The sequence below is a fragment of the Leptonychotes weddellii genome, chromosome 1, assembly GCF_054177405.1.
Source record: "Leptonychotes weddellii isolate Sample4059 chromosome 1, ASM5417740v2, whole genome shotgun sequence".
NCBI lineage: Eukaryota > Metazoa > Chordata > Mammalia > Carnivora > Phocidae > Leptonychotes > Leptonychotes weddellii.
This window is the reverse complement of record NC_138369.1, coordinates 7,339,099-7,393,969: the sequence shown is the minus strand read 5'-3', so window position 1 is coordinate 7,393,969 and position 54,871 is coordinate 7,339,099. Positions and strand designations below refer to the sequence as shown.

The 54,871-nt window shown below is 54.0% G+C and overlaps 5 protein-coding genes across 7 annotated transcripts in view; 3 read left to right on the top strand and 2 right to left on the bottom strand.

Moving 5' to 3' along the window:
* The first annotated feature begins 3,381 nt into the window (after positions 1-3,381).
* KLF1 (KLF transcription factor 1) lies at positions 3,382-7,185 on the top strand. The gene is made up of 3 exons (XM_006730550.2): positions 3,382-3,702; positions 4,495-5,332; positions 6,525-7,185. Exons 1-3 carry the CDS (start codon positions 3,616-3,618, stop codon positions 6,698-6,700), a joined length of 1,101 nt encoding a protein of 366 aa, XP_006730613.1. The 5' UTR covers positions 3,382-3,615; the 3' UTR covers positions 6,701-7,185.
* A 622-nt stretch (positions 7,186-7,807) lies between these two features.
* On the top strand, positions 7,808-10,337 carry DNASE2 (deoxyribonuclease 2, lysosomal). Its single transcript, XM_006730549.3, has 6 exons — positions 7,808-8,147; positions 8,267-8,444; positions 8,534-8,612; positions 8,931-9,095; positions 9,185-9,382; positions 9,788-10,337. Exons 1-6 carry the CDS (start codon positions 8,053-8,055, stop codon positions 10,144-10,146), a joined length of 1,074 nt encoding a protein of 357 aa, XP_006730612.2. The 5' UTR covers positions 7,808-8,052; the 3' UTR covers positions 10,147-10,337.
* Positions 10,338-10,790: 453 nt separating this feature from the next.
* MAST1 (microtubule associated serine/threonine kinase 1) lies at positions 10,791-39,928 on the bottom strand. 2 transcript variants are annotated; one of them, XM_081813419.1, is made up of 27 exons: positions 39,843-39,928; positions 35,767-35,798; positions 33,763-33,851; positions 33,184-33,259; positions 31,140-31,218; positions 29,133-29,293; positions 28,858-28,933; positions 28,476-28,685; positions 24,603-24,704; positions 24,388-24,520; positions 24,241-24,308; positions 21,160-21,245; positions 20,862-21,070; positions 17,799-17,937; positions 17,542-17,674; positions 17,239-17,404; positions 17,039-17,140; positions 16,764-16,886; positions 16,273-16,382; positions 15,350-15,528; positions 15,026-15,273; positions 14,482-14,688; positions 14,039-14,268; positions 13,604-13,726; positions 13,350-13,486; positions 12,259-12,446; positions 10,791-12,155 (listed from the first exon to the last, which is right to left on the bottom strand). In XM_081813419.1, the coding sequence occupies exons 1-27, from the start codon at positions 39,879-39,881 to the stop codon at positions 10,903-10,905; spliced, it is 4,698 nt and encodes a 1,565-aa protein (XP_081669545.1). In that variant the 5' UTR covers positions 39,882-39,928; the 3' UTR covers positions 10,791-10,902. The 2 variants fall into 2 exon arrangements, with proteins under 2 accessions (XP_081669545.1, XP_081669536.1); XM_081813410.1 differs by lacking the exons at positions 35,767-35,798; positions 39,843-39,928 and adding an exon at positions 35,431-35,596.
* A 3,800-nt stretch (positions 39,929-43,728) lies between these two features.
* RTBDN (retbindin) lies at positions 43,729-47,153 on the top strand. The gene is made up of 5 exons (XM_006730548.3): positions 43,729-44,017; positions 44,815-44,881; positions 44,996-45,106; positions 45,645-45,741; positions 46,388-47,153. Exons 1-5 carry the CDS (start codon positions 43,849-43,851, stop codon positions 46,613-46,615), a joined length of 672 nt encoding a protein of 223 aa, XP_006730611.1. The 5' UTR covers positions 43,729-43,848; the 3' UTR covers positions 46,616-47,153.
* Positions 47,154-53,151: 5,998 nt separating this feature from the next.
* RNASEH2A (ribonuclease H2 subunit A) overlaps positions 53,152-54,871 on the bottom strand; it is a 4,869-nt gene continuing 3,149 nt past the window's right edge. The window contains exons 7-8 of one of the 2 annotated variants that reach the window (XM_006730547.3): positions 53,648-53,771; positions 53,314-53,531 (exon numbers count right to left, since the gene is read on the bottom strand). In XM_006730547.3, the coding sequence (XP_006730610.2) occupies positions 53,396-53,531; positions 53,648-53,771 (260 nt within the window). In that variant the 3' untranslated portion in view covers positions 53,314-53,395. Of the gene's footprint in view, positions 53,772-54,871 lie in introns of both variants that reach the window. The other variant, XM_081813374.1, reaches the window with a different exon arrangement.

The following is a 54,871-nucleotide window of genomic DNA, read 5'->3' as shown; positions in this document are numbered from 1 at the left end:
GTGCCTACGACTTTGTGGGGCGATTGTCTGTGGGCGGTTGTGTACCATTGTAACTGGCTGTGGCTGTGTGCCTGAATGTCTTTGTGCTTTCTTGTCTGTGTAGTTGTAAGCTTGTGTAATGGTATTCTGTGCGATCGTGTGTCTGTATGTATGATTCTGTGTTGTGATGGTTTTCTCTCTAGGTGTGGCTATTATTTTTATGACAACATGACTGGATATTTGTGTGTATGTCTGTGTGGTTGTCTACCTCCATGTGTCAGTGTGATTTGGTCTGTGTGCACATGGACAGGACTGTGAGTGTGATATGAGTATATGCCTGAGTGAGTGGCTATGCTCACTTAGGTCACTTTGATGAGCATTTGTGTGATGTGCATTTGAATCTGGGTGCACTGTGCTTGACCATCGCTGTATCTAAAAGGCACATATCTAGCATGACATGGCCTTTTTCCAGGTGGGGATAGTAAGGCCCAGAAAGCAGAATGATCTTGCTCAAGGTTACCATAGGCCAAGTGCAGAGCCTGGTTCCCAGGCCAGGCCCCTCCCTGCCCACCAGGAACACGTCTTCCCACACCGACATTCTAGCTAATTGTGTGTATATCATGTTCTACCTCACATATCATCTCTGAATGAGTGTGCTGGGAGTAACAGTGGGATTGTGTTCTGAATGTGATCACTGGCCTGCCTGTCCCCAAGTGCCTGGAGCCTGGGTGTCCCTAGACCCTCCCACTTTCTGGGCCCTCCTTGCCCTTAACATCCATATAAAAGAGTTTGAGCCCTCCTCCTCACACAGTAGGGATTCCATCACCACCCTGAGATGTCCCTGATTTTGCATGGCTCTCATTCTTCCGGTCACCTCCCTTCTCCTGCAGCCAGTGGCCTCTCTCCCCCACCCCCTTCCTTTCCCAAAGCTCCCTACCCTGAAGCTGGTGTGGGTGTCAGAGGGTGATGTCATTATCCACACCAGGAAACCCAAACTGAGTTTCAGGCCTTGTCACACTGGGAAGTCCATCATCCCTCCTGGCCACAGGCTCCTAGGGGACAAATGCGTCCAGCCAAATTCCCCCCCCCTTCTTGCCTCCCGTTTTAGAGCCACACAGGCCTGTTTAGTGCCTCATCCCAAACCAAGGAGATCTCTCCCCAAGAAAGACTGATTTCTTCTCCAGGAACCCACTAATCCCAGCCGTTTTATTTTATTGAGGCAAAATTCACATAACATAAATGAAGCATTTTTTTTAAAGATTTTATTTATTTATTTGACAGAGAGAGACAGCAAGAAAGGGAACACAAGCAGGGGGAGTGGGGGAGGGAGAAGCAGGCCTCCCGCTGAGCGGGGAGCCCGATGTGGGGCTCGAGCCCAGGACCCTGGAATCATGACCCAAGCCGAAGGCAGACGCTTAACAACTGAGCCACCCAGGTGCCTCCATAAATGAACCATTTTAAAGTGAAAAATTCACTGGCATGTAGCACATTCACGATGTTGTGCAACCACCACCTCTAATTCCAGAACATTTCCATCACCCCAAAAGGAGACCTTGTACCCATTAGCAGTCACTCCCCATTCCTCCTCCCCCTGCCCCCTGGCAGCCACTAATCTTTATGTCTGTTTTTTTTTTTTAAGATTTTATCTATTTATTTATCAGAGAGAGCACAAGCCAGGGGAGTGAGGCAGAGGGAGAAGCAGGCTCCCCGCTGAGCGAGGAGCCCGATGTGGGGCTCCATCCCAGGACCCACAGATCATGACCCGAGCCAAAGGCAGACGCTTAACCAACTGAGCCACCCAGGCGTCCCTGACTACCTGTTTTCAATTCTTTGGGATATAAAGCTAGGAGTGGAATTGCTGGGTCATATGGTAACTCTTGTCCAACTTTTGAATTGTTTAACTTTTGGAAGAATCATCAGACTTTTCCACAGTAGCTGCATTTTCCATTCCCACCAGCAGTTTACGGGGTTCCAATTTCTCTCTACATGGCCATCTTAGTGGGTGCATTGAGCTGGCTTTTATATTACTTGCTTCCCCGCTCCCTTTGTGGCACATGATAATATTTTGCCTTTTTGTGCGATGCGTTTGTGATGCACCAACTCTGATTGTGGGTTTGTGGTAATGTGTCTACATCTGGGCAGGGTTGTGCGCTTTTCACTATCAGAGTGTTAGATTCCACGTTGGCAGGGTTGTCTTTGACTGGCCGTGCCCCCTATGGTTGGGCATTGGTGGCTGTGCAATTGCGTGAGCACTTACAAACCGTGACAGTGACAGGGGGCCTGAATATGTAAGGTGGTAGGTTTTCTACAGTGCCATGAATGGTTGTGTCTGATGTATAGGTGTGTGCATTACTGCATCATCGTGGGTTTGTGAGTGGTTGTGTGTTCCCGTGTGTTTCTGCAACAGTGTGTGATTGTGGCAGTAGGTACTGTGTCTGAGAGACCGTGTGACCACATCACTGTGTAACCAATGCAGTGTATAGCTGTGTTTTTGTGCCTGGGAATTGGGTGTCTGTGCAGGGCCTACATGACAGGCAGACGCACAGTTCCGTGTGCAGGGACTATATGGGGCCAGGAATCTGTGTCGCTATGTAACTGCCGACTGTGCGTGGATATGACCGTGAACTAGGTGTCTATGACGTGTCTGTAGCATCCACCCGGGTTCCCAGGGCACAACAGTGGAGGTGCCTGGTGTAGAAGCTTGGATCCCCGCCCCCCCATGTGGGGCAGCAATCAGAGAGCAGCCAGGCCTAGAGCAGGGGCTGCTGAGGGTCTCCTGCGCATCCTCAGGTACTTCCTGTGGCCTGATCCGACCGTCCGATTTCACCCCGCAGAGGGGGTCACTTCCTCCACCCCGGCCCCATCACACCAGAGCAACTGTGGTCACAGCAGCATCCCCCCCATACACAGCCCAACTCCACGCAGCACCCCCCAGAGGGTCCATGGTCGACAGCAGGCGGCTGATTGGGAGGGGCTCCTCCTGGCACTGGGCTCAGGCCCTGCGAACTCACAATCCAGGCAATTTGAAACCAACCCACCGTGAAGCCCCAGCCCCCAACCCTCCCACTCATCAGGAACAGAGCTTCGGCTGTTCTGGGCCCCCACCTGATAGCAGGCTCCAACATCTGGGGTGTCTGATAATGCTTGGCTTGGCAGGGACTTCATGCCAAGTCCCGCCATCAGCACGGTTGCTGCTGTTTATTGGGGAGGGGGAGAGCTACAGGGGCCCGGTCACAGGAAACGGTGTCTCAAAGCCCCTTCTCAGGATCCCCATTCTGTCTGTTACCCCTTCTATAGGAAGATAACTAAGAGTAGGGCACCAAGTCTATCCTTTTGTGGGGACTCAGTGCCTCGCTTTATCCAACACCTGAACCCTCAACCTCTGAGCCCCCAGCCCCTGAACCTCTGACTTGGCTTTATATATGGGGTCAGTCCTTAAGGCCCAGCCCTTAAACAGGCTGAGATGAGGTCTCTTCCTCAGAAACAGTGACCCCCGCCTTGCCTGCCTCTTATCAGGGGCTGCAGCCAATCAGCTGAGGGCAGAGAGGAGCCCTCCAAGGGGCCATTGGTGTCTCAGAGCCCACGAGGCCACGGAGGGAGAGGAGGCCTGAGGCCCAGGGTGGGCACCAGCCGGCCATGGCTGCAGCTGAGACCGCCTTGCCCTCCATCAGCACGCTGACCACCCTGGGCCCCTTCCTGGACACACAGGAGGACTTTCTCAAGGTGGGGCCAGGTGGGGTGTAGGTGGGCTGGCTAGGGTCCTGGGCTGTGGTTAGAGCTTGGGGGGGGGGTGTCTAGTCTGCATCTTGCTCTGCATCTTACCCAAGGCTGGGGGTCCTCAGTCCAGGCTAGGAGTCTGAACTTGGTCTAAGGACCTATTCTTGTCATATAAGACTGAGGCTTGGAGGGGCACCTGGCTGGCTCAGTAGGTAGAACATGCAACTCTTGATCTCAGGGTCGTGAGTTCAAGCCCCATGTTGGGCATAGAGCTTACTTTGGGGGGGGAAAAAAAAGGAAAGGAAAGGAAAGAAAGAAAGAAAGAAAAGAAAAAAGAACCTGAGGTTTGAAGCTGAACACTGCAGCAGTCCACAGTAAGACAACCCTAGATATCGGGGGAAATAGCAAATGCAGGAATTTAATCTTGGGAATTAATTTTTGGGGGGACAGGGAAGGAGAGGGAGAGCCTGGGGAAACTGAGGCAAGGCTGCCCCCCACCCAGCCTTCCATGCCTAGCTCTGCCCCCCTTCCCCCATGCCTGAGTGTGGCTCCAGATAATGTCAGTCTTATCTTGGGTCTCCAGCCAGACCCATCGACCTCTGTCCCCGGACTTGGGGGGGGCTGGAGGGAGTGTGCAGTGTAAGGGAGGGGGACAGACTGACATGACGGACAAGCAACCAAGACCCCTTTCCAGAGCCTCTGGCCAGCCTGCCCCCATCAGGGCATCCAGCCCCTTCCATCTCTGGGCAGGGTACCCTGGTGTCCACGGAAGCCTCACGCTACCGGGTCCCTCCCCAGTGGTGGCGCTCTGAGGAGGTGCAGGACTTGGGTCCGGGTCCCCCTGATCCCACCGGGCTGCCCCTCCACGTGAGGCCGGAGTTGCAGGACGCGCCCAGGGAGGACGAAGACGGCGAGAGGGACTCGGCCACTGCCTGGGATCTGGATCTCCTTCTCACCAATTTCTCGTGCCCAGAGCCGGGCGGCGCGCCCCAAACCTGCGCTTTGGCGCCAGGCGAGTGCCCCGGGGTGCAATTCCCGCCGCCGCCGCCGCCGCCACCCGAGACTCCCAGCCCGTATGTGGGCGGCCCGGGGCTGGTGGCTGGGCTCTTGGGTCCCGAGGAGCACCCGGGCTGGGCACGCCCGGCCCCAAGAGCCCCGGCCCCGGACGCCTTCGCGGGCTCAGCCCTGGGCCCAGCCCCCGAGCCCAAGGCACTGCCGCTGCAGCCGGTGTACCCCGGGCCAGGTGCGGGCTCCTCCGGCAGCTACTTCTCGAGGACCGCGCTTTCAGTGCCCACGGCGCCAGGCGCCCCCTACGGGCTGCTGTCCGGGTACCCAGCGCTGTACCCGGTGCCGCAGTACCAAGGGCACTTCCAGCTCTTCCGCGGGCTCCCGGCGCCTGCGCCCGGCCCCACATCACCCCCTTCTTTCTTGAGTTGTCTGGGACCCGGGACGGCGGGTGCGGGACTCCGAGGGACCGCAGGAGACCCAGGAGGGATCGCGGACGCGGCGCCATCCAAACGCAGCCGGCGATCGTGGGCGCGCAAGAGGCAGGCGGCGCACACATGCACGCACCCGGGCTGTGGGAAGAGCTACACCAAGAGCTCGCACCTAAAGGCTCACCTGCGCACGCACACAGGTGAGCGAGCGGGGCGCGGGGCTGGAGGATGGGCCTCAGGACCAGGGAATGGCTGGGGAGCTGGAAAACCCGAGCAAGTGGCGGAGCTAAAGCAGAATTTCGGAGCCAAGGGCAGGGCAGAGGGAGCTGGGAGCCGGCCTGGGACCCCGGGAGCCGGGTGGGGGCACGGAGACAACCTGGGGAACCTGAGGAGCGTCTCAGGGAAGAGACGCGTAAGACCTGGGCAGGGGAAGGGCTAAAGAGCAGAAAGCCTGGCAAGTGACAAAGGGGGCGGGCTAGAGGAGGGACTGCGGAGAAGGGACAAGCTTGGAATGCCAGGGGCGGGGTCAAAGACAGAGGGTTCAGGTGCGGGGCCAACCGAGAGCGGAGTTAGCCGCCGGGAGTATAAAGCGTGGGTTGCTTGCCGGGGAGGCGGAGCCAGACTGTAGGGGGCGTGGCCGCACTCAGGAGGAGAGGCAGGGCCAGAGTCAGTTTCCGGAGCCCAGAAGCCGAGGCAGGTCCAGGAGGATAGAGGGAATAGAAAGGAGGATGGGCATAGGGGAAGAAAGCTGGGTCCCAGGGATCCTAAGACGGGGCGGGGCTGTGGAATAGAGGCTGGGGGGGAGGAGGAAGGGTGAAGCCTGAATTTAGGAGTCCCCACAGGGCTATGTGTACCTTCCTGCGCAGAGACGCGTGGGGAGAGGCTAGGAGTAGCCTGGGGAGAGAACAATCACCGGGGACTGGGCCTGGATTTCGAAGCCCAAGGGTCAAGGCCGGGGGGTCGGGGGGGGCGGGCAGAATTAGGCAGCAGCTGGAGGGTCCCCAGGGAGGGGCTGGAACACAGGGAGCCAAGCCAAAGGACGAAGATGGGGATGGCTTTAGGACTCCAAGGCAGGGTAATAGGGAACAGTAAATGAAGCCAGTGGGGTAGGGGACACGACTTGGGTCCAGGAAATGAGAACGGGTTTGGCGCCAAATGCAGGTACAGAGGGGTTGAGGTCGCAGAGGCAGGACGTGGGTGCAGAATCAGGGCCTTCCCCTGAGAGTTGAGCGCCTCCCTACATTTTGCGTGCTGGGGCGCCTCACTTGCCTCACCCCAGTACGGACCAAGGCTGAGCAAAGGAGTGCGACCAGATAGATGCAGAGGCAGACCGGGGAGGGGTGGGGCGGATAGTGGCGCTCAAGGCTTCCTCATCCCCCACCCATCCCCCAGGGGAGAAGCCCTACGCCTGCACGTGGGACGGCTGTGGCTGGAGGTTCGCGCGCTCGGACGAACTGACCCGCCACTACCGGAAGCACACTGGACAGCGCCCCTTCCGCTGCCAGCTCTGCCCGCGCGCTTTTTCACGCTCCGATCACCTGGCCCTGCACATGAAGCGTCATCTTTGAGCCCTGCCCCAACACTTGGACCCGTCCTGGGGATTGGGGATGGAACAAGAGCAGATCCACACAGGGTGGTTTTCCCTCGGACGGGCCCTCTCCTGGATTCGCGGCCCCACAGATCCACCCAAAGATCAAGGACTGGCCCATAGACAGACTGGGGGAGCCTCCAACCCAAGCTCCCACACGTCCTCAGCCACAGAGCTACACAGATACAGCAAGACAGAGAGACCTCCAAATAAACGGACTCAGTTGGACACTCAGACATTTCGGACAGAGAGACAGACCCTCAGAGAGCTGGACCCTCAGACCAGCTTACAAGAGGCCCTGGGCAGTGGGAGTGGTTGTGGGGTGAGGCTTCCCAAAGACCCTGGGCCTAGAAGGGGGCTTCACACCTTGACTAATGAAGCTCTGCATAGTGGCTGGATCTGCTGTGAATGGTTATGGGTCCTGTACCAATGCCCCTCCCAGATAAAGGTTCAGCGTTGGCCTGACTTTGTGGGTTTTGGCTGCTGGAAGATGGGAGGAAGTTTACTCTCAGGGGTGAGTTTGGGGGGCCATACACACCTTCACACCCTCATGTAAACTTCAGCGACCCCTCTTGGCACTGGAGGCTTTGCCGCCCCTCCCGGTCACACCCCCAGATTAGCCTAAATCGTCCTTGTCTCCTGCCTTGAACCCCAGGTACATTCACTGGGACCGTCTCCCTCGGTCCCCAGCCCTCAGCCTGGCCCCATCACCCTCCACCGTGACCCGATCCAAAATATTCCCTTAAATAGCTACCTCAGGGGGCCCCAGGAAAACATGTGGAATAAAAAGGGGGAGGATCAGGAGCACAAGCGCCCCTTAAAAGAGCAAAATTCACAAGAGTTAGACCTCAGGTTGTAAGACAGGAAAGGAAAAAATCCAAATCTGCGTTTGACCCAGGAGCCGGAGCCGCGGGGTGCTAACGGAAGAGAGCGGTTTGAGACTAGCCACAGTAGAAAGAGACGGAGGCGGGGCCTAGCGGAGCGATGTGAGCTATGATTGGCCAGGAAAGGAGTCGGAGGCGGGAGAGGGGTCATGGGAGGCGTGGCCTGAGCCGGACGGGTGGGTGGAGTATATCAAGAGTTGAGTCCGCCGGAAGCGCGTGCAGGTGCCCGAGGGGAGTGACGGTCAGAAAGGAAGCCCCGCCCCCAGAGGGCCCCGAACTGACTTTCAAATTTCAGCTTCTCTGTCTCGCGGGCAGTCTCCATCCTCGTGAGGTTCCGGCTGGGGTTCCCACGCCTGTCTGGGGAAGTGAAAGTCGACTAGGGACCGGCCCGGCCCAGCTCGTGACCTGGCGACCCGGGCCCCAACACAGATTCCTGGACCCAAGCGCCATGGCCACGCTGAGCCCGATGCTCCTGGCCGCGCTGCTGTGGGTGCCAGTAAGGACCCTGACCTGCTACGGGGACTCGGGGCAGCCTGTGGACTGGTGAGTGCGCAGGCGCCGACCATCCCCCGAGGTTGGCCTGGGGGGTGCACCGCAACTGGGTGAAGCCTGGGGTTCCCTCTCTTCCCCTCCCTCCATTTCTCCCATTCCTCAACTTCAAGGTTCGTCGTTTACAAGCTGCCAGCCCAGAGCGGGCCCGGGAAAGCGGCGCAGAGCGGACTGCGATACAAGTACATGGATAAGGACTCAGGGGGCTGGCGCGACGGCGCGGGGTCCATCAACAGCTCGGCGGGGGCCGTGGGCCGCAGCCTGCTGCCGCTGTACCAGAACGCCAGCCAGGTGAAGGGGCTCCTGGGCTGAACCTGGGATGAGACTCTAGGGCCCAGCCTGGAGGGAAATTTAAAGTTGCCCCATCCATCTCCCCCCAGCTCGCCTTCCTGCTATACAATGACCAGCCACCTAAACCCAGTAGGGCTCAGGACTTGTCCAGCCGGGGGCACACAAAGGGTGAGTCCCGGATTGGGGCTGGGGAAGGGCTCTGGTTTTCCTATGCATTTTCCCTAGCTAACCCCTGCCCTGCCCAGGGATGGGGTGGTGGTGGGGGGGGGTGCTCTGTCAGACTCTGGACATCTGCTTCCTCATTATACTAATATTGTTTTTCTTCTTGATTATGAGAATTGACAGCTGCAGAAACTGAGCTCAGCAGTGGTGTCGACACTGTCCACACCTTCTCCAGGCCCCTGGCAAATGGAGGGTGTTCCTGGTGGCATACGTGCTTGTTGGGATGCCTTGAGCAGTCCTTCTGATCCCTGTCTTCTGGTTCAGGTGTGCTGCTCCTGGACCAAGAAGGGGGCTTCTGGCTGGTCCACAGTGTTCCACGGTTCCCTCCACCCGCCTCCTCCACTGCATACAGCTGGCCTTTTAATGCCCAAACCTATGGGCAGACCCTGCTCTGTGTGTCTTTTCCCCTCACTCAGTTCTGGAAGATTGGTGAGTGTGGACAGGGAGGCAAAGTGAATCCCTGATTCCCAGGCCAGAATGTGGAACAGTCCTCTGTTTTCTCCACCCTTGTCCTCCAGGCAGACAGCTGACCTACACCTACCCCCTAGTGTATGACCACAAGCTAGATGTGGCCTTCGCTCAGAAAGTCCCCTACCTGGAGGATGCGGTCAAGGGCCACCATGTTCTCCATGGCCCCTGGAACAGCAGTGTAACACTCACATCCAAGGCAGGGGACACATTCCAGAGCTTTGCCAAATTTGGAAAGTTTGGAGATGGTGAGTCCTGAGACTGAGGGTTGCAAAGCTCTTTTTCTGCAGAGGGGGCGCCTGGTGTGTCCATGGCTAAGGGCAGGTCAGGAATAAGGACTAGGACTCTTTGAGAGCCACAAGCAAATGAGAGGTAGGTAACAGACTTGGGTTCACATATTGGTTTCTGGCTATGTGATGTGTGACTCAACCAGAGCCTCAGTTTAACCCATCTGAGAAATGGGGACACCGATATCTACTTTAAAGGATTGCTATGAATGAAATGATGCATGTAAAGCATTTGGTAAGGGCTATTAGTTTTTGTCATTCCCTGTGTTTCCAGGAATTGACAACTGAGGAAACTAAGCTCAGAAAGGGGAAGGGGCCCTAGCAGTGACCCTGACCCTGCCCATGCCCTTTTTCCATCCTCCACAGATCTGTACTCTGGCTGGTTGGCAGAAGCCCTTGGCAGTAACCTGCAGGTCCAATTCTGGCAAAACTCTCATGGCATCCTACCCTCTAACTGCTCCAGGGTCCAGCATGTGCTGGACGTGACCCAGATAGCTTTCCCTGAGCCAGCTGGACCAGCCTTCAGTGCCACAGAAGACCACTCCAAGTGGTGTGTAGCCCCAGGAGGGCCCTGGGCCTGTGTGGGTGACATGAATCGGAACCTCAGAGAGGAGCAGCGGGGTGGGGGCACATTATGTGCCCAGCTACCAGCCCTCTGGAAGGCCTTCCAGCCTCTGGTGAAGGCCTGGAAGCCCTGTGGGGAGAACAGAACCTTCTCTCCATGAAGCCCAGCAGAGCATGTAAGAGCTAAGGCTCAGAAGCCAGTTGGGACTTCAGCTTGAACCCCAGTTTAATGCCTAATTGTGTGACCTTAATGATGTGCCTTAACTTGTGACTCAGTCTACTCATCTGCAAAATGAGAATCACAATACCTGATTCAGGACTGTTGAGAAATAAAAGGAAATTGGTGGATGGATGGGGCTGTTAACCTTTTTTCTTCAAGTGGACACTGGGACTCCAGACAACATTACAGCCCTTCTCTCCCTGACGGTCTGGGGACAGCTGGTATATAAATGAGACCCAGGGGCGCCTGGGTGGCTCAGTTGGTTAAGCGACTGCCTTCGGCTCAGGTCATGATCCTGGGGTCCTGGGATCGAGCCCTGCATCAGGCTCCCTGCTCAGCGGGAAGCCTGCTTCTCCCTCTCCCACTCCCCCTACTTGTGTTCCCTCTCACGCTGTCTCTCTCTCTGTCAATTAAATAAATAAATAAAATCTTTAAAAATAAATAATAAATAAAATAAATAAATAAATGAGACCCAAAGTGGGACCACAAGGAAGGGTCCACCCAAGACTCACCTCCTTTCTCGATGGTAATCAGACCTCAAGACGCACACAGGCAAGGGGGCAGAAACACAATGTCTTGCCCGGCCAGGGGAGGTGGGGTGAGCCGCAGAAAGCTCACACAGCACAGACACACTTTATTTATATGTGTACATATGTATACAGGTGGCTGTACAGAGCAGGGCCAGCGGCCCCCTCGGCTATGGGCCTGGGGGCGTGGGGCAGGGTGCACCTTTTTTGGTCAGGCCTGCTGGGGGTACAGCTTCAGCAGGGCACCGGGAGGTCAGCCCCACCTCAGGCTTGGTGGCTGGGACCAAGGGGGAAGTGGGTAGGACTGGGGGCCCTGCACTGCTGGGCGCATTCTTTGTGGGGGCTGGGGAGGGGGTCTGGGGTTCTGGAGAGAGTTTGGGGGAGGTGGGCTTGGAGCGAGGCCCGCTCAGCGTGGTCCGCTCCTCCACCACCTCTAGCACCCAGCACTCCCGACCCCGGGGGACCTCAGGTGCGGGAGGCGCCAGGGACGTGGATTCCTGCAACCCTTTGGAGTCTGCACCAGGAAGCTGGGGCGTCCCGGCCTTGGCCCCGGGACGCACAGGCTCTACGACAATTGGCACCAGGGGTGTGCCTGCCTCACCCGAGCTGCTGCGCCTGCCGGTCTCGTGTTCCTGCACTGGGCTCAGCGCGGCCTTTGCCACAGCCCTGGCCACCCCACCTGCTCCATCCTCTGTCTGCACGCTCTGGTGCCGTGTGCCGCTGGTGTCCAGGGTCCGGCCCCCGGGGGTCGTCACACGGGGTGGGGTGCAGGCCTCGGCACCACCCGGAGACTCCTTCTCCTTACTGGACGCCGGCGGCCTGGGGGCGCCCTCGGGCAGCAGCGGGTCCGCGCCCAAGCTCAGGGGCGACTCTTGGCGGCCCAGGCGACGGACGGCGACCTGCCTAGGTGTGCCAGGACCCTCGATGGGGGGCGTCTCGCCGTCAGACTCGGCGAGGCTATGCAGCGCCAGCTCGCCGTGGAAGTCCTTGCGGAAATCCGGGTGGCCCACCTCGAGGCTGTGTTTGCGCAGCGCGCCCTTCTTGTCGGCGCCCAGCGAGGCTCCCAGCTTCTCTGCCGACTGCACGCGTTTGAGGAGCGGCGAGCGCGGGGGCTCGGCACTCTTGGGGCGCGGGCGCACCACCGGCGGGGACGAGTGCAGCTTCGCAGGGAAGCTCTGCGTCGTGTGCGAGCTGCCCACCGTGTGGCCCGGCAGCGGCGGCGGCGACGCCTGTGTCGGGGACGGCGTGTGTGCCAGCGGCGACAGCGGGATGTTGCCGGCCGACTTGCAGCGCGCGGAGCGGTACTGGCGGTGCAATTTCGGCGACAGGCCGTGCAGCGTGCTGGGCCGGATGTGGTGCGACGCCGACGACGCTGGCGAGTTGGGCGTGCTCGAGGCCGGCGAGCTGCTCTGGGAGGAGGCGCCTGCGGGTGGGCGAGAGGGGCTGTTGCGTGCCGGGGGCACAGCCAGGGCACAGCCCCGCCACCCTGCGCCGCTCGGCCCGCCGCGCGCAGGCGCAGAGCGTACCTAGGTAGGCGGAGTCGGGCGTGGAGCGGTAGCTGTGCGTAGGCGAGCGTGCGGGCAGCCCGTGCGTGGGCGAGCCCGGGAGGCTGTCGCTGGACGACAGCGACCGGTTCAGCGACGACAGCGAGCGGCTAGTGTGCAGCAGGTTTGACTGCTTTGTGATCTTGCGGAAGAGGGAGCTGCGCTTCTTGCTGGGGGACAAAGAGGGGGCCACCTACCCTTCACCAAGTTCCAGAACGCCTGGCTTCTTCCACTTTAGGGCCGCACATCCACCCCTGGGGACCGATCACCCCTCCTGGCCCCTCCCTCTCCAGCTGCCACCTACCTATCAAAACCGAAAGAACTTTTCCTAACTCTGGTCCTATTTGGCTCCTCCCCATCTCAGGCCCCCATTCCTTTCTGGCCGTTCCCAGCCCAAGCGAGAACACCCATCCACACCGAACCAACTTTTCCCGGCCCCGCCCACCTCTCTAGCCCCTCCCTCTCCAGCTGCCACCCACCTAACAGGGCAGGAAGAAATTCACCTGACTCAGTTTTGTCTGGCTCCTCTCACTCAGATCCCCCACTCAACGACTTGTCCAGGCCAAAACGCCAAACCCTCTGATCTAAACACAAGTCTCCTGGCCCCACCCACCTCTCCTAGCTCCCCCTACCCCTAAGGGAAGAAATTATTTCAGTCGGCCCAGTCTTGCCTAGGGGGCTCATTTCACATAGAAATCCCTTCTCCTAGCCCCCCCGCCCCCAGCCGCCTAAATATATCCAACAGGTTAGGACCGGCTCCCGGACAGCACCCTCTCTAATAGACAAGTGCTGGCCCTGCCCACCTCCCAAGACACCTCCCACAAGGTTTTTCTCCCAGCCTAGAAACCTGGCACAGCTTCCTTTCCTGGGTTCTCGCACTCTCCCAGCCCTTCTCACTCTGTCCTCTTGTTTTTGTTCGATGGCCCGGCCGGCCATTTTTCCTGGGCACGTCCCTTCTCCGGTCCTCACCACCTCCCACCTTAGCCCCGCCCACTGCTCAAACAACACAGAACCACAAGTGTTCCCTCAGCTTGCTGTTTATAGGCCTGCCAACTGCACTTGACCCCACTCACCTCTCCTGACCCTCCTTGGCAGAGGGCCGCTTGTTCCTCCTAGCCATTTTGGCTTTGTAGCTGCTGCGCCGTGCGGGGCCAATGCGAATGGAGGTATTTTCGAAGGGCGTTGTAGTCACCGCTACCTTATTGCCGCTCTAGGGGAAGAAAGGGGAGAAATGCCCTGGGGGAGGCTGCTCAGGCAGCTCCAGTTCCCCAGGATCTCTCAACCCTCCCTGGCCCTCCCTGCACGGGGCTCCCGCCCTTGCACTCACCTTAAGGATCAGCTCAACGACCTCAGGATGCACCATGCCATGCACAGGCTCCCCGTTCACGTGGGTGATGAGATCACCAGCACAAAGCCCGGCCTCCTGGGCTGGGCCTCCCTCTTCCACGTGCTGGGGACAAGACACCCCACAGGGGTAGAGTCACAGGATTGGTAACAAAGAAAGCTCCCTGAGCTTCTGTGCCAGACGCCTAACTCTGCATGCACAGCAATCCTCATAACACCTAATGAAACAGTAATCATCCTCCCCATTTTACAAATGAAGAAACCGAGGCTCAGAAAGGGAAGTGAGAGCACAGGTCACAGAGGACTCTTATCCAGGTCCTGGTTCTACAATTTGAGCTGTCCCTCATCCCTGGAGGTCCTTCTTTCCCCTCCACCCACCCCCCACCTCCGGACATAGACTCCAAGCATGTGTGCTCACCCAGACAATGTGATGGACACTGTAGACATCCGAGTCACCCATGTAGACCCGAATGGCACGCAGTGTGAAGCCGTACTTCTTGCCAGAGCGTTGGATGGTGATAGGGGAGCGGAGTCCACTGACAGCCGGTGAGTAGTCCCGGCTGGGTGAGGAGTCCCGTGAGGATGGGTTAGAGGAGAGAGATCGTGGGGACATGGGACTGGCCAGGGGTGAGCTTCCATGGGGGTCCACTGCAGACAAAGAATCACAATCAGAGATTGGGGCCAACAAGATACATCTCTCCCTGTAGCTGCTCCTCATTCCTCCCAAGTCAAAGCCCCAGGGTTCTCATTGGTCCATCCCAGAGCCAATCATTGTGGACAGGGAAAATACAGTGTTCTCATTGGCCTATCCTGGCACAAATGGAGACAGCCCCTCCCCTGCTACGTGGAGACCGGCGTCACCTGCAGGAATCATGACGGACAAGGCAGTGGCGGAGGCTGACTTGATGACTTTGCCCCCAGTTCGAGAAGGTCTCTTCTCCACTGCGGGGTCTCCTGACAGTTGTTGGTGCCGCGCCCGGCGCAGAACCAGGTCATTGGTGGCCCTCGGGCTGGATGAGTCCCCATCCTTCGAGGCTGGACAGAGGTCACCTGGGCGTGGGCGGTCAGCTGCAACAGAGCAAGTGGGTTAGGGGTCAGTCTAAGGCCACGGACTTCCTGCATGCTGTTCCCTCTGCCTGAAATGCTCTTCCCGCTTCTCTCTCTTACTTGTGAGTTTCACGAAAACAGATAACATATCCATCTAGCACAGCTCCTGATACAGAGGAGTGCTCAAATACATTTGTTGACTGAGCATGGAATATGGGGTGTTCCCCATGTTGATGAGAATCCCCAGGCTGCAGTGTGAAGAGTGGGTGAGCTCTTGCATAAACAGCACCACACTCACTGAAATGTTCACTATATGGCCACTGCGGAACTGGGGGAGGCGGCGGGAGGGAGCACTCACTGGCCTCGGGGTCCCCAGCGCTGGGGGTGCCATCCCCTTGAGCTGCCTCTTTCGGGGCCCGCGCATCCAGCGAGCCCGGGGGGTCAGAGCTGGGCCGGGGAGGCCTGCGCAACCGGCCCTCATCCTCGTCCTCTTGGGGGGCGCTGAAGCGGCTGGGCTCCAGCAGTGCGGAGAAACGGCGGCGCGCGCCCAGCGGGGGGCTGGCCTCCCCCTCCAGGAAGCTGGCCTCCGAAGCCGAGAAACGCTTGCTGCACGAAGGAGTAGTGGTCAGAAGAGACACGCCCCCCGGGCCCCGCCCCCAAGCCCAGTTCTGTCCCTGCTCACATCTCCGGGGAGCCCCCTCTCCAGGTCTTCTCGCGCAGGGTCAGGCCTCCCAGGCCCTCCCGCTTGCCGGCCGCCTTCTCCTCTGGGCCCTTGGCGCTCGGCTCCCGCTTGCTGGCCCCCGCTGCCGCCACCGGGGTCTTGGGCTCGTGCTGCGACAGTTGCTCCATGCTGCTATACACCTGAACGGGCGGGCGGGTGGTGGTGGGAGGCAAGCCCGGCCCCGGTTCCCGCCTTCGCTCCCGAACCAATCCGCTTCCCGCTACTGGACCCGTCCACACTACGCTCCACCCCCAAGTCCGGGCCCCGCCCGATTCTGAGAGGTACCCCAACCACCTACAATTCTTCAACTCAGGCCCCACTCCACAAAGTTAGGCCCTGCCCTGCCCATGCCCATGCCCTCAAGAATATGCTCTCTCGTGCCCCACCTCCCCAGGCTTCACCCAGTTATGTCTACTCTCGCCCCGGCTAGGCCCTGAACCCCCTTACACGCCGTTCCTCAATGCGAGATCTTGCCCAGCCTTGCCAAGCCTTGCCCCGGCCCCCCACCCCGCGCTGCTCTTTCTGTCCAGCCCCAGGTCCCGACCCCGCCCCGTCCAGAACTAGCCCCGCCCCACCGTGGGCCTGCTTTCCACATCTGTCCAGGTTCCCGTCAGATTCCACTCAGTGCCACAGGCCAGTCCCAAGACCCCCAGGCTGCCTCCCCCGCAGGCCTTATCACCCCCAGATCTCTTACCCCTTCAGTAATTCCCCGGCTTGAGACCTCGGGCCTGGGACCCTGCTCTCCTGTCTCCTCAGCCCCGCCCCATTGCGGACCCACCACCCTTCGCCTCCTCAACCCGTCGTGCAGGGGAAGCAAAGACCCGCCTCCACCCAGGCCCCGCCCCCCCGGGTTTCACCCCACCCCTAGCCCAGCCTTGGCCCACCTTGCTGAAGCGCGGCGAGCAAGAGGAGAACTGGCGTATTTCCACAGGCTCCTCTTCGGTGGTGTCATCCTCGTCATAGGAGTTCACGTGATGATACCTGTCTGAGCGGGCTGAGGATTGGGGGGTGGGCCATAACCGCAGGCAAGGGTCCACGCCTCAGATAAAACCCCCACCGGAACCGGATCCTCTTTCCAGCCGGGCCCACAGGCTCGGCCACGCCCCTGCCAGGCCCCTGCCCTATTCTCGGGTCAGATTCAGGCCCCTCCCCCAGGCTGGGTCCCAGCCCCACTCTCGGCTCCAGAAAAGCCACACCTCCAGATCCCACCTAGGGCACTCCATGCCAGGCCACGCCTCCGAGCAACCACGCCCCCTCCACAACTTCAGCCCTCTCATCCGGCTGGGGCTGGGAGGTCTCCTGCTCGGCCTCCGTCCCAGCCTAGGCCTAACTGAGGGCCCGATCTCACCGGATCCCGCCCCCTGTCCCTGCTCACTGTCGAAGTAGCTGGTGTCATCCTCGGACTCCAGGTGGGGGATGAACTCGGCCTTCTGCCTCAGCAGTCCTGTCCAGTCCAGGTCTCGAAAGAAACTGTGCTGCTTCACTTCAAAGGCACCACCTGGGGATGGAGTGGTGGAGGGAGGAGGGGAGGTGGTTCCAGGGACCGCTGAAGGCCAACCCTGGAGATAGCCCCGGACCACTTGGACTTGGAGTCCTACTCTCTGGCAATGGCCCCCAGTCCTTAGTTTCTCTGAAAAGCAGACCCCTTACCTGCCCCTAGCCGGACCAGGGGGTTGGTCTGCAGGAGGCTGGATATCAGGAGCTGGGCGTCGGTGGGCAGGGCCTCATCCCCCTCTGGCCACAGGATGTCATCTGCAGAAAAGGCAGGGCTGGGGGTCGCTTTTGGAGCCTACAAAACCTTGAGTGGGCCTGTGTCCCGGTGCCCCCCTCCCCCCCACAGAGGCACGCACCGCTGATGACCTGTCCAAACAGTTCTTCGGGCGTATCACCAAAGAAGGGTACGCAGCCCACCAGGAACTCATAGAGAATGATGCCCATGGCCCACCAGTCCACCGGCTTGCCGTATCCCTGGCGCAGGATGACCTCGGGTGCGATGTACTCTGGGGTCCCACACACCTGGGGGCAGGCCGTCAGCCTGCGCCCGGGGCCGCAGGAGGGGCCTCGAGGGAGAGCCGAGTCCCCCACCAGACCCTGGGCCCCACAGTTCTGTCGGGTCACTCCACCCACGGTGACCCCCACGACCGCACACACACCTGTTTGTCCAGGAATTCCCGGGCGTCCTTCTCGATGTGGCCTTCATACAGGTTGGTGGTGAGGCTCATAAGCCCCATCTTGGAGAGGCCAAAATCCGTGAGCTTGATGTGCCCCATAGAGGTGATGAGTAGGCTGCAATGAGTGTGTGTGTTGGGGGGCGGGGGTCTCAGAAGTGAGGCCCGCGTCCACTTCATTCCTGGTCCTTTCAGGCCAGGGCTGCCCGAGGGGCAGGAATGAAGTGATAGGAGAGGCTCACTTGTCAGGCTTGAGGTCCCGGTGCACAATGCCATAGTTGTGCAGGTACTCCAGTGCCAGGACTGTCTCTGCGAAGTACATGCGGGCCATCTCCACGGGCAGCGCCCCGATGTTCTTCAGCAGGGTGGCGCAGTCCCCCCCTGTGGGGGAAGGAGTTGGCCCATGTGAAGAGGGAGGCACCCTCAGCCCAGAGCTGAGCACTCACCAGCCACCAAGTCCTCACCTCACACGGCTCCCATTTTACAGCCAAGGACAACTGAGGCTTGGAGAGGGGCCTCCCCTCCCCAGGTCCCATGGGGAGTGCCCTCTACCAGGCTTCTCTCCTCTTAGCCATCCTCCCAAGTGAGTCTAATCAGCCAATGTCACACAGGAGGGGATTGAGACTCAGAGAGGTTGGGTCATGCAGGGAGTCGATGGTGGAGGTGAGATCTGGTCAGGATTAAAGCCTGGGAGCATGGCCCTTGATCTCCTGGAGGCTGAATCTTGAGGGTCTGGGGCCTTAAAATGTAGATTCCTGGCCCCTAGCAGGTTTGCTGTAGACGGCATTCGTATTTTGGTCTCCTAAGATCCACTCCTAACTTCTCTTTCAAGGGCCAGATTTTCTTCCAGGTGCAGCGGCTGGGTCAGCATGTAACCCAGTCGCTTCAGTGAATCAGCCCTCAGACTTCCCCTTCTATTTTCACAAAGATTGCAGAACTCATAAATGATGTAAACTGTGATCAGCTGGGTGACAACTCTGCTAAGTCAGGGCCTGTCTAGAGGGAAGTCCACACATGCAAGAGCAGAGTCAAGAGATGAAGAGATTCCTAGTGACATAGTTTGAGCACCCAGATATGATTTTTTTAATCACTTCTTTTTCTTCTTTCTTCCTTCCTTCCTTCCTTTCTTTCTTTTTCTTTCTTTCAGCTTGAGCCAGATTTAGCTCAGCATCAGAAACTGACAAATCAGACTGACTCCCTGAGGGTGGGGCTCAGGAATCTGCATTTGGCCACAACCCTAGGTAATCCTGACACACACTTATGATGAGAACCAAGCTGGATTGACTTCCAAATGAGACTTTGGGGCTGGGCCACACTCAGGAGGCACACGACCTTAAACGTGTGCTGTCACCTCCATCTTGATCTCCTTGCTTCTGCCCTCACTGCAGCAGCTAAATGGATATTCTCAAAATATAAATCAGATCATATCAGCTCTGCTTAAAACCTTCCTTATAGCTGATGTCTGTTGCACTGGAGTGAAATCCAATGCCATTCGGGGCTCTGCTAAGCTCTGCGTGCTCAGCCCCATCACCTCTCCATCCTCATCTCCCCCCACTCTCCCCCTGGCTTGCTCGCTTGGCTCCAGCTTTATTGGCCTCCTCACTACTCCTCCAAATCCAGACACCTTCTCACTTAAGAGACTTTGTGCTTGGGATTCCTCTCCGTTACGGTCCTTGATGCCATCCTCATATATGAAATCACCTGCTCTCCTTTGGCTTGTTTATTGTCTGGCTACACAGACCAGAATGTAACCTCCACAAGGCAGAGGTGTGTCCATCTGGGTCCCCACTGTGCCGTCAGCGGCATGTGGCATGAGGAAAACCATGAGGGGACATCTGTTGAGTGAATGGGTGGTGGACTAAAGGCTTGGGGGCAGCATAGTGTGGCTCCATGAGACCATGTGTGTCCTAATAACCACAGTATGTGTGTTTGGGGCAATGGATGGATTAATATTTGCGCGAATATAAGCATCGATGGGTGGATAAACAGATAAAAAAATATACATTGGTGGCTGGATGGACAGATATCAAGTAGATGGATGTATAAACTGATGGACAAATTGTGGACGAATGGAAGGAGATAGCCAGATAGGATGAGAGGCTGCTAGAGTAGAGTTGTGGATGGAGGAATAAAAATATGATAGTAAATAGATGGGTGGATGATGGATTAATAAATAGATACATAGGTATTGATGGATGGATGAGTGGTGAGTAGGTGGGTGAATAAATGAATGGGTGACTGAATGGCTAGATATATAAAAAGATGGATAGATGAAAATAGATGTGCAAGGCAAAGAGCGAACTCTACTATAGGGACTTCAGTTAATAATCATGTATCCATATTGGTTCAATTATAACAAATGTGTCACACAAACACAACATGTGAAGAGTAGAGGCAACTGTGAGGAAAGGGGGTATGTGGGAACTCAATGTACTTCCCAGTCAATTTTTCAGTAAATCTAAAATACTTTAAAAAATAAAGTCTATTAATTTTTAAAAATAGATGTATAATGGATAACAGATAATATGAATGAACAAAGGGATGATAATCAAATGACTGGATGAATGGATGGGATGGATGGATGGATGGGATGGATAGATGGGTGGATGGATGGATGAATGGGTGGATGGATGGATGCGTGGGTGGATGGATGGATGCGTGGGTGGATGGATGGATGCGTGGGTGGATGGATGGATGGGATGGATGGGTGGATGGATGGAAGGATGGACAGGATGGATGGGTGGATGGATTAATGGATGGATAGGATGGATGGATGAATGGGATGGATTGATGGATGGGATGGATTGATGGATGGATGGATAGATGGATAGATGGGTGGATGGATGGGATGGATGGATGGATGGATGAATGGGCAGGATGGATGGATGGATGGGCAGGATGGATGGATGGATGGGCAGGATGGGTGGATGGACAGAATGGATGGATGGATGGACAGGATGGAGAGATGGGTGGATGGATGAATGGATGGATGGGGTGGGTGGAAGGATGAATGGATGAAGAGATGGTACATGGATGGATGGAAAAACTGATGGATTAGCAAATGAATATATGGAGGATGGATGGGTAATTGGATGGATGTTCTATATTGAATGAAATGAAAACAGATAAACCAATAGATGGCTAGGTTATAAACAGATGAGATGGATAATCAATGACTGAATAAATAGGTAGATAAACGTACAGGTGGATAGTCAATATGGTGACTAGGGCTCAGACAGGCCGCTGAGCAACCATGACCAGCATGCATCCCCCCATCTTCCCTGCGATCCTGCAGGCAGCCACACCTTCCACGTATTCCATGACCATGCAGAGGTGGCGCCGGGTCTCGAAGGAGCAGAACATGCCAACCACAAAGGGGTTCTCGGCAAAGGTGAGTATATCACGCTCCACGAAGGCCTGCTGGATCTGGTTGCGCAAGATCAGGTTCTGTTTGTTGATCTTCTTCATTGCAAAGCGCTGTCTCGTGTCGCGGTGCCGCACAAGGTAGACAGCGCTGCAGGGGGAGAGAGCGAGGACCGGCCATCACCTCCGAGACACCCGGCCTCCGCCACCCTCCCCCCGCCAGAGCCCCGGGTGGCTCACCCGTAGGCACCATTGCTTATGAGCTTGATGGTCTCGAAGTCATTCTCTCCAGGTGGTTTCTTAGCCTTGGTGGTGGTGCTGCGGCCCTGCAGGGGATAAATGGAGACGACCACCACCATCATAAAATTGGAACTCTTATTATTCCATTGACATATGAGGAATCTGAGGGGGTGGATGGATCCTTCACCCAAGTGCCACAGTAAAGGAGTAACAAAGTCAGGACTTGAACCATACTGTCTGACTCTGAAGCCATATTCCTAACTTTTTTCCATTAGGAAAGAAGCCTACAAAATAATCACCTTCATATACAAAGAACTTCCAGAAATCAATAACAAAAAGCCTAACAATTGAAGAGAAAATATAGGCAAGATAGTTCATAGTTCATGTATCTTGCTTATATTTTCTCTTCAATTGTTCATGTATTGCCTATGAAAAGATGCTGAACCTCATATATGGTGGCAGAAGAGCAAATTAAAACTACCCCAAGATATAATTTTTCACCTAGCAGATTGGCAAAAAAATCCAAAAGGCTGACACACTCTGAGTAAAGCTGTGGAGGAACAGGTACTTTTATACCTTGCTATTTGGAGTGTGAATTGGTACAACCCCCATGGCAGGTACTTTGGCATATAAAAGAATTCCAAATGCATGTTCCCTTTGATCCAGTAATTTCATTTTTGAATTAATGCTACAGATTTGCATGTGAAAAATGACAAATGTATTATCTTGCCCATTGCAACACTGGAAACAGCTTATATGTTCATCTATAGGAAATTGGTTAAATAAACACATGAGGAGTATCTGTGTAAAGGAATATTGTGCCACTGTTAAAAAGAGTGAGGAATCTCTCAGTACATTTATTCAGAAGGCCCTCCAAAGTATTTTATTAAGTGGGTGGGAGAGGAAGCAAGGAACAATATGTACTGTATGTTTTTGTGGCAAAATAGAGCTAGCTATCTAAATCATGTTTGGGGGGTGCTCAGTAGCACATATACTAATAATATTTGGGGGGATATAGGTCAGTGGGGGACAAGCGTGGGTATAGGATATTTCACTGTATACCTTTTTTGAAAATTATGTTTATTTTTCTTTAGGATGAAGAGATTCATTCCATAAACATTACACAAGAATGTGTGATATAAAAATATTAAATGTGTATGCTCCTCAGAATGTAGCCTAAAAACATCTGACACAAAAAATTGATAGACTTGCAGGAAGAAATTGCTGAAAACCAGGATTTAACACATATTTCTCAGAAACTATTAGATTAATCAGGAAAAAAAAAAAGAATAGGGAGATGGAAGATTTGAATCACTCAACAAGTTTGATTGAATGGAATAGGTAGAATCCTACAAACAACAATTAAAGATAAATACCTTTTTAGTGTTTTAGAGTTTTGAGTGATGTCATTCCATTACCTATTCAAAAAATTAAACAAATGGCATGGGTAGTGAGATTCTGTTAAATATATATATAAAGGAAAGATGTGTTTGTATATGTGTGAGAATTCATAGATAGAGTTTGAAACAAAGGGTGTTACAAGTTCAAATGCCTTCAGGGGCCAGGCAGGATAGGTGGGGGCCATGGGTGACTGGGAGGCAGGTACCCCTTATCACAAGCCAGCCCCCACTTAGTGCCAGCTGGCTCCACAACCATGTTATTAGAACCTCTGATTTTTCTTTTTCTTTTTTTTTTTAAGATTTTATTTATTTGATAGAGACACAGCGAGAGAGGGAACACAAGCAGGGGGAGTGGGAGAGGGAGAAGCAGGCTTCCCGCCGAGCAGGGAGCCCAATGCGGGGCTCGATCCCAGGACTCTGGAATCATGACCTGAGCCGAAGGCAGACGCCCAACGACTGAGCCACCCAGGTGCCCCTAGAACCTCTGATTTTTCAAAAGAAGGCCCACACTCAGAGTTTGAGTCAAAATCATCTCCTTTCTATATTTTGCTTCAAATTTTTAAAAAACACTGCACAGTTCAGCAAAAACACATGTGTGGCCAGTATGTGACATGGGGACATCTGTCAAAGTGTGGCTGGCTTAGAGGTGGGATTATGGCAATTTTCACTATGCTGAGCTGTTAACACAGAGAGACATCCAACCTACTCAAAACCCCATGCAGGGCTCCCCACAATTACCATATGACCAGCAATTCTGCTCCTGGGTATATACTCAAAAGAGCTGAAACAGTTGTCCAAACACTTGTACACAAATGTTCATAGCAGCACTGTTCATACAACCAAAAGATAGAAACAACCCAAATATCCATCCATGGACAATGGACAAACAAATATGGTGGATCCCTATGACGGAATATTATTCAGCCATAAAAAGGAATGAAGCACTGATTTCATGTTACAATATGGATGAACCTTGAAAATGTTATGCCAGATGCAAAAGGCCACAGAGTGAAAGTGAATTTATATGAAATGTATAGGAAATATACATTTCTGTGAAATATGAAATTTATATGAAATATCCAGAATAGGCAAATCTATAGAGTCAGAATGCAGATTAGTGGTTGCCAGGGGCTGGTGGGGGGAGGGGGAATGGGGAGAAACTGCTTAATGGGGACATGGTTTCCTTTTGGGGGTAATGAAAATGTTCCAGAACTAGAGAGAGGTGATGGCCACACAACATTGTGAATGTACTAAAACCCAATGAATTGTTTATTTTAAAATGGTTAAAATGGGGGTGCCTGGGTGGCTCAGTCTGTTAAGCATCCAACTCTTGGTTTCAGCTCAGGTCATGATCTCAGGGTGGTGAGATCAAGCCCCATGTGGGGCTCCATACTCAACACCAAGCCTGCTTGTCCCTCTCCTTCTGCTTCTATCTCCACCTCTCTCTCGCACTCTCAAATAAATAAAAAATCTTTTTAAAAATGTTTTAAAATGGCACATTTTATGTACCATGTGTACATGGGTGTGTATTATGTGTATTTTACCATGAAAAGAAAAAAGCCCATGGAAGAACAGCTGTTATTATTAGCCCATTTCTCAGATGGGGAAACTGAGGCTCCTAGCAGGAACCAAGAGTCCTGGCCAGAACCAGAGTGCTGACCGCTGGCCCTCCTGGCCTTACCTCAGACAGGTCGTCCTGCTCAGGCGTGTTGGAGCCACCGCTGTCCTGTTCCTCCAGGTGCACCACATCTAGGAAGGGACTGAAAGTGAGCAGAGGCAGGGGTCCGGGAGGGTCCACCCACAGCCGCCTGCGCCCACCAGCTGGCACCTGGAAAGGGGTCACGGGTGAGGCCCAGCTGGCGGATGATGTAGCGGGGGATGTCGGTCTTGACAAGGTGGCCCTCCTTGGCGTGGCCCTCCGCCGCCTCCAGCAGGTGGTAGAACTCCTCCGGGTTGAATTCCTAAGGCAGGGCAAGGATGGGCTGGCAGCGGGTCCAAGACCGCCCCCCAACCCTCCCCCCTGCCCATGCCCAGCCCCCTCACCAGACACTCCAGCAGCCTCGCGGGGCGCGAGATGATAATGAGCAGCTTCTTGACCAGCTGAGTGACGAAGGCTACTTCCATGCTCTCGGAGCGTTCATAGGCCTGGGGTGGCGGGCACAGTGGTGGGGGGTGGTTCACAGGTGCTCTGCTTTAGCCAGGCCCCTCTCCCAACCCCACACACTGCTGCTGTTGTCCCATTTTATGAGTGAGAAAACTAAGGCCAAGGCCACACGGTAAAAATTACGATGATGGGGGCGCCTGGGTGGCCCAGTTGGCTGAGCATCGGACTCTTGGTTTGGGCTCAGGTCCTGATCTCATGAGTCTTGAGATGGAGCCCCATGATGGGCTCCATGCCCAGGGCAGAGTCAGCTGGAGGATTCTCTTCCTCTGCCCCTCCCCCCACTCACGTGCGCACGCTCTCTCTCTACCTCTCTCAGATAAATAAATAAATCTTTTTTTTAAGACTTTATTTATTTGGGGCGCCTGGGTGGCTCAGTCGTTAAGCGTCTGCCTTTGGCTCAAGTCATGATCCCAGGGTCCTGGGATTGAGCCCCGCATCGGGCTCCTTGTTTGGAGGGAAGCCTGCTTCTCCTTCTCCCACTCCCCCTGCTTGTGTTCCCTCTCTCGCTGTGTCTCTCTCTGTCAAATAAATAAATAAAATCTTAAAAAAAAAAAAAACTTTATTTGTCAGAGGGAGAGAGAGAGTGCACAAGCAGGGGGAGCGGCATGCAGAGGGAGAAGCAGGCTCCCCACTGAGCAAACAGCCCAAAGTGGGACTTGATCCCAGGACCCCAGGACCATGACCTGAGCCAAAGGCAGACACTTAACTGACTGAGCCACCCAGGCATCCCTAAATAAATAAATCTTTAAAAAAAAATGATGATGATGATCATAGGCAGCGCTGTCCTAAAACCTTCACTCATTCAGTTCATCTTCAAAACAACCCTATATTCCAGGCCAAATTAGAATCCCTCTGCCTGGCATTCTCTCCTCTCCAGTCCCTGGGCAGCTCCCTACTTCTGCTCCTTCGGTCTCTGCTCCATTGTCACCTCCTCATGGAGGCCTCCCCTGACCCCACCACCCGACTCTAAAAATCACACCCACACCCCACCTCCTGACTGCATCCTCAATCGCTATTACCCTACTCTACTTCTCCTGTTTTCTACCCCATGAAGCCCCTTCTAAAAAGCCATATATAAATTTCTCTATCATGCCTCTCAGGGCCAAGACCAGGGTGAGGCAATGAGACATTCACCTTGATGCCAAAAATCTCAGTCTTCAAGATAACTGATATTTTAATGCAGTATTTGAAAAAATAATGCAAAAGATCTATGATAAGCAAAATAACAAAATTTAAATAAGGATAGGATCCAGTAGGGTTGTGCCAAGCCATATTGGAGCTTGAAGCAAAAGGAATAGTGTGTGGCAATCTATACATGGTTTCTCAATGATTTTTTTAAAGTTGGATTTATTTATTTGAGGGGGAGAGGGGGGAGAGGAGGGAGAGGGAGCAGGAGAGAGAATCTCAAGTAGACTTTGCACTGAATATGGAGCCCTGTGCCGGGCTCGATCCCATGACCCTGAGATCATGACCTGAGCTGAAATCAAGAGTTTTACACTTAACCAACAGAGCCACCAAGGAGCCCCTCAGTGATTAACAGTTTTAATGAAAATATTATTGATGAGTTTGTTTTCATTAAAAGCAGGAAAGTAAAATTCTAACAAATTCTAGTTTGATTATAAATAAAATACTTGGGGCACCTGGGTGGCTCAAGTCGTTAAGCATCTACTTTCAGCTCAGGTCATGATCTCAGGGTCCTGGGATCCAGCTCCACATTGGGCTCCCTGCTCAGCAGGGAGCCTGCTTCTCCCTCTCCCTCAGCTGCTCCCCCTACTTGTGCTCTCTCGTCAAATAAATAAATAAAAAATCTTTAAAAAAATTTTTGAAAAATACTTAAAATAATGTTAAGTTTTAATACACCTACTTTTTAATTTTTTCAATAATTAATGTTTTTTGGGGGGTGAATCACTTGCCTCATCCTAGTCCCAGTCCTGATGCCTATTATTTATCTTCTGACTCTTCCTATTAGAATGTCAGCTTCCTGAGGGCAGGGACTTTTGTTTGTTTTATTTCTAGGTAATTCTCCAGCTTCTAGGGCAGTGGGAGGCCCAAATAGGTGCTTGATGAATATTTGTGGAGTTAATGAATGAGTAAATTCCCTTCTTATAGCAGAAGGACTGAGGCACAGAGAGGTTAAGTAACTTGGCAAAGGCTGCACAGTAAGTGATGAGCTAGATATGAATCTAGGCCATTTGGAGTCTGTGCCCTCAAATCCTATGAACCTAGTGGCAGAATCTAGACTCAAACCAGATCTGATGCTAAAACCCATAATGATACCAATGTACTGCCCTTCAGGTCTGAGTGGGGGCCTACAGCCCAAAGCTCTGTATTTTGGTCCTTGTGCCCTTATCCAACTTCATTTCACTTGGCTTCTGTGCTCCTGGAATTTCCCAGACTCGATTCTCACGTCTGGCTCTTCACCCTGCTCAGCACACATTTCCCCCAGCATTTCTCATAACTGTCATTTCCTCATTATTCTTGCCCCAATTTCAATGTCACCTCCTCCGGGGAGGCCTCCTGGACATTACAAGGCAGCCCCTGACACTCTGTCAGGTTGCCCTGTTCTATTTGCTTCATAGCCCTAAGCATCAGCTGAAATCCAGTAATTCCTTGATTTGTCTGTTTCCATGTTTCCTATCCACCTCCCACATTAGAATATCAGCCCCAAGGGGGCGCCTCGATGGTTTAGTCAGTTAAGCATTGGACTCTTGATTTCATTTCGGTTCAGGTCATGATCTCTGCCTCATGAGATCAAACCCCTGCCAGCTCCCCGCTCAGTGGGGGAATCTGCTTCTCCCTCTCCCTCTGCCTGCTGCTCCACCTGCTTGTACACTCTCTCTTTCTGTCAAAAATAAATAAAAATCTTAAAAAAAAAAAAAGGGCGCCTGGGTGGCTCAGTCAGATAAGCGTCTGCCTCCGGCTCAGGTCATAATCTCAGGGTCCTGGGATCAAGCCCCGCGACGGGCTCCCTGCTCAGCGGGAAGCCTGCTTCTCCCTCTCCCACTCCCCCTGCTTGTGTTCCCTCTCTCACTGTGTCTCTCTCTGTCAAATAAATAAAATCTTAAAAAAAAAAAAAAAAAAGAGGGGCGCCTGAGTGGTTCAGTTGGTTAAGTGTCAGACTCTTGATTTCAGCTCAGGTCATGATCTCAGGTCATGATCCCTGCTCAGCGGGGAGTCGGCTTGAGATTCTCTCTCTCTCTCCCTCCCCCTCTGCCCCTCCCCTGTGCTCTCTCTCACTTGCACTCTCCCTCTCTTTCTCAAATAAATACACAAAATCTTAAAAAAAAAAGAGTATCAGCCCCAAGAGGGCAGGAATATTTCTCTGGTTTGTTCACTGCTGGGTTCTCAGTACCCCAGCACACCGCAGTTGCTTCATAATTTCAGTAAGTGAGACAAGAAATAAGACCAAAAAAAAAAAAAAAAATACATCATGCTGGATGGTGCTAAGTGCTAAGGAGAAAACTAAAGAGACAGTGGGTGGTGAGTTTGAGCAGAGGTTTACATTTTAAATAAGGGGGTCTAGAGGCCACCTTAGAGTAAAGACCTGAAAGAGGTGAGGGAGGTTAAATTCTTGCCGCCCCCATCAGACCTAGCCGAAGACCACGGCCTTCTCTTAGGGAGCACGTCTTTCTTGTCCACCCCTGGAATCTCAGCTCCACGCCGGCGCCTGGCACGCGGTAGGCGCCCTCTGAATGGAAGTGGGGTGAAGGAAGGCATCGGGCACGAATGAGGCCAGCCTCCCGTGCACTCACGTCCTGCAGCAGCTTCTCCAGGTTCTCCTGCAATTCGTAGAAGTAGACGGTGGTGATGAGGCCGTCTCGAGACTTGGTCAGGCAGTCCCGGGCCAACTCGATGATCTGGTGGTGGATGAAGCTGAGCACGCCGTCGGCCAGCGGCAGCACGCTGTCAGGTTCGTAGGCGCGGGCGAAATCGCGCAGCTTTTCCTCCATCTGCGCGGTGGCCTGCGGGAGGGACAGAGGCGGGGCGGGGGTGCCGGCGCGGGGCTGCGCCTGGAGGCAGTGGCCACCAGGAGCCTGCGCTGCGCGCGCCGGCCACCAGGGGGCGCGCGGAGCTAAGGCGAGCGAGGGCTCCCGCCGCCCGGCCTCCCAGCGGCCGCCCCCCGCCCCGCCTCACCTTCGGGAACCTCTCCTTGTAGACATGGTTCATCATCACGATCTCGTTGTCGTAGGAAGAGGGGGAGCGCCCGGGGCTGCGGGGAGAGAAGCCCATCCTGTCCAGCCCCCTGCCTCCGAAAACAGCCAGGCACCAGATTCCTCCCCACACCCCCCAACCCCGGTAAAACTTCACCCATCGTGTTGCAACTCGTTTAATCACGCGGACAGGGGTCTCGCAGTACACAGACCCCCAGATCATCAGCTTGGGTGGGTGTGGGGGGGGTGTCTGCCCACCTGAGGCTCCGTGAGCGAGGCCGCACGGCAGGAGAGCGGCGGCCACCATCCTCGTCAGTGATGCTCTCGGTGCTGCCAAAGTGTTTGGAGAGGAAGTGGAGCTCATCCACGGTAGGCTGGTAGGGCAGCTGGTGCAGGCGCTCCTGGGAGGAGCAGGAAGACTGCGGGGAGGAGCGGGGCCGGGGTCAGAGCCACCGCAGTCCCCCCACATCTCGCGACCCTGGGCTGGGACTCCTGGGGCTGATGGGCCACTGGGCAGGGTCGGGATCAGGACCTGGTTTATGATCCTTGGATCCCAGGGTCCAGGTTGGGACTCCTGGAGACAGACAGGGGGACAGGGACAGACACGGATGAGAACTGTGACACTCACACAGATGTGGCCAGTGGGACCTGTTTAAAACCTGAGTCAAGTCACATCCCTCCTCTGTTCAGAACCCTCCATGGCTCCCACCTTACTCAGGGTGGACCCTAAAGTCCTTCCCAAGACCCACAACATCTTGCAAGATTAGGTCCTATCTCTCTGCCGTCACCTCCTCCCACTCTCCCCATCATTTACTCTGCTCCAGCTGCACAGTCCTCCTTGATGGTCTTTGAACAAGCCACACACACCCCTGCCTCGGGGCCTTTGCACTGACTGTTCCCTCTGCCTGGAGCATATCTACTACTGATCATTCCCCCTTCACATCTTTGCTTAAATGTCACCCCTCTGGGTGACATTCATCCCTCTGAATACACATCCATCATTCCCTATCCCTGTCCTATCTTGTTTCTTCTTGCCATATTTATCTCCTGACTTACTATATCTTTACTACTAATTTTTATTGCTGTCTGCTCCTTGATGGTAAGATCTTGCTTCTGCTTGGTCCCTAGTCAGGACCTAACATGCACAAACACAGACCCACAGATATCAGTGGAGAAAACAAGGATATCCACTGGATTCTGCAGGCAGAAGGATCCTTTGAAACATTACATCACTCACTCCCCATCCCATCAGAGTCTATTAAAATAATTTTTTCAATGCACATAACCTATGACCTACAGAACCACAATTTCAAATATCTCAGGCTGAAATTTTAGTATAATTTAATATAAAGCAAAAAAGACTTTGTATGGCTTCCCACCACATTTAGAATAAGATCTACTTCCCTGCCCTGGCTGAGAAGCCCCAGTATGACCAAGGGTGCTGCCTGCCTCACCCCCGTTCCTCCACTTCCAACCCAAAGCTCCAGCCACTCAAAGCTATCTTCAGCTTTCCAAAGACAACAAGTTGTCTGTTGCCTCTGGGAGTTTACACATGCTGTTCCCTTGTCCCCTTCCTGAAACACTCTTCCTTTCCTTCTTCCACCTGCCAAACTCCTGCTGCTCCTTTGTCTTGGTTTCAATGCCACGTCTTCCAGGAAGCCTTCCTTGACCCTCCCCCCTATATTGCTATCACCTCGTCTGGTGCTACTCCCATAACAGCTCCCACCACCCCGTGTTGCAAATGTCTTCTTACTGCTCTGTCTCCCCTCGTGAGGGCTTCATCAGTCCTTGGATCCTGGCCCAGCTTATAGAGCCCACCCACCATATGACAGTCATATAAACGTCTACTGAACATCATACCAATGGATGGATGAGTGAACCAGAAACACAGGTAGAAAAGGGAGCAGATGGAGAGAGAGAGACTTTGGGTGTTGCAGGGGCGGAGCAAATGTGTTCTGGGTGAAGGGTGTGCTGACCTTGGCCAGCTGAGCCCCTTGGGCAAGTGGCTCAACACATGAGCCTTAATATCTTTATCTGTAAAATAAGTCAGTGATGAGTAGGACCCCCAAGAAGATATGTTGAGGGTGGAGAACAGGGCTTTCGAGGGGACCTGTAATTTGCCAATAGATGGACGGGTGACATCTTGGAAAACAAGAAAAACCCCAAACTCTCCTTAAGGTCAGCCTGACCACTGGCCTGGGTGTGGGCCTTCAGGTTGCAGGGCTTCCCTGAAGCTCCCACCCACTCGCCCACCTGCCAACTCACCGAGACGGTGGAGCTGGGTGTGTTGGTGCCATAGCCAGACGAAGGAAGCGAAGCCAGAGACCAACGGCGTCCATCCGCCCTGGAACCCAGCCAAGATGTTCAGAGGCTGCAAGGCCCCACTGGTCCCCCCACTCCTCAGGGTGTGATAGAAGCCATTGGCCACCACCAGGGTAAGGGATGCGGGGATATATCTGTGCTCTGCCTGAGATTCCAAAAGGCCCTCAGAGCCAAGGGGGTAAAAAGGAAGTCTTGCAGCTAGGCACCAGGGACCTGGAGCAAAGATCAGTCTCCTCTGCTCCTTACGATGATCCTCCTTTCCTGTCATCCTCACATCAAACAAGCCTCCAAAGCGAACCCCGAGGAGGACCAGAAAAAGCCCGCTCAGGGAAACCAATCCAGAGGAGTCCCAATAGTTGCCCCCAATGAGAAAGCGCTCAGAGTGAGACCACTTGAGTCTTTTCAGAGAAGAAAGGCCCCTCCCTCAAACATACACACACACACACACACACAGACATGATCACTCTCATGTCCACACCCACTAGTGTTGTTGCGACTAGTGTGGTCAAATTCACACACTGACAGTCACACACATTCACACATGACTCCTCAACACACTCACACACACTCACTGTCCCCTACGTGGATCCAAATATCACACTTTCCTACACTAACACCCACACACATGCAAAACCAGTATACACTCACATATAAACACATACACTTAGAGACCCAGTATTCACCCTCTGACACAAAGACGCACACTCCCCCACACACTTTCTACCCTTCCATATTCACACAGACACATTTAAGAACCCTCACGCACTCAGTCACACATTCGAACTCCCACACAGCCACACATTCATTCACACTCCCACCAGATTGCACACTCACATGGAGACATTCCTGGAAGGGCATGCTCCCTCACATATTCACACACATTTACAAATGTACACGTACACACTCACACATGTTCACATTCTGCACACCCCTATGGACACATGTGTAGGCACGGGCTGCCTCACATTTTCATAGTCTCACAAACTCATACTCACACATCCACATCAGCACACAGATCGCACATCACAGGGACACACACTCCCATGCACGAGACTCGTCCCTCATTCCTCCCTCCAGGCAGTGCCCTCCCAGCCCAGGCAACTGCATCAAGCCCAATCTTAGAGCCATTTTCTGGCTCCCTGTTGCCCTCAGCTGAATTCCACAGCCAAGAGGGTCTTCCCCACCCACCCCAGGGAGCCATCCTCTGTCCCCACAGTCCCGTGTGAGTCCCACACGACACGACAGCCTTCACCAGCCTTTGCGGTGATCCAGGTTTTCTGGTGTGCCACCCCAACTTAACTCCGAAGATAGAGACGGGGTGTCATTCACCTGTTATGCTCAATTCCCAGATCACAGCACGTGTTCAGACAACGTTTTTAGAATGAATAAAGTTTAAAGAAAAAGAGACCCGCGCAAACATCCTGGTGACTCCCAGAAGTTTCTCCAAAACACATTGGAGGAATCTTTTTGCCTCCCCCAATTTCGCCAAAAGCCCGAGGAAATTCATTAGCGACACTCCAGAAACCCCCAAAGACCCCAGTAGGGACACCTGAAATTCCTCCTCTTGGGCCCTCGAGAAATAGCCCCAGGTGCCCTTCCTCTTGTTGGAGATCAAGAGTCCCTCGGTGGGCATCATGAAGTCTGCGCTTGCGCACCTCATCTCCGCTCCCTGTCCTGTTGCTATGGAAACGCCCGGCCAGGAACTAGGGGCTGGGGAGACTGAGACCCTGGGCTCAGGGCGCAGGCGCTTTCGCTCCAAGGCAAAGGAAGTCCCACTCCTCCTCTGATTCCTGATAGGAGGTTGGCCCCGCCTTCTCATAGACCCCGCCCCTAAGGCCAGGCGCTTATTCCCGCTGGGACGTTGGGGCACTCTGCGCGTCCCTCAGGCCCTGGCTCAGGTGCAATTAGGAGGGGAACAGATGGTGGCCCAGACGGTGGGTCGGGAGGGTCCGGCCAGGGTTCTAGGGCCCTGGAGAGAGGGACTCACCTTCGGGAGGAGGCAAACGAGAAGTGGGCGGGGGTGTTGGGGGAGAAGTTGCGGGGGCTGTCCAGGGGACTGCTACCTGTGGCGGAAAGAGGGTGATTTTAAGGCTTGGCGTGGGAGGCAATCCCACCAGGCCTTCCAATCCTCAAAGAGGGTTGCAAACACCAGCTCCTCCCCGCTTTAGTCTAGCCACACCCACGTATGAGTTGACCACGGCCCCTTAGCTGTGGCCCCGCCTCCCTAAGTTACCGAGTCAGCCCAGCCCCCCTCCAGGCCGGTTCTGTCTTCATCAGAGATAGCCCCGCTCCTCAGGTATGGTTCCTCCCTTCAGCCCCATCCTCTTTTCAATCTAGCTCTGTCTGAGCCTCTGCCCACCAATGCCTGTCCCTCAGCCGACTGACCAAGGCCCCACAAGGATGGTCCCGCCCTTTGCCCAATCCGGCTCTTCCTCTGTCCAGACTCGGTCCAGTCCTGCGGCATGAACACACCCTTCGCCTGTGGCCCCTCCCTTAGGCTGTGGCCACGCCCCTAACAGGTGGCCACACCCCTTCTAGTCTGGTCCATACCCACCACCTGTCTCACCCAGGTGTCCAGGCAGTGGGGAGTGGGGTCGCGGCAGCGTGGGCGAAGTGCTGGTCAAGATGAGGCTTTTCCGGTTACTGGTGCGGCAGCTGCGCGGAAGGTGAGGCAAGGGGACCGGGCCAGGCCACAGCCCAGTGAGTTTGTGAACCCAACCGTCCACCTTCCCATCTCAGACCCCCACCTGTCCCCTCTCTGTGGGTGCTTGGAGGTGCCCCCAGAGGATTGCTCAGTGGAGGAGGTGACAGAGGTCTCAGCATGTGTGACCATGTGAGCACAGCGTCAGTCATGGAATAATAGACATGCTGTCCATGTGACACCATTGGAGACACTGAGTGCATGTGTGTCTTTGGGGCTGTGCATGACATTCTCTGTATGTATGCACATGTGGCACCCAGGGTGTGAGCTCAGCACTGGGTTGGGTTTATCTTATGTGATACAACCTGTACCTTTGTGTGTCTGTGTGGCACAGTGTGCAATGCCACTTGCCCATGGCTGTGTGCCATTGTGTGCTGTACCACATGCGTGTATGATTTCTGCTGCATGTGTCTATGTCTTTGTGCGGCGTTCTAAGTCTATGTGATATCCTGCCCTTGCGTATGTGACAATCTCCTCATGTATCCACGTGTAGCATCTATCGTGTCTGAGTTTCACACCCTGTGATACTGGGCATGTTTGAACCTGCCACCATGGATGACATTCCCTAGATGAGTCTTCCATGTGTGATTCTGTGTCTCTCTATCTCTGCAAGATTCCCTGTGTCATTTATTCTGCATCCATGTAACACTGCATGTGACATGCTTAGGTGATATGATGTGCTGTGACATTGTTGGGTGCATGGATGTCATTGCCATACATATGTCTGTGTGCATCTTAGATGCCAGAATCATGTGTGTGTGTGTGTGTGTGTGTGTTACCATGCAGGTGACATCTTACTGGGTGTACACAACACTGTACCTGTGAGCTTACTCGTCTGTGTGTGATGCTGGGGGGTCCCTGTGTGTCTGGGCACGACTCGGACCTATGGCCCCTGTATGTGTGATGGCTCCAGGGTGTATCTGGGCCACTGGGGCTGTAGTGTGTGTATGTGTGTGACATCATGTCCTACGTGACGCTGTGTGTCACTATTTTCCATATGAGGCTGTGTTCTTGGTGGGGGGTAGTTTGGGCTATGATAAAGCCCCCCCTTTCCCTCTGCCCCTCAGGATCCCAGCTTCTGAAGAGGGAGCCCCCAGCCCCTCCATCCCCCTCACTCCCCGCCACAGTGACTGAGCATATTAGCGAGGCCAGGAACACGCGGCATGGGGGTGGGGGGGAGGCCAGGCTGCGGCTATTGTTCCGAGGGTGCCAAGTCCCCCACCCTCCCCTTCTTCCCCTACCCCCACTGGGTTGCCGGAGTCCGCAGCGCCAGCACACAAAGGCGCCGCAACCCCCCACCCGGCGCAGCCTCCTCCCCCCCCGCCCCGTGGCGGTCCTCTCCGGCATACAGTCCCCCCAGTCTCGGCCCACACAGTCCCCAATTCAGCCCCATCCCCCCCAGGAAGGGGCCGCACGGGCACCTCTGGCGCAGCTGGACCGGGTGCAGCATCCCGGGCCCCGCCCTGCGGCAGCGGCCAGAGGGGCGGCTTTGGTGGGGAGGGCCGGGTCAGGGTCTGAGGGATGGGCTTCTACCTCTTGGTGCGGCGGAACATACTGCCGCCAGGGAAGGAGGGCATCGAGAAATTGGAAAGCGCGGTCCAGAGAGAGTCAGACATGACCCGGCGGCGGCGACATGGTGGCAGGTGCGGCAGTGGCGGCGGCAGCGCGGGGAGGGAGCGCGCGGGGCGGAGGCTGAAGCCGCAGCGGGCAGGGGAGGGCGGGGGAAGGGAGGGCCGTGCCACTGCCGCCCGCCGGGAGGGGGCGCTGCTGTGCCCTAGCGCGCCAGGCCCCGCCCGCGCGCGCCCCTGGCGCCCCCACCCGGGCTCGAGAAGGGACGGCCAGCCCCGCGCATCTTTCCCCAAGGCTCACCTGCTGCTTTTCCGGGGCAGAGGCAAATCCTTCTGGAAGGCAAAGGGGCAAAAGGATAGAGGTCAGCGTGGACCAGCAGCTGCTGTCAGCAAGCCTTGTCACACCCTGGAGGAGCAAATGTTGGGTGGGACGAGTCCCTCATCAGCGGCCTCACCTGCACCCTTCGTTATGCCTGGAGGGCAGGGCTCTTTGAGGGAGAAGGTACCAGAGTGATTTCTCTCCCGACAGCAGAGACCAACACAGAGCCCCATATTGGACTCCTGAGTTGACATCTCAATGTGCGTTTGTGCAAATGAAACAAGAGCCTATTTGAAAAATATTTCTTGAGCACCTCTTATATGCCAGGCCCTGTCCTAGGCACTGGGGACACAGCAACGAATGAGAGAAAAATTCCTGCCCTTTTGGGACTAGCATTTAGAGAAGGGAAGCAGACAATAAACAAGATTAATATAGAAGTGAACATGATAAGTTTAAGCATTCCTAAGTGTCATGAATAAAATTAGGGTGATGTGAGGGAAAATGGTGAGGAAAAGGACATGATGGTCAGAGGGCTGCTCTGGGGAAATGACTTTTTTTTTAATAGATGTTTTATTTTTTATAAAGATTTTGTTGGGGCGCCAACAAATGGGTGGCTCAGTCGTTAAGCATCTGCCTTTGGCTCAGGTCACGATCACAGGGTCCTGGGATTGAGCCCCGCATTGGACTCCCTGCTCAGCAGGAAGCCTGCTTCTCCCTCTCCCACTCCCACTGCTTGTGTTCCCTCTCTCGCTGTGTCTCTCTCTGTCAAATAAATAAATAAAATCTTTAAAAAAAAAAAAGATTTTGTTTATTTGACAGAGAGAGAGAGCACAAGCGGGGGGGACGGCAGAGGGAGAGGGAGAAGCAGGCTCCTTGCTGAGCAGGAAGCACGATGCAGGACTCGATCCCAGGACCCTGGGATCATGACCTGAACCAAAGGTAGACACTTGACTGACTGAGCCACCCAGGCGCCCCTGGGGAAGTGACTTTTAAGATAGTTGTTGAAAAAATAAGAGCCAGCCATGAAGGATCTGTGGAGAGAGCATTCCATATAGAAGAAACTGCAAGGGGCCCAAAGGAGACAGGAATGGACTTGGCACGCTCAAGCATGGAAGGTTGAATGAATGAATGAATGTTCTATCCCACCCCCAGCCAGATTCAGTGTTGAGGGTGGGGTAGTTAGGATGGCTTAAAACTAAAATTGGAAAGGGAATCAGATGATGGCCAAGTGGTCTTTTTGATCATGATGATGATAATTGCTAAATATTAACATTCTGTGTCCACACCAGAAGAAGGTTGTGTTTTGTTTGTCAAGCACTCAGGAAGCTACTACAGGGATCAGAAGTTATGGAAGTCAGTGCCTTTTCCCAGGAGAGCAGTGGGGAGAGGGAGTGCCACCTTCCAGTCAGTTCTGTGTCCACAGGCCAAAGTGAATAAAGGAGGTTGGGTGGAGCTACAGATAGAAAGATTCTAGTGAGGGTTTCAAAAGCCTTTTGGTGGGGACTCCAACAAGGGGAAAATGAGGAACCTTCTAGATCCTTTCTAGGATCTCTGAAAGCAGAAAGCCTTGGGTTCAAATCCCAGCTTTGCCTCTTATAACCTTGGCAAATGACCTCCCAACAGTCCCATTTCTCCTAGAGGATTCTGTGAGATGATTCAGGTGCCTAACACCTTAGCATGATGCCTAGCACATAGTAAGCACTCAATAAATATTAGATCATAGAAACAGGACTTATTGTGAATGGACATGCTGTATGAAAGAGGGTGGGCCAAAGGGACCTCCCACTCCCATGTACAGAGGACACACATATGGTTGGGGTCAAAGAGAACATTGTCCGTATCGGCAGCCCTGCCCTCCTGAGCCACGTGTGACCAGAAATCCATTCCAGGTTTTCCCTCTGTTTTTGCAGGATCAGTTTGAATGAGCTTCGGCTGGGACCCGCCGCCTGGGTTGGACGACTGCAATGGCCCAAGCAAAATCTAGACCTGGATTTTCCGGCCACGGAGCCCAGGATTCCAGATCCAGGTACACTGGGCCTTCGAGGGTGAGCCCCCAGGGGACCTTTAAACACCTCCCGGGGAAGTCCTCGAACCTAGCTAGCTCCATTTGCTAGCGCCCCTAAACATTCTAGAGTCTAAGAAAAGGGCAAACTGGAGCTGTAGAGGATTTGGATCCTCAGCGTCAGAGTAAAGAGACGCCACCTCCATCACTAGCTGCAGAGCCGCTCTGCCAAGTGGATTCTGCATCTCCCTGGGATTGATGGACGGCGCTGTGGATAGGGCTTTCGAACTCAGGATGCTCTTCATATATACAATCCCAGCTGCACACAGTTGGAGGCCCTCGGGCGCTCCGCGGTTGTGGGACAGCTCCTAAGGGGTTGCATCAATGTGTGAGGATGTGTCCAAGGCAGTGAAGTGGTTAACCCTGCCATAAGGGAAGAGGTAGAGGCAGGACTCCGGCGGGGTAGCCTGGCCCAGAGGATGCCTCAGGAAGGAAGGGTGGGGGAGTGGGAGGATCCCAGGCTGGGGGCGGGGTCTTGAGCAAGAGATGGAAGGCCCGCGTGGCGCTGAGCCAATGGGAGTCGGCGCCGGCCCGGAGGGCGGAACACACCCCCTTACAGGCCCCGCCCCTTTCCGCCCTTTTCCTGGGGACCCGACGGCGCGGACCCAGACTGGCTGCTTCAGCACCTGCTCTGGCTTTGCCGCTGCTCCCTCCCTTTTCTCAGAACCCCTTCTCCCACCCAGCACTAAGATGGGGTGGGAATCCAGGGGAGATTTCGAGAGCCCAAGTCTCTTAGATGGAGCCATCTGGGTTCTGTTTGAAAGCAAATTAGCTTTCCAACCCAGGTCTGGCTCCAGCATCATCCAGACTACCTGGGAAGTCCTTCCTATCATCTGACTCAGATTTTTCCTGCTGCAACGACCGATCAGCTAACCTTGGTCTCCAACCTCAGGGATAGTGTGGGTTAGAGGAGTCCTGAAATGGACGAGGCCCTGGGTGAAGGTTTGAATCCTCCCCTTCTTTTTCCAAGCACCAGGGTAGGTATGTACCTTGAGTCTGGGGCCACCTAGGCTTTATCTAAACTCCTCCAGATTATTTAGCGTGTGTCCAGGAAGCCTCACAAGGACCAGACCCCAGGCAGGCCTTGGGGTGAAGCTTTGATCAGTTTCCTCCCTGGGGTCAGTTTAAGAGCAACTTCAAACCTTCCTATTAACCCTTGGAAGCTCACGAGAAAGATAGTAGAAGAGGACCCTTCTGAGCTTCAGAATCCCCACCCATCTTTAAGGTGGGAGTTCCTGACGCTTGGATTTCCCCACACTCCACAGTCCTCAGTGTCCCACTCTGTGCAGTGGACTCACTCCTGCGCCTGCGCAGCATGGAGACCAGTATCTTCTAAGGCTACAAGGAGCTAAAAATCGCTCCCGCCCACCCACAAGCTGGGCTGGACTTGAGGATCCCGCGGGGGGTGGGGGGCGGGTAGTGAAAGGAGGGGGAATGAAGAGTGAGGAGGGAGGCTGTCTAGGGTGTCTGTCCAATTAGGGCAGTAGGAAGAATCCTGGTGGCCGGGCAGATGCATGGAGGTCGAAGGGGTTCCCCACGCCTCAGAAAGGGGTTCCTGGGGTAGTGAGGGGCTAGGTTGCAGCATAAACATGTTTACGGTCTCTGCGGCGCGCCGGTGGCCCCAAGGGGCGCGAGCCCTGGGGCAATAACTTTGCTCTGCACCCCCTCACCCCCAGCCTGGCGTTGCGCCCTGGCGATGACTTCGGTTCCAGCCCCCTCCCCCTCCAGCGGGCCAGGTGCCCCTCAGGCTATCCTCGAGGGGGAGCGCTAGGCTGCACCCCCTCCGTCAGTTCCCTGGATCCCCGGGCGGCGCCTGAGGGGCGGGGTCGCCAGCGCGGCGGGACGCGCGGCTACCGCGTTCCCCTCTGGTAGCGTCCCGAGGCGGTGGGAGGGGGCGCCCCGGCCGGCCCCGGCGCAAGTTCTCCCGCCCCCTACCGGGCCCCGCCTCAGGGCGCCGACCCCTTCCCCGCCACCCGGGACCGAGGCCGCCGCGTACCTGCAGCCTCCGGCGGCGGATCAGGCCCGAATCGTCCATGGCGGCGGCGGCTTCGGCCCCGGGGAGGGAGGAGGGAGGTGGCGGCAGCGGCGGCGGCGGGAGGAGGGAAGAGGGAGGGAGTGAGAAGCCGCGGGGACCGCGGCGGCGGCGGCGGCGGGGGGGTGGGTGGCGGGGGCGGAGCAAAGTGGGGCGGACCCGGCGCCGTCACTGCGTCTGGGCGCCCGAGCCGGGCCTCGGCCAAGGCTGCCCGCGCGGCGGGGTGGGAGGGGGCAAGAGGGGGAGGAGCTTCCCTATGTCCCCAAGGGAGCCAAGCTACGGAGAGACCCCTATAAGCAGAGATACCCCAGGGGAGAGACATGCCCATGGGTAGACCTCCAACCCAAGAAACACCCAAGGGAGACATTCTCACTAAGATTATTCCTTATGCGGATACCCATCCCTCCCCGCAGCGACCCCCTCAGGGAGACACATTTCCACGGGTTGACAGTCTCCACCGGGAGGCCCTCTCCAATCAGAAACTCCCCCCTCACCCTGAAAATCATTCCTAAGACAGATGGTCTCTGAGAGGTAGCGTTTCCTCTCAAAAGCCCCCTGCCGCCCCCAAGAAAAGACACTTCCGCAGAGAAAAATCCCCACGAGTGACATTTCCCGTGGAGAGCCTGGTGAAGATTCCCTCAAAGAAAGACCCCCCTAAAAGCCATATTCTCTGTGGGAAATTGTTCCCACCCATGAGACCCCCACATCCTGAGGAGATACATTCTTACAGAGTGACATTCGCATTGAGGACACCCATCCTCACGGGAGATGTTCCCACAGAAAAACATTTTGCATGCATATACCGCCCCCCTCCCCAATCAGAGCCTCCTCGGGGAACCCTGCAGCCCCTCTAACGACCCCCTCCGTCACCGTCAGGATTAAGTAGGCAGGCCAGGCTGGACTGTATTTATAGGAGCGATTAGCTGGTAGTTTGGGAGGGGGGCAGCTGAAGCGATTTTCACACACACACACACACACACAACCCGCGCAGTGTTCCTACAGCTGAGACCAAGCCAACCATGCTTCCCAGAGTTGGTGTGGAAAGTATCGGCGACCTCTCCACTCCAAGCATTGGGGGACAGGGTGCCGAAGGAGCTTCCCAAGGGTCCCTGCCCCTAACTGACCAGGAAAGCCCTGGAGGGCGCGGTCACCGGGCGGGAGCGACCCCTGCCGGCCAATGAATGAGACGGCAAGGTCTAGGTCCAGGTGTTCCCCAGACACTTGTTTCCTCATCTCTGCGCCTTTGCCTGAGTTATCTCAGTGCTGCTCTCTGTCTCTGTTTGTTGGCATGTTTGTTTGCCATCCCGCTAAATCTCTTCTTCAAACTTCTCTGTCAAAGGCCCAGACTCCGCTCCTGTCGCCTCTTCTAAAGCTGGCTGTCGCGGGAGCTCTCCATGGTGCTGATCTCACGCGCTCCTGTCCGCGGTGCTGAATTCCGAGGGCAGGGTTGGGGGCTGAGGTCAGGGGAGGGAAGGGTTGGCGGGAGGCACAGCCCAAAGACTGAACAGATCTGACACACGAGAACCATGGGCTACCCCCAAAATGGACCAGGGGAAGGCTAGGTCCACTAGGTCTTGGTTGCTGAAGCCTATAGGACATCAATGGGTGGGTACCCCTGGAGGGGCCAGGAGACAGGGCCTCCTGATTCGTTAATTTACTCAACACGTACTGAGCACTTACTATGTACAAAGTAGTGTTTTGATATCTGGGAGTTCCGCAGTGAAAGAGACAAACAAAAACTCTGCACTAGCCTGAGAAGGGAGGGAGATTTGTGGTAGTGGGTATTGCTCACAAAAACGCATATGCACACACTATCAGCACAGGCACACACACACACACACACACACACTGCAAACATACACACAGACACGAACGTACCAACACATGCTCAGGAAACAGACTCACATACACATAGTCACACACTCTGCAAATATGTACTCCTCAAAAATACACACACATACACATTCTCAGCAAACACAGACTCACACACAAACACATATATATATTTGCAAATATGCACTTAGAAAACACAGACACACTGAATCCTATACAAACACAAAAACACAGAATACAAACACAAAATCAGCAAACACAAGCAAACACAAACACATATACACAGCAACTCACTCTGCAAAGACACACATATGGAAACACATACTGAGAAAACACAGACATACACACACTCAGCAAACGCAGACACACATAAGCAACATGTACACTCAACAGACACAAGCACACACACATAATACCAAAACCAAAAGAAACTCAGCTTCACACAAACTCTTACCCAACACACAGACACAGTATCCTCCCTGCACAACACATGGACACACATACGCACTCACATACCTGCTGCAGGGCTGTTCTTCTCACAAGACTTTCCCACTAGAATGTAAGTTCTGTGAAGTTGATTTTTTTTTTTTAAGATTTTATTTATTTGTCAGAGAGAGAGAGAGAGAGAGGGAGCGTGCACAAGCAGGGGAGTGGCAGGCAGAGGAAGAAGCAGGCTCCATGATGAGCAAGGAGCCCTATTTGGGACTTGGTCCCAGAACCCTGAGATCATGACCTGAGTCGAAGGCAGATGCTTAACCGACTGAGCCACCCAGGCGTCTCGAGGTTGAGATTTTCATTTCTTCCTGCATCCACAGAACCTGACACACAAGAGGTGCTCCATAAACATTTGTTGAATGAATGGATGAATTGAGGGAATGTTTGCAAGAAACTCACATTCACAGAAACTGCAGAGGAACACACACACACACACGTTTCAGATACAGACACACACCCTCTCCACACATGTCAACACCTCCTTGTTCACTAATGGTCACCATTCATGGTCAACAACCTTTATCCACTGACTTATCCATAATATTCTCACAGGACAGACATCCTGATCCTACATCCCCCTCCTTCACATTTATTATATCTTACTCAATTGGACACACTTGGCTTGGGATACATACAGGCTTCCTCACCCAGATTTTGAACACATACACACACACATACAACCACTCAACCAAGAGACACACATATTATACCCTCACACAACACACATACATTCTCTATACACACACAGTCGTACAAACACACTCTCATCCAACACACATACACATAGATAGAGTTTAAGCCACAATCTCAACAGAAAGGCCAACACAAGGATATATACACAGCAGTCCCAGGTTCATTGGCCTTTGGTCAGCTGGAGCAGGGGGTGGGGCAATGGGAAACTCCTCCTCTGCATCAAACCACACCCCCTTTGGCTGCCACTCTTTCTTGCACTTGACCCTGAGGTGTCTCAGCAGCGCCCTAGACCCCCGTCCAGTTAACAGGTGAGGAGTGGCCAGAGGGGGCAGAGGAGGGGAGGGAATTGTCTTGTCTCCACAGACCCTCAGGTTCCCCTACCTTGTGGCTTTTGGACCCCAGCGGAAAAATTCGAGTCCTGCCACAGCCAACCTTGGCTCCAAAGGCCCAGCCCTGGTGGCAGCCCCTAAGCCGATTGTGGGCCGAGAGAAGGTGACCATGAGAGGGGCCAGCAGGGATCAAGAGGGAGGGAGGAGACTGGGCAGAAGAGAGGGAGGAATTACTGGACAGAAGAGGGAGATTGCAAGAGCTGGGGAGTCCCTTTAGTTCTGAAGACAGAGGGGATCACCTGAGGGCCAACAGGGTGGGAGATCCTGCTGGGTGTGAGGGGGAGGGGCACCATGGTCAAACTAGAGGAGGGGGCACTTGGGCCTAAAGGGATGGAGGGGACATGAGTCTGATGGGGGAGAAGGGACTCCTGGGTCAGAGGCAGGACTTCAAGGCCCCGTGGGATTTGGTCCTTGGTCATTGCCTCCCCATCAACTGCTCTTTCTCTGCTCTCTCTGCCACTGTCTCTTGGGTAGGCATCAGGAGGGTACTACCCTGAGATCCCGGAAAGGGACAGCCAAACCTCACCACATACCCCAGCTGACTCTTGTCTCAGGTGGACATGGCCTGCAGGGGCCACGCTCGACCCAAGGGACTGACCTGGACCCTAGGACTGACCCTGGCATGGATCCTGCTGGGAGCCTGTGGAGGAAGCCGCCTACTCCCAGCTATGTCCCGGAGACATCATAGGCTGGCGGCCGATCTTGGCACAGGTCAGCTGCACCTTGCAGGTGAGCACTCCAGACCCTGCCTAACCTCCAACACCCAAGAAATCCCACTTCACCATAGCAATACCAGAATTTCCTTATGAGAGGAGCTTAGGGTGACGCATGGGTGGGGGAAGATGGGGAGTCAGGGCTTGTGCTGAAGAATGGTAGTTAAAGGGGCACCTGGATGGCGCAGTCAGTTAAGCGTCTGCCTTCAGCTTAGGTCATGATCCCGGGGTCCTGCTTCTCCCTCTCCCTCTGCCTGCTGCTCCCCGCTGCTTGCGCGCTCTCTCTCTCTCTTCCTGTGTGTGTCAAATAAATAAATAAAATCTTAAAAAAAAAAAAAAAAGAATGGTAGTTAAAGTGCACAGATTCTGGAGTCAGACTCCTGGATTCAAATCCCAATCCCAATTCTGCCACTTCATAACTGTGTGACTCTGAGCAAGTCACTTAACCTCTCTGGACTTCATGTAGACCATTAAAAAGGGAGAAAAATAATAGACCTACCTAATAGGGGTATTGTAAAGGGGTATATGTAAGTATATGGAAACTTATACCATTATCAGGGACATAATAAATAATAAGCTGATTATGATAAACTATTATTATTATTATTATTATTATTATTATTATTATTATTATTCGAAATTGCATTTGTGTCCCAAGAGAAGTGTCTTTATTTAACTTTAATGTTTGGGCGGCACTCACATAACTGGGGTTATGTTCAGGGGACCCCCAGGCCTTGGTTCCCCAATCCTACCTGAGGATCCAAGACCCCAACTCACAGGAGTCCCCTTCTCCATGGTCCTGTTGTCCCTCAGAGATGGACACGCCAGAGGCATCGGACCCTGGGATGGTCCCAGAACGCTGTGGGGACCCGAGCCCCGGGTGAGTACAGTACTCGCCAGCGTTTCCTTGTGTTCTTTGCTCCAGTTGCACCTGCCAGGGGCTACAGCCCCTGTGCATCCTGACCCAAACGAGCCTGTCTTTCCCGATGTTCAGGTGCGAATCCTTTCTGGGACACCTCCAAGTTGTCCTCCACAGTCGCTTCCGCCTGCTGTTACTGGGGAGACGCCAAGCGCAGCCGCTCTGTTCCGAGCTCTGCGATGTCTGGTATGGGAGGCGGGGCATAAGGGGCGTGTCCTATGGTTTGGGCAGGACCAAAGGCAGGATCTGCAGTTTGCTAATCCTAGAGTTTGAAGGGGCGTCGCCTGCCTCCCAACAAGGCCAAGGTCTAAAGATGAGGCCTAGTGTTTAGAGGCCAGGTAGAAAGGAGCGGGGCCTGTAAAGGACCCGGCTTTTAAGATTGGCAGTACGGAGGCGTGGCCTTCCATGGACCTGGGCTTTTAAGGGGCGGGGCCTCCTGATAGAAAAGAGAAGCTAAAATGGTGGGGAATGTAAGGGGCTGGCCTAAATTAGATGGTCTGAAGTCTGCAGGGATGAGGCCAGTTGTGCCAGGGCCCCGGGTATGTGTGGAGAATATAGGGCAGGGTGAAATCTGGAGGATGGCGTCCCTGGAGACGTGATCCTAAGAGGCGAAACCTGGATCTGGGGGCGGGACATACATGGAGCGAAGACTTAGAGGGCAGGAAACCCACTAGGACGCGACTGCGGAGACTTTACCCACCTTCCCCCTACACACCATCCACAGGTTTGCCACATGCGAAAACGATATTACCTGCGGCCCGACTTGGCTCCCACTTCTAGAAAAGAGGGGCTGTGAGCCTGGCTGCACTACCTATGAGCAGGTGAGCTTGAGACAGAAGGTGCGGGTGAGAGACTGGGACCTCCCCTTATTATGTCCAGTCTTAACCCGCCTAGGCCCCAGGATCCGGACTGACACTCCCAAGGCCCCTGCTCCCACCCTTCCCCCTTCCGCAGCCCAACCTCCATAGTGGGATACGTCTGTACGCTCCTTAGGGCCCACTGAGTCTGGATTTGGCCTCCCCAAGGGACCGTCTCTGCTCTAGGCCCATCCACAGTTTCCCCTGGAAGACCCAGAAGCCCGAATCACCTTCCCTAAGGCCCCAGCCTTAATCTGGCCCTCCCCCACCCCAACCCTGGGACCCAGTAAAAATAACTCGCCCTCCCAGGACTCCACTCCTGTTATGGCCCCGCCCCCACACTCCCGGGAGGACCCAAAGCGGGTAATTGCTCAGATTGACTCAGATTTAAAATTTGGGATGTAAGTGCTACTCCTGATCCTCCTCCTATCCACGAGCCTTAGGACAGCCTGTAGACCGCGCTTCTACACTGGCCCCTACTTGCAAAGTCCGGGATTTTCCCTTTCCAAGGCCACGCCCCTCAGCCCTCCCTCCTCCCCAGCCCGAATGCCACGCCCCCCGAGTATCAGGACTCAGCCCACTCGGGCCCTAACTCCACCCCCTCTCCCAGACCTTCGCTGACGGGGCGGACCTTTGCCGCTCGGTTCTGGGCTACGCGCTGCCGGTGGCAGCTCCTGGCGCCGGTCACTGCCTCAACATTTCCATCTCGGTACTGCCGGGTTCCAAACAGGAACGGAAGGCCCGGGAAATCGCCTTCCCGCGTTTCCGCCGTTCACGCGCCTGGATCCTGGATGGTGCGGGCAGCGGGAGTGGCAGTGGAGGCGGCAGCGGCCCCTAGGGGGGCGCGGGGCCTTGGATGGGAGATGAGCCCCTTCCCCTGACCCGGCCCTCAAGACACCCAGAGCTCCACCTCTCTCCCGCTCTGCCTTCTAGTTTCGAGTCCTGTCCCGCCTCCCTGGAGTCCCAGAGACTCGCCCTTCTCCAGGTGATCAAAGAAATAATCCAGCTCTAGCTCATCTTGCCCTCTCCCCCCTGAATAAAGTCGCCAACTAGAGCACTGTGATGTGGCTGCTTCTTGGGGAAATAGGTGGCAAGAATAGCTGCCAGAAAGTGATCAGTGTCTCACTTCAAATCTTCAGGTCCCAGAGTTAGCAAGTGATGCGCACTAGCATGTAAATGATAGCCTATATTCTGAGCACTTTCACAACTTGGAATATCCAGGTGTCAGAAATGGAGAGGGGTCCAGAAGAGGGGCTGACAAGGGCAAAAGATATGCTCCCCCACTGTATGCCACCAAGTCCATGAGGAAGCTCCTTGACTTGTATAGACCTCAAGACAAACTTTATGGCCCTCCCCTCTGAGTAAGCCAACCCAACAGTGGCTAGCCTGATGCCTCCTTCATTCCTTCCTCCCTTTCTTCCAAATCCCAGTCCTCTACCTAAGACAAAGGACTTGACTCAGATTTAAAATTTGGGATGTAAGTGCTACTCCTGATCCTCCTCCTATCCAAGAGCCTTAGGACAGCCTGTTTCCTCACCAGTAAAACAGGGGCAATGTGCCTTTTAGTTCTGTTCAATAGAACAAGACTGATGATGTCTCCTGTGCCCAGACACTGCTGTGATAGATCAGGCCCATTCTCTGCCCTCAGGGAAGATGGAAAGGCATAAGAGAAGAGACTCCTGCGAGAGTAGCAGATAGACCTCTTTCAGCCGCAAGAAAGAAACTCAGCTCAAATTACCTTTCGCCAACAGTGATGAGCTTCAGGAATGGCTGTATCTAGGTCCTTAAATGATGTTAGGAATCTATCTGCATCTTTTTCTTGGCTATACTTTCGGACAGGATCTCCTCGCAACAGCAAAGATGGACCAGCAACTACATGATTCCAGTGGTTAAAATGGGCCTATTGCTCTGTAAAGCCAGCAAAGTTTCCAGTGCTGGCACTCAATGATCCTGCCTTATCATGAGCCCATCACCAAACCAATCACTGTGCCCAGAGGAATGCTGTACTCTCACTGGCTTGATATGGGTTATGGGCTTGTGCCTGAAGGCAAGGTGGGGTCAGTTCCATCTGAACCATATGGACTGAGGATGGTGGAGAGGTGGTCCCAAAGGAAAATCAGGTGCTGGAACCAGAAGGTTAAGGAGTGCTGGGGAGGGAATCAAGATATATTGGCCATAGAGACGTGGCTATGACCCTGACTCTGGAGTATGTCCACCTGGGTTCAACATCCCAGTTCTACCATTTACTCATGCTGTAACTTTGCGAATGTTGCCCAGCCATTCTGAGTCTGTTTCTTTATCTATCAAATGGGGATGATAATCATTCCTCTCCTAGGGTTGTTGGGAGAATTAATGAGTGAATGCAAGTTGTTCTGGTTGTACATCGCTGGGTAGCAACTCCAAACTCAGTGGTAAAAAACAACAATCATTATTCTTTCTGGTTTCTGGTGGTGGTCCTTGTTCACTTAAACACTGGCCGGGGTTAGTCATCTTAAAGGCATCTTCATTCACACATCTGTTGGTTGGCACTGGCTCTTGCCTTGAACCCGAGGTGGGGCTGCCGACCAGAATCGCTACACGTGACCAGTCCCTGTGGCTTGGGCTTCCTCACAGTATGGCATCTGGGCTCCAAGGGCAAGAGTTTCCAAGACAGTCTGGTTGAAGTGGTCTCCTCTCTGACTCCCTAGCCTTGGAAATCAGTGTCGTCTCCACGCTCTGTTCGCTGATGTTGTGTCACCAGACCTAGCTCATATTAAAGGGGAAGCATCTAGACTCCATCTCCTCATGGGAGGGAGGTCACATAAAATACTTAGAAAGAGCCGGGCACATAATTAACAATAAGTGTAGACGTCATCCATTATCATTGTTGCGGTTATATACTGTATTATTGTGACAAGGATAAGCTGGCATTCAAGGAAGAAAGTAGATAAGCCTTTGAAGGATCTCCAGGCAGATGACCAAGCGATAGGCAAGGGCATTTCAAGTAGAAGGCCTGGGTATTTCAGGATCTGGGAATTCCCAGTTGCTCAGTGAGCCTGGAACACAGCATGGGAGATGGGGTCAGATCACAGAAGGCCTTGAACACCAGGCAAAGGGCCTTGGCCCTGATGATAAGGGGTGTGAAAGCCATGGAAGGTTTATACAGAGAAAGATCCATCAGACGGACACTTTTTTTAAAAAAGATTTTATTTATTTATTTATTTGAGAGAGAGAGAGCAGGAGTAGGGGGGAAGGGACAGAGGCAGAGGGAGAAGCAGATTCCCCGATGAGCAGGAAGCCCAATGCAGGGCTCAATCCCAGGACCCTGGGATCATGACCTGAGCCGAAAGCAGACGCTTAACCGACTGAGCCACGTGGGCACCCCCAGACTGACACTCTTGACTACCTGGATAAGGAACACCAGTGAGGACCTCGGGACAGGAAGCAGAAGGTGGGCAGAGATGGGTGAAAGAGAACCAGAGGAATAACCCCCATGGCGGTCCTAAGGAGAGCAGGATCGTGTGCAACCTTCCAGAAACGGGTTATGGTTAACTTCATTTTATCTTTTTTAATTTTTAAAAAAGAATTGATTGATTGATTGATTGACTGTGAGAGTAGGGAGGAGCAGAATCCCAAGCAGCCTCCACGCTCAGGGTGGAGCCCAACATAAGGCTCGATTTCACGATCCTGAGATCATGACCTGAGCCGAAATCAAGAGTCAGACACTTAACCTACTGAGCCACCCAGGTGCCCCCAGACTCCACATTTCTAACAGATGAGCTTGATGCTGCTGATCTGGGGATCCCTAGTTGAATATCCAGGGATTCAAAGACATTTGTTAGAAGTAACATTTGCGGGTGCATGGGTGGCTCAGTCCGTTAAGTGTCTGCCTTCAGTTCAGGTCATGATCCCAGGGTCCTGGGATCAGCCCCGCATCAGGCTTCCTGCTCAGCAGGGAGCCTGCTTCTCCCTCTTTCTCTGCTGCTCCCCCTGCTTGTGTTCTCTAGCTCTCTGTCAAAATAAATAAAAAATCTTTAAAAAAAAAAAAAAAGAAGGGGTGCCTGGGTGGCTCAGTCATTAAGCGTCTGCCTTCGGCTCAGGTCATGATCCCAGGGTCCTGGGATCGAGCCCCGCATTGGGCTCCCTGCTCGGCAGGAAGCCTGCTTCTCCCTCTCCCACTCCCCCTGCTTGTGTTCCTTTTCTCGCTGTGTCTCTCTCTGTCAAATAAATAAAATCTTTAAAAAAAAAAAAGAAGAAGTAACATCTGCAAATTACATCTTTAGGGTGCCCACTGGCTTCTGGTTATGGCCAGCTATGAAAAAGGGGGATAGTTTATCTTGCCCAGGCAAATTCCATCAGCAGTCAGAAGAGCCTATAAATTAAAGATAAACTGTAATTCTAATAATTCTGAGGAAAAAAATGTAAATCCAAACTCGAGAGCATAAATTTACAAATTTACAGCACAGGGAAGGACAGGGCAGAATTTTTTTTTTTTTTGACAGGGCAGAATTATTAATGGAATCTGGATGGGTAAACATTTTGCAACTACAATGATAACCAGAGGCTGTGGCTTGAATAGAAGGTGCCCCTAGGGTGGGGAAATGGGGAGGCCACAGTTCCTCCCCCAGGTCGGCCTTCACTATCCCTGCCCTCAGGCCTCCGCAAAGCAGGTCTTCTCATCTCCAGGTATCTGCGCTTACTGTTCCCACTGCCTGGAGCCCTCTTCACCCTCCTGTTCCACGCCTCACCCTTCCGGATCTCTGCCATTCAGCTCCTCAGGCTCTGTGAGCCCCAGGGCAGAACTGCCATCCCCTCCTGCACTCCTGAGCTCCCCTGGACCTCAGTGGGTACTCAGAGACCTTTTGTAGCTGGCTCAGCGCTGGCTTCCTGGTGCCCAGCATGGGACCTATATGGAGTGGAGAGGTATTCGGTTATCCCACTCCCCAAATTCATGTTGCAGTCCTAACCCCAGTACCTCAGAATGTGACTATGTTTGGATAGGGTCTTTAAAGAGGTAATTAAAGTAAACTAACGTCATAGGGGTGGGCCATAATCCAATGACTGGAGTCCTTAAAAGAAAAGATTAGGGGCAGCTGGGTGGCTTAGTCGGTTAAGCATCTGCCTTCGGCTCAGGTCATGATCCCGGGGTCCTAGGATTGAGTCCCACATTGGGCTCCTTGCTCAGCAGGGAGCCTGCTTCTCCCTCTCCCTCTGGCCTTCCCTGCAGCTCGTGCTCTCTCTCTGTCTGTCAAATAAATAAATAAATAAATCTTTAAAAAAAAATTTAAAAAAAAAGGAAAGAAATCAACCCTGCCAAAACCTTCATCTTGAACTTCTAGCCTCCAGAACCGTGAGAAAATAAATTTGTTTAAGCCACCCAGTCTGTGGCACTTTGTTATGCAGCCCTAACCAACTAATACATGCTCCATAAATAATATTCCCACAATGCCCTGGGCTTCTACCAACGGAACATTTACTAACAAGTGAAAAGCCATCCCCTTTCTTCCTTCTATGAAATTGCCACTGCTTGAGTCAAGGAGGGGTCAAGGGTGAGGGAAAGAGGTGGGGGGGTGGGTACTGGGTCTCTCCCACCCTCAGGTACCAGTTCTTAACTTTTTACCCGATATTCCCTTCCCCCTGACAGGGATTGCTTTGGGCATAGATATGTCCTACTTTCAGCCAGGAAGTGACAGGGCAGCTGCTTGGGGATGAGGCCTTTGGAGGTTGAGATGTGATGTCTGGAACTATGGCAGCCATAGTGGGACCATGAGAGGCAAAAAAAACATCAAAAATGGCAAAAGAGAAGATGAATTTAAAAAATAGTGTCCTTGAGGGGTGCCTGGGTGGCTCAGTTGGTTAAGCATCTGACTTTTTTTTTTTTTTTTTAAAGATTCTATTCATTTATTTGATAGAGAGACAGCGAGAGAGGGAACACAAGCAGGGAGAATGGGAGAGGGAGAAGCAGGCCTCCCGCCGAGCAGGGAGCCCGACGTGGGGCTCGATCCCAGGACCCTGAGATCATGACCCAAGCCAAAGGCAGTTGCTTAACCAACTGAGCCACCCAGGCGCCCCAAGCATCCCACTCTCGATTTTGGCTCAGGTCATGATCTTGGGGTCATGGGATCAAGCCCCGAGTCAGGCACTGTGCTCAGTGCAGAGTCTGCTTGAGATTTTCTCTCCTTCTCCCTCTGCCCCTCCCCTCCTCCCATGCTCGCTCTCTCTAAAATAAAAAAATAATAATCTTTTTTTAAAAAAATGGTGTCCTTGATGTTGAGCCACCTGACTTGCAAACTTCTCAGAGTGAGATAAACCTATCTTGCTACTGGCAAGGCTGTGCGGGAATTAAGTGCTTACTTACATTGCTGGTAGGAGTGCCATGGAGTACAAGTCTTCACAGAGAGGAATTCGGAAATATCTCTCCAAATTACAAACCACATAGATCCTCTAACCCAGCAAGCCCACCTCCGGGAACTTTCCTACAGACAAAACTGCATGAGAAATGATGGCCCACTCCAGTCATTCTCCAATGTAACGGCAAGCTGGGCGACAACCCATGGTCTCTTAAGAAGCATTAAATAAACCACAGGACAGTCACGCCGAGGACTCTGTAGCTAGAAAGGGAACAAGGAAGGCACCCATTTGGAATTATCTCCAAGATGCAGTGAAGAGTAATGAATGTGCACTATCTAGGCTAGAGTTTGTTTCCATTCCTAAAACAAAAACAAACGTCAGGAAAGTATCCGCACATATATTTTGTAACATGCCAGGCTATCTCCAGAAGGATGTAAAAGCTACCTGCTGTAGCCTGAATGTCTGTGTTTCCCCGAAGTTCATGTTGATATCCTAATTCCCACAGATAACGGTATTAAGAGGTGATTAGGTCAAGAAAGGGATTAGTGCTCTTATAAAACGAACCTAGAGAAGGTTCCCTGCCCCTTCCACCATATGAGCACACAGTGAGAAGTTGGCAGTCTACAACCTGGAAAAGGGTCCTCACCATAACTAGACCATGCAGGCAACTGTGATCTTGGACTTCCGGCCCCCAGAACTGTAATAAATGTCTGTTGTTTATAAACCACCCGGGCTGTGTTATCATAGCAGCCTGAAGAGACAGAAACCTTGGTAAGCCCACTAGTGATCTGGGCGCACAGTGGGAGGGAGGCTTCTCAATGTCCTCCCTCCTAATTCTGCATCCTACAAATATATTATGCATTTAAAAAATTAAATAAGGGCACCTGGGTGGCACAGTCGATTCAAGGTCTGACTCTTGGTTTCAGCTCAGGTTGTGATTTCAGTGTTGGGCTTCAGGCTCAGCATGGAAGTCTGCCTGAGATTCTGTATCTCCCTCTGCCTCTCCCTGCCCTCGCTCCATGCACACATGCACTCTCTCTAAAATAAATAAATAAATCTTTAAAAAGTGAAATCAAATAAAAATATAAAACAAAATAAAATCAGCCAGGGCCCATCCTGTTTCGGTTCGGAAAGTCTGTAGCTGGGTCCAGCTGCAGAGCACCCTCCCAACCTGCTTCCACCGCAAAGTACAACCAAATGCTTAGCTTTCAGTAAACAACTTTTAATCACAAAAGGGGGGCGGGGGGGGGGGATGAGGGAGGCACATAAAGGGAGAACAGGCTGGCTCCTAGAAGGTGGTGGCTGACTCCAGGCCTCGCTCCTGGAAGTACCGGTGCGGGAGGTGGGGGTGGGTTCGGGGGCCTTTGCTGAAGTAGGACATGATCCTCCCAGATCCCTCCTGATCCCCTGTCGGCGAGTCCTCCCTGTGGGAGAGGTGGTGATACTGGCCACTTCGGTGTGTTGGGGGGGAGGTATTCCCAGGGAGGGCTGAGCCCTGGCCTCCTTCCCTCTTTCCTCACAGCACCTCCAGGACACCCACCACAGAACGCCTTCTGCCTCCTTCTCCAGGATGCTCTGGGCCGTGCGCCAGCTGAACCGGACAAACTGGGGGAAGCCAAACACAGGCTCCACGTGCTTCCTCAACCACGCTTTTGTCTTGGGATCTGAGGGACGGGAAGGGCGGGGTGGGCAGTGGTGATGGTCCCTGAGCCCTGACACAATGTCCGAGTTCCTCAGCCTGGCACCTGAGGTCCCACTACCTCCTCTCCAGCCGCCAGAGTACCGGAGGCCCCTCCCACTGTTTGAGGCCCATTCCTGCCTCAGAACCTTTGCCCAGGCAGCTCCCCGCTCCAACTGCCAACAGGTGCTCAAGGTAGTTTAGGGGAGACTGCCTCTGAAACATCCTTTCACCCCCTCAAGGACAACGGTCATTAAATGAGCATCTGTGGACCATGGTGTTACTGCCCAAAATCCCCCCCAAAACTAGAAGCTCAGTGGAGACAGGGAGGTCCCTGTTGACCTTGCTCATGGCTATATCCCCAGGCCCTCAGTAAGCACTAAATGCGACCCAAACTGTCTTTGGCCTGGACCTGGTTTCCTTACTTTGGCCTCACCTAAGTTCCAATCACAGACTTGCTGTGTCTCCCCACCCAACTGCCCATCCCTCCCTGGGCCTCAGAAGGACCAGAGGGTTCCTTGAACCCAGCCACTGACTCTTGAAATCTACTCATGGGGGCGCCTGGGTGGCTCAGTTGGTTAAGCATCTGCCTTCGGCTCAGGTCATGATCCCGGGGTCCTGGGATCGAGCCCCGCATCGGGCTCCCTGCTCCGCGGGAAGCCTGCTGCTCCCTCTCCCTCTCCCCCTGCTTGTGTTCCCTCTCTTGCTGTGTCTCTGTCAAATAAATAAATCAAATCTTTAAAAAAAAAAGGAAAGAAATCTGCTCATGGCGGGGGGTGGGCACATGATCACCTACCACACAGACAAGGAGAGTGAGCCTCATAACTGGGAAGAAAACAAGAGATTTAAGCTGGCACCCCTCGCCCCTGCCCCTTAACAAATAGATGCCCACCAAGGGTGTCAGGCCCTCACTGGGGCTCCAGAGAGACAGGAGAGAGGGAGACAGAAGGGAGGAGAGAGCCTGCCCGCTGGAATCCAGCTCTGCCACAGGCTGGCCAGAGCAAGTGGCTCCCCCGTCTGAGCCTCAGGCTCTTCCACTGTGGAGCGGGATGAGTGCAACGCAGAAAAGCGTAGAAGCGCGCTCAG

What these genes read in the sequence shown, in the direction of transcription:
- KLF1 (XM_006730550.2), top strand. Translation starts at nt 3,616, where the DNA reads ATGGCTGCAGCTGAGACCGCCTTGCCCTCCATCAGCACGCTGACCACC. An exon ending in CACAGGAGGACTTTCTCAAG is followed by an intron (nt 3,703 to 4,494) that starts GTGGGGCCAGGT and finishes GTCCCTCCCCAG; the next exon opens with TGGTGGCGCTCTGAGGAGGT. An exon ending in TCACCTGCGCACGCACACAG is followed by an intron (nt 5,333 to 6,524) that starts GTGAGCGAGCGG and finishes CCCATCCCCCAG; the next exon opens with GGGAGAAGCCCTACGCCTGC.
- DNASE2 (XM_006730549.3), top strand. Translation starts at nt 8,053, where the DNA reads ATGGCCACGCTGAGCCCGATGCTCCTGGCCGCGCTGCTGTGGGTGCCA. An exon ending in CAGCCGGGGGCACACAAAGG is followed by an intron (nt 8,613 to 8,930) that starts GTGAGTCCCGGA and finishes CTTCTGGTTCAG; the next exon opens with GTGTGCTGCTCCTGGACCAA. An exon ending in CACTCAGTTCTGGAAGATTG is followed by an intron (nt 9,096 to 9,184) that starts GTGAGTGTGGAC and finishes CTTGTCCTCCAG; the next exon opens with GCAGACAGCTGACCTACACC.
- MAST1 (XM_081813410.1), bottom strand. Translation starts at nt 35,513, where the DNA reads ATGTCTGACTCTCTCTGGACCGCGCTTTCCAATTTCTCGATGCCCTCC. An exon ending in CACCCAGCTCCACCGTCTCG is followed by an intron (nt 29,294 to 31,139) that starts GTGAGTTGGCAG and finishes TCCTCCCCGCAG; the next exon opens with TCTTCCTGCTCCTCCCAGGA. An exon ending in CGCTGGGGACCCCGAGGCCA is followed by an intron (nt 14,689 to 15,025) that starts GTGAGTGCTCCC and finishes GCTCTGTTGCAG; the next exon opens with CTGACCGCCCACGCCCAGGT.
- RTBDN (XM_006730548.3), top strand. Translation starts at nt 43,849, where the DNA reads ATGGCCTGCAGGGGCCACGCTCGACCCAAGGGACTGACCTGGACCCTA. An exon ending in TCCGAGCTCTGCGATGTCTG is followed by an intron (nt 45,107 to 45,644) that starts GTATGGGAGGCG and finishes CACCATCCACAG; the next exon opens with GTTTGCCACATGCGAAAACG. An exon ending in GCTGCACTACCTATGAGCAG is followed by an intron (nt 45,742 to 46,387) that starts GTGAGCTTGAGA and finishes CCCCTCTCCCAG; the next exon opens with ACCTTCGCTGACGGGGCGGA.